The sequence below is a fragment of the Capra hircus genome, chromosome 19, assembly GCF_001704415.2.
Source record: "Capra hircus breed San Clemente chromosome 19, ASM170441v1, whole genome shotgun sequence".
NCBI lineage: Eukaryota > Metazoa > Chordata > Mammalia > Artiodactyla > Bovidae > Capra > Capra hircus.
In genome coordinates this window covers 2,918,793-2,990,881 of record NC_030826.1, presented here as the reverse complement: position 1 = coordinate 2,990,881, position 72,089 = coordinate 2,918,793, and the positions used below count along the sequence as shown (strand labels likewise).

Sequence of the window (72,089 nt, the reverse complement as noted above, 5' to 3'; positions counted from 1 at the left end):
ATCCCAATTGTAGCCTACCTGCGTTTAATGCAGGGTCTTACTCTCCCTTTAAATTCAACTAAGCAATTAAATTTTTTTTAAAGCCTAACAGTTCCATATTAGCTAAATCCAAATATCAGAAATGTATAGGGATCTCAGTCTTCTCTCCTTCCTCTTTTCCCCCAGATGTTTGGGCTTGTGCATACACTCATTCACCCTACAAGCCTTACGCTAAGATTGTAGGGTCTAGGATGCAGTTTTGTTGATAATTTGATGATCAAGAATTTAGAAAATTAAAATCCTTCTCTGTCTTTTATAGAGACTGTTAATAATTTTGAGAATTATTAAAGGAAGTGTATACAAGGAAGGAAAGTCATATGGGGGAAAAATGGTTCATAGCAAACTTAAGCAGCCCTCAGTAAAATCTTATGTAGAGCTTTTGTAAAATTGGATTAGAACAGTAACTTTGGATAAGGAGCCCATTCTGTTATTCTCCTCTTGTCTTATAGGTTTCACTACCTTCTAACTTCAAGAAAATTTAGTCAGCAGATGGAAGAAGAAAATATGGGAAGAGCTTATCAGATACTCTTATTTTCAATGAAAACTATCACTCTATCATTTGTATTCACTTCATCACAAGAATTAGACAGAGACCCACTCCTAGAGCAAGGACACATGGGGAATGTGAAAAAAAAATAGCAATAACAGCATCACATGGATTGTGCTGAGCACAAACAGTGTCTAATATAGGAGGAATTCAAAGGAAAGGAAGAAAGAAGAGAGGGAAACTAAATGATTGCATGTGACTAGAGTGAAGAAATTGAGACCTGATAATTTCTAATATATCCTGAAATTCAAGAGAACAATCTTTAGCTTATTGTATGATTGATGATTTAATATGTACTTGCAACAAGCATGTTAAGAGCATCTCTATTATATAGATCCAAAATCAGAAACAAGCAAACTGAGGAAATATAGTCAGAAAATAACTTTTTATATCACTATATTTGTAATATGCCACAACGGGAGTATATTCATGATTTCACATATATCTTCAAATATTTCATCTCTTAAACATGCTATTCATAGATAATAATTTTAAGTTGTTATACTGCTTAAGTTTCCCTTCTCATTTAGGGAAAGGTTAAAGAGTAAAAATTTATCATAGGGAATTTTTTTTTTTGTGACACAATATCAGATGACTTATCATTCGGAAATGTAACATTTCCGAAGTATGCAGAGCACATTAATGTACATCTGCTTAAAACTCATAACCTAGTCTTCTTCTTGCAGTCACTTAATGCAGCATGGCAACTAGAATTTATAGGATGAATTTACTTTATGAACCTTGGTCTCAGGAGGTATCCTTACTATGCAAAATATTCCACTACTTATCCAGCTGTATTTATGTATTTCAACAGATTTGCTTTGCATATTTATTTTTAAATATAAAGTTAGGCCTTTTTTCTTTCTTTTATAGAAAAATCAGTGTATTGAAAAATTTAAAGGTATAATGACATTATTATCGAAATTCTGCTACTAGAACAGCACTGCTGTAAATATGTCTTAATGTTTGCTAACGAAACTGTAACGGGTAGTGACACTGCATATTCTAAAGCCACCAAAGATGTGAATGGGTGAGTATGTTAAAGAGAAAATGTAAATCTGCAAGCTGAATCAAGCATGAAAAGCTCATTCTACTAGATAATTGACATGGTGTAACCCATTAAAACCATTGTTCTCATTTTCAATTAATTTTCCCAATACTCTTTGTCTTACTGTAGAGATTGATCTGAGAGCAAATTAGACAACATATCTATATAAATGCTCATAAAAGCTATTGCCTAGTAAATTGTAATCTTTAAAACCAATCCCTACTGCTAATCTCTTCCAAATGGTAACTACTCAAGGAGCAGTTGATAGGATTACAGTTCAGTTCAGCTCAGTTTGGTCACTCAGTTGTGTCCCACTCTTTCGAATAAATCCCAGCATGCCAGGCCTCCCTATCCATCACCATCTCCTGGAGTTCGCTCAGACTCATGTCCATTGAGATGGTGATGACATCCAGCCATCTCATCCTCTATCCTCCCCTTCTCCTCCTTGCCCCAATGTCTCCCAGCCTCAGAGTCTTTCCAATGAGTCAACTCTTCACATGAGGTGGCCAAAGTACTGGAGTTTCAGCTTTAGCATCATTCCTTCCAAAGAACACTCAGCACTGATCTCTTTTAGAATGGACTGGTTGGATCTCCATGCAGTCCAAGGGACTCTCAAGAGTCTTCTCCAACACCGCAGTTCAAAAGCATCAATTCTTCTGTGTTCAGCTTTCTTTATAGTCCAACTCTCACATCCATACATGACCACTGGAAAAACCATAGCCTTGACTAGACAGACCTTTGTTGGCAAAGTAATGTTTCTGCTTTTCAATATGCTGCCTAGGTTGGTCATAACTTTTCTTCCAAGGAGTAAGCGTCTTTTAATTTCATGGCTGCAGTCACCATCTGCAGTGATTTTGGAGCCCCGCAAAACAGTCTGACACTGTTTCCACTGTTTCCCCAACTATTTCCCATGAAGTGATGGGACCAGATGCCATGATCTTCATTTTCTGAATGTTGAGCTTTAAGCCAACTCTTTCACACTCCACTTTCACTTTCATCAAGAGGCTTTTTAGTTCCTCTTCACTTTCTGCCATAAGGGTGGTGTCATCTGCATACCTGAGGTGATTGACATTTCTCCTGGCAATCTTGATTCCAGCTTGTGATTCTTCCAGCCCAGCGTTTCTCATGATGTACTCTGCATATAAGTTAAATAAGCAGGGTGACAACATACAGCCTTGACATACTCCTTTTCCTATTTGGAACCAGTCTGTTGTTCCATGTCCAGTTCTAACTGTTCCTTTCTGACCTGCATATAGGTTTCCCAAGAGGCAGGTTAGGTGGTCTGGTATTCCCATCTCTTTCAGAATTTTCCACAGTTCACTGTGATCCACACAGTCAAAGACTTTGGCATAGTCAATAAAGCAAAAATAGATGTTTTTCTGGAATGCTCGTGCTTTTTCGATGATCCAGCAGAACAGCAGATGTTTCCAAATAGGAAAAGCTGTACATCAAGGCTGTATATTGTCACCCTGCTTATTTAACTTCTATGCAGATTATATCATGAGAAACGCTGGGCCAGAAGAAGCACAAGCTGGAATCAAGATTCCCAGGAGAAATATCAATAACCTCAGATATGCAGATGACATCACCCGTATGACAGAAAGTGAAGGGGAGCTAAAGAACCTCTTGATGAAAGTGAAAGAGGAGAGTGAAAATGTTGGCTTAAAACTCAACATTCAGAAAGCTGAGATCACAGCATCTGGTACCATCACTTCATGGGAAATAGATGGGGAAACAGTGGAAACAATGTCAGACTTTATTTTGGGGGAGCTTCAAAATCACTTCAGATGGTGATTGCAGCCATGAAATTAAAAGACACTTTCTCCTTGGATGGAAAGTTATGATCAACCTAGATAACAAATTAAAAAGCAGAGACATTACTTTGCCAACAAAGGTCTGTCTAGTCAAGGCTATGGTTTTTCCAGTGGTCATGTATGGATGTGAGAGTTGGACTGTGAAGAAGGCTGAGCACCGAAGAATTGATGCTTTTGAACTGTGGTGTTGGAGAAGACTCTTGAGAATCCCTCAGACTGCAAGGAGATCCAAGTCCATTCTAAAGGAGATCAGTCCTGACTGATGCTAAAGCTGAAACTCCAATACTTTGGCCACCTCATGTGAAGAGTTGACTCATTGGAAAAGACTCTGATGGTATGAGGGATTGGGGGCAGGATACACTGTCTATACTATTTCAGTTCAGTTCAGTTCACTTCAGTCGTTCAGTCGTGTCTGACTCTTTGTGACCCCATGAATCACAGCACACCAGGTTTCCTGTTTATCACCAACTCCCGGAGTTCACTCAAACTCACATCCATGAAGTCAGTGATGCCATTCACCCACCTCATCCTCTGTTCTCCCCTTCTACTTCTGCCTCCAATCCCTCCCAGCTGTACTATTTAGTTTCTTCTAAACAGGATCAAGTCTTCCCTTGTAGCTCGGTTGGTAAAGAATCTGCCTGCAATGCAGGAGACTTGGGTTTGATTTCAGCATTCTTTGACATAGCCTTTCTTTGGGATTGGAATGAAACGGACCTATTCCAATCCTGTGGCCACTGCTGAGTTTTCCAAATTTGCTGGCATATTGAGTGCAGCACTTTCACAGCATCATCTTTCAGGATTTGAAATAGTTCTACTGGAATTCCATCACCTCCACTAGCTTTGTTCATAGCGATGCTTTCTAAGGCCCACTTGACTTCACATACCAGGATGTTTGGCTCTAGATGAGTAATCACACCATTGTGATTATCCGGGTCATGGAGATCTTGTTTGTACAGTTCTTCTGTGTATTCTTGCCACCTCTTCTTAATATCTTCTGCTTCTGTTAGGTCCAGACCATTTCTGTCCTTTATTGAGCCCATCTTTGCGTGAAATAGTCCCTTGGTATCTCTAATTTTCTTGAAGAGATCTCTAGTATTTCCCATTCCATTGTTTTCCTCTACTTCTTTGCATTGATCACTGAAGAATGTTTTCTTATCTCTTCTTGCTCTTCTTTGGAACTCTGCATTCAGATGCTTATATCTTTTCTTTTCTCCTTGGCTTTTCACTTCTCTTCGTTTCACAGCTATTTGTAAGCCTTCCCCAGACAGTCATTTTGCTTTTTTTTTTTTGCATTTCTTTTCCATGAGGATGGTCTTGATCCATGTCTCCTGTACAATGTCACGAACCTCATTCCATAGTTCATCAGGCACTCTATCTATCAGATCTAGGCCCTTAAATCTATTTCTCACTTCCACTGTATAGTCATAAGGGATATGATTTAGATCATACCTGAATGGTCTAGCGGTTTTCCCTGCTTTCTTCAATTTAAGTCTAAATTTGTTAATAAGGAGTTCATGATCTGAGCCACAGTCAGCTCCTGTTTTTTTTTTTTTTTTTTTTTTTTTTTTTTTTTTTTTTTTTTTTTTTGACTGCATAGAGCTTCTCCATCTTTTGCTGCAGAGAATATAATCAGTCTGAATTTGGTGTTGACCATCTGGTGATGTCCATGTGTAGAGTCTTCTTTGTGTTGTTGGAAAAGGGTGTTTGCTGTCACCAGTGCATTTTCTTGGCAAAACTCTATTAGTTTTTGCCCTGCTTCATTCTGCATTCCAAGGCCAAATTTGCCTGTTACTCCAGGTGTTTCTTGACTTCCTACTTTTGCATTCCAGTCCCCTATAATGAAAATGACATCTTTTTTGGGTATTAGTTCTACAAGGTCTTGTAGGTCTTCATAGAGCCGTTCAACTTCAGCTTCTTCAGCATTACTGGTTGGGGCATAGGTTTGGATTCTTGTGATATTGAATGGTTTGCCTTAGAAATGAACAGAGATCATTCTGTCGTTGTTGAGATTGCATCCAAGTACTGTATTTTTGGACTCTTTTGTTGACCATGATGGCTACTCCATTTCTTCTGAGTGATTCCTGCCCGCAGTAGTAGATATAATGGTCATCTGAGTTAAATTCACCCATTCCAGTCCATTTTAGTTTGCTGATTCCTAGAATGTTGACGTTCACTTTTGCCATCTCCTGTTTGACCACTTCCAATTTGCCTTGATTCATGGACCTGACATTCCAGGTTCCTATGCAATATGGCTCTTTACAGCAATGGACCTTGCTTCTATCACCAGTCACCTCCACAGCTGGGTATTGTTTTTGCTTTGGCTCCATCCCTTGAGGTATGGAGGCCATTCTTTCTGGAGTTATTTCTCCACTGACCTCCAGTAGCATATTGGGCACCTACTGACCTGGGGAGTACCTCTTTCAGTATCCTACCATTTTGCCTTTGGTGATATAGAGTTCTATTATCTTTCTATTGACCAATCTTTATAACGTCATATTAAGTGAGCAATAGTTACATAATTACAATAGTAAAAAATCATTTTTCACAATCAACAGCCAGACAAAAAAGATAATTACAATTGCAAGTCATAATGGGAACATTATTAACTTAACAATATTAAAAAGATTGCATACAATTTGGGGTGTGTAAGCCAAGTGATGTGGTCAGTGGAAGTGGATATATGCACATGTTTTCATCCACCCAGCCAGTCTATGTCTTTTGGTTGGTGCATTTAATCCATTTACATTTAAGGTAATTGTTGATATGTATGATCTTATTGCCATTTTCTTGATTGTTTTCAGTTTAGTTTCTGCACATCTTTTCCTTTTCTTGTGTTACCTGCCTAGAAAGGTTCTTTATCATTTACTATAACGCTGGTTTGGTGGTGCTGAATTTTGTTACCTCTTGCTTGTCTGAAAAAGCTTTAGATTTTTCTGTCAAATCTGAAGGAGAATCTTGCTGTGTAGAGTTTTCTTTGTTGTAGGTTCTTCCCTTTAATCACTTTGAATATATAATGCCATTCCCTTCTGCTTTGTAGAGTTTCTGTTGAAAAATCAGCTGATAATCTAATGGAATTTCCTTTGTATGTTATTTGTCATTTTTTCCCTTGTTGCTTTTATATTTCCTCTCTGTCTTTAGCTTTTTTTTTTTTTTTTTCAATTTGATTACTATGAGTCTAGGTGTGTTCCTCCTTGGCTTTATCCTTCCTGGGACTCTCTGTGCTTCCTGAACTTGTTTAACTATTTTCTTTCCCATGTTCAGGAAGTTTTCAGCCATTATCTCTTCAAATGTTTTTTCAGGTATTCTCTCTCTCTCTTCTCCATCTGAGATCCCTATAATGTGAATGTTGGTGCATTTAATGTTGTCCCAGAGTTCACTTAGGCCATCTTCATCCTTTTTTTTTTTTTTTTTTTTTTTGTATATTCTGTTCAGTGGCAGTGACTTCCACTATTCTGTCCTCCAGGTCATTAGTCTGTCCTTTGGCCTAAGTTATTCTGCTATTGATTCCTTCTAGTGTATTTTTCATCTCTGTTATTTAGTTCTTCAAGGTCTTTGGTAAACATTTCTCTTCTTAATCCTGCATCTTCTCAATCGTTGCCTCCATTCCTTTCCTGAGAACCTGGATCATCTTCACTATCATTATTATGAATCCTTTTTCTGAAAGATTGCCTATCTCCACTTCACTTAAGTGTTTCTCTGGGGTTTTACCTTGTCCCTTAATCTGCGACATAACTTTCTGCTTTTTCATCATGATTTACTTTCTGTAACATGGTTTTTGTTTTAGCCACCATGAGACTGTGCTCTATGGTAGGGTAAATGGTAAACTCCAAGAGAGTTTCTGCCAAGGGGGGCCTTCCAGTGCCCCTGCCCCTGTGGTGGGCTTCTGCTGACCCACACCTCCATAGGAGGCCCTTCAACACTAGCAGGTATTTTTTGTTCAGTTTCATATGGGGATCACTGTTCATCTCCTCTGGGTCTTGGTGCATGCAAAATTTTGTTTATGCCCTCCAAGACTGGAATCTCTGTCTTCCCCATTCTTCTAGAAGTCCTATAATCAAATCTGCTGGCCCACAAGACCAAACTCCCTATGGATTGCCAGTCCCTTTGTTGGGTTCCAAAGCTGGGAAGCCTGATGTGGGGTTCAGAACCTTCAGAACAGTTCAAGCACTTCTTTGGTATCATTGTTCTCCATTTTGTGGGTCACCCACCTGGCGGGTATGGGATTTGATTTTATCATGATTGCACCCATCCGACCATCTCACTATGGCTTTTTGTTTGTCTTTGGGTGTGAGGTATCTTTCTTTGGTGGGTTCCAGCATTCTCCTGCCAATGGCTGTTCAATAGCTAGTTGCAGTTTTGTGGCTCTTGGAGGAGGAGATGAACATATGTCCTTCTACTCCACCATCTTGAACTGGAAGCTTTTATTTTTTATTTTGAGCACTAACTCTTGTCAGAAGATTGGATATCACCTGGATGCAAAAATGGTTGTTTTTAGTCTCTTTCTGCTTCTGTAGCTTGCTTTGAAAATTGGCTAAGTATCTTCCATAGGTTTGGCATTAAGGCAGGTACTTAATACAACATCAATAAGTCACAGACTGATGGATATTTCAATGCCATAGACCAAAATCCATTTCCAATCCCAAAGCTGACCTCAGTGGGAACATTGTGTGTGTGTGTGTGTGTGTGTGTGTGTGTGTGTGTGTAATTTTAAGTGTTTAACAAATAAGGACCTTATTCAGAAAGTAAAACCTGAGAATGAGAATTACTCCAGAGAAAGGGGAGAGAAATACAAAAGCCCTCAACTGCGAGCTTATCTGCTATGTTCCAAGAGGAAGGTCAGTACAACTGAGGGAGTGAGAAAAGGGAAGAATAGTATGAGTTGAGGTTAAGGAAGTGACTGGAGGCTAGAATGTGTGGGAGGTTTTTCTCATCATAAGGAAATCATTGTAAGGTATTACTATAAGGAATCATGAGGAATTTCAGGCATTGCTAGCAATTTCCTCTTCTCTAGTTAATTGCTAAATTCTATAGATCTACTCCAGGAACATCCTTTAAACTCTGCTGTTTCTTCTACTTTTCATGATCATTGTACCAGATCAGCTATCTCTTGCTTATGCAACTACAAGAGCATCCTCCTTTTCTCCAGTCTCTGCATTGCTCCGAGAGAAACCTCTCTCAATTCCTTTGAAAACACAAATCTAATCATATACTTATACATATTTTTGTTTCATCACAATGAACCCCAAATGCTAGAATGATATTCAAAACACTAGATAATCTTTTGCAACTAAATATTTCAGGTTTATCTCTGGGTAGTACCCCCTTCCCCATTCTCTCTACACCTGTAGCAATCTACCCATACCTCATTCAAATTGAATAACAAGGGTATTTTGCACTTTATTGTATGACTTACTATGCTTTAAGGCTTTGAGCCCTGTGTCCACACACTGTTCCTATCTGTGTTGCAAGGCTGCTCCCCGCATGTGGCCGTATAGTGTATATTCAACATACTAGGCCATTTCTTTGTATTTCTGGCAAGCAAGAGTGGTGAGATCATGTGGGTGTTCCTAACAGGAATATCAAGCTTCTTGATGATAAGAAATAATGACTGAGCTGTACCCTGGATTAGGGATGCTTGGTATTGAGAAAGTGACTTAAACTTCTATATATAAACTAGAAATGACAATAATGCCAAATTCATTGAGTCATTGTAATAATTATCATAGTAATTATTGCATATCATAATCTCAGCAAATGATGCCTATAATGAATATTAAAAATCTGATTCACCACTGCACTAGTGGGTAATGAATTCACCCTAGTAAGATAAAGTCAGGTATAAGAAAAGCGAATGAATTCTAGTAAAAAACAAAAACAAGAACTTAATGGAAATTTAAATAATATTTTACTATAGTGCGAACACCTGAAATAGACATAGATATAACATTGATGCTAGGTGCAACCATGAGCGGATTCTCTTGGTAATGGCAGGGCTCCTGGGTACCCCAATAAGAGGAACCCATGCCACGCTGACAGAGGGCCACCTTCATCCATATTAGTGCTACTTGTGAAATATGCCAGACAGTATTCACTGCTTATAATCAGTGTTAGATAAGATAATTTGCAATTTATCTGAAGAGTTTGGAGCTATAAAATGACACCAGCAATAAATGCTGGAGGGGGTGTGGAGAAAAGGGAACCCTCCTACACTGTTGGTGGGAATGCAAACTAGTACAGCCACTATGGAGAACAGTGTGGAGATTCCTTAAAAAATTGCAAATAGAACTACCTTATGATCCAGCAATCCCACTGCTGGGCATACACACCGAGGAAACCAGAATTGAAAGAGACACATGTACCCCAATGATCATCGCAGCACTGTTTATAATAGCCAGGACATGGAAACAACCATGGATAAGAAAGCTGTGGTACATATACACAATGGAGTATTACTCACCCGTTAAAAAGAATTCATTTGAATCAGTTCTGATGAGATGGATGAAACTGGAGCCGATTATACAGAGTGAAGTAAGCCAGAAAGAAAAACACCAATACAGTATACTAACACATACATATGGAATTTAGGAAGATGGCAATGACGACCCTGTATGCAAGACAGGAAAAAAGACATAGATGTGTATAATGGACTTTTGGACTCAGAGGGAGAGCGAGAGGGTGGGATGATTTGGGAGAATGGCATTCTAACATGTATACTATCATGTAAGAATTGAATCGCCAGTCTATGTCTGACGCAGGATACAGCATGCTTGGGGCTGGTGCATGGGGAGGGAAGTGGGAGGGGGGTTCATGTTTGGGAACACATGTAAGAATTAAAGATTTTAAAATTTAAAATATAAAAAACTAAAAAAAATAAAAATGACACTTGGCACAGTTTCAATTCAACTCTACCCCCAAGTTGGTGCAGCCAAGATAATTACTTGCTATCCCAGAGACCTATTGCAAGGAAAGACATATTGTAGGACTCCATAAGTTTTTACAGAAATAATAAAAGCTTAATATTCCCTTCCTCTTGGCAATCGATATTTTAATTACATTGGTGGCAATAATCATTAATTCATGAAGCACTAATGGGAAACAAGCACATTTCATATGAAGAAAATATAAAGCAGAATGCAGCAAATAACATTATGGATACCACTAGGTAAATATATGTTTCTCCTCTCCCCTGGCTGTATACTATAAGCTTAATCCCATATGAAACAAAGCAGCAGGCATCACACATTCTGATGTTTTAATTTCTATTTATTTTACAACTGTATCTGCAGTCTTTGAGGCTTAACATGTTGTCACCAAATTTGGCTTTTATTTTTTACTCTCATCATTATTTTAATCAACCTGTATTTATTGACCATTTACCATTACAAGGTACACTGTTAGCTGTTAAAGTAACAGTGACTAAGGAGGGAGTTTGTGATCTCAGATTCCTCAAGTCTTTGGTATCATTACAGCTTTTCTTAGCAATTTGATTAGATAGTATTTTAAGGTAAATTTATCTATCTTCATGGTTGTACTATATTTTATGACACTCTCTCCTCCAATCTGCATGAAAATGGAATGTAAAAGAAGAATAACCATCCATCCAAGTTTAATGTATGGTAGTCTATTCTATACCTATTATGCAGCTTAATTATTAATAATGTCCTTTTCCATTCTCAAAATGAAAGTGCATTAAGAAATAAATTACATGGCTTTATTATTAAAGACTGAACAAGACACTCTTAATATTTCCTTCAGTTTGGCTAATTTGAAGCAGGTTTCTTCCTCCCTCTAGGTCCAACTTTCTTCTTACTCCCTGTTCTTATAGAAGCCAGCTGACTTAACAGCAAGAGTTCTTCCCCCACCCATTTTCTTAGCTTTCTTTTTTTTTCCCCCTTTGGAAAACTTGTAATAGTAAATTCTTTCTCTGATCTTTTGAGATGTGAATCCTTTTCAAAGCCTCTTGCCAACTGTACAATGCATGAATGTTGATTTTAAGGATGTGGGAGACATCCCTTTGAAATATAGCCATGAAGGAATATCCTGATTTCTATGGGAGAGCAGAAGCCTAAGTTTGGTGGGCACCTTGCTGCAAATTGTAAAACTACTTCATGTCATGAAGATATATGTATGTTCACTTATACTTTAGACAAAGTCAGCTAGCAAACACAAAACAATGGACTAAGGTCTCCCCGCCCACACCATAGCTCTTAAAGACACTCCAGTCCCTTGTTCCACATGGAGTTCAGTTCTAGTATCTCTCTCTTAATATAATAGTCTTGAATAAACTCTTCCTTACCTCTTCAACTTATTCAGTGCAATTTTTGTTTCAACATGAGTATGTCTATCAGATGTGCAGGCAAAACCAAAGAGAGGTTTCCAGCATCATCTCTGAACAGTAGACTCATATATCCTACCATCTGCTGACTACCACTTAGGTTATCTGAGAGAGCTCTCAAACTTTAAATGTTTAATAACTAATCCTCAAAGCTACACATCAGTCCCATTACCACTACCACCACCTCCACATACACTGAAATTACCTTTTGGTAATTTCTTTGTTTCAGTGTATAGAAATTTTTTTGTCCTTGTTGCTCAGAGGAAAATCCTTGAAATCATCCTTTACTCATTTCCTTTTGCTCTTATATCTTGCCTATTTTCTAAATTCATTGAGTTTAAATTTGAAATATATTCAGTATTCATTTCTTACACTTAAACATTTACCACCCTAGTTTAATTTACTGTTTTCCCTTATTTTGGATTGTATGTATTTTTTGTAAATCATCTCTAAATTTAATCCTTGCTTGTAAACTTGATTCCTCTCCCTACTTTCCCCAGGAAAGACAATTCTGAGAGTAGAATCTATCATTTTACTCTAGACAGTAGAGCTATCTTTTAAAATGATCTGTTTGAAACATGTTTCACTTCCAATATAAAATAAGAATGAAACCCAAAAACTTTCTAATGCCTAAGTGGTAGACCAAGTCAAGGATGTTGTGAAAACCTTAGTTAAGATTCCAGAAAGAGTTAAAGAGGTGTCTAGTTTCCCCCAGGGGAATTTTTAGCCATTTTTGCTTTTAGGGGCCTAGAAGAGAACTTTTTGTCATTTAGTATTACTGTATGAGCTAGGATTTCAGGTCTCATTCAGTTTTTTCACTCCTGTATCTGACAGTTAATTTTTTTGTAAAGTGATTACTTTAATCTTCTAAAAGAGGACACAGTTTAGTTTTACACACAAGATCTTGTAATTTTGGGTGTGTGTGAGAAAACTTTTTAGCATAGTCCATAGTCTTATTTCCTCCACAAAGCAGCTTTTTATATTTATATTGTCAACTGATATATTTCTTATGTCTTCACTGAGACTTGTTTTATTAAAATGGAAAGTTGGCATCAAATAATGTCTTAGTTTGAAGTCATTCTCCTAAAGTCTCTCTACCCACTTCAGCTGTATCACTTACCTTTATTACAAAGACTTTGAAATTGAAAAGTGCTGAAGCTGGAGCTCTATGACTAATCATTTTAGATAAAGGACTACAAGAGGCCTATAATGCAAGTTGACCTTAGACAAGAAGGCCAAATAGAAATTAAAGGAACAAGAGCAAGCAAATATTATTTTTCTTTTCTTTGTCTTATAGATCATGAATTTTCAAACATACATTAATAGTTGATCATAGGATGAGGCCCTGATGAATTTTAGGTAGTTGGCACAAGGGTTAAATGTATTTTTAAACACCTATCATTGAAATGAAATTATTTATTAAGTTTTATGAAAGTTTTGGAATAGATTACTATTAGATATTTGCTAACAAATATAAGTGCACTTGTTATAAACTATTTTCAAGTGAAATAAAAGAGTCAAAATATTCTGAGTGGAATTAATATTCAAAAGTCAATATTTTCAAAACAGTTTGTGTAGTTTTTCCCTGAACTGTATCTACCTCTGCTTTTCACAAATATCAGTAGAAATGTGGCAAAGTGGTGAGATACCAATTCAGGAATCTCTTTGCAAAAGAGATGAACTTGTTTCTGGGGAGAAATTGATGAGATAGTGGTATAGAGAACCAAGTAATGCAGCAATGCTCATTATAAAACTATCTTAAAACAGTAATTATATGAAGGAGGGACAATTCAGAGAACAGCATGCTGTCTGTCACTCAGATCTACCCCAAATATGTGGATTTATGGTGCTGGTAGTGAAATGGTGGTGGTGGTGAAGCGTGTTTGACAAAATTTTGAGCCAAATAACAAAGAATGGTTTGTTATTTGTCCAAATAACAAGTACTGCTCAGTTCAGTTCAGTCACTCAGTCGTGACTGACTCTTTGCAACCCCATGAACTGCAGCACACCAGTCTTCCCTGTCCATCACCAAACTTACTCAAACTCATGTCCATCAAATCGGTGATGCCATCCAAACATCTAATCTTCTGTTGTCCCCTTTTCCTCCTGTCTTTAATTCTTTCCCAGCATCAGAGTATTTTCCAGTGAGTCAGTTCTTTGCATCAGGTGGCCAAAATACTTAAGTTCCAATAAATATTCAGAACCAACTTCCTTTAGGATTGTCTGGTTTGATCTCCTTGCAGTCCAAGAGACTCTCAAGAGTCTTCTCCAAAACCACAGTTCAAAGTACCACTAGGCTAAGATATTTTCTCTCCTAGACATAAGACCTCTTTTTCTGTTTTGTATTCTGCTTTCTAAAAGGACCTCTTATTCTGCTAGATGAATTCTTTTTAATTCATTATAGTTATTTTAGCATGCAACCAGATTGTTAACCAGGTTTAGTAGAGCAGATATGTAAACAAGACTGCATTAGTGTTAATTCCCAAAATTCATGGTGCAGTGCCCTACTATTTGAACAAAATCTACCATCCTTTTACTCCCATCTACCCAACCACAGAACTCTTATTTTACTCCAAACTACTTTTTCTAGGAATTTTCAGTGATTTCTCACATGCTGTGGACTGATCATTTCTTTTCTCATATGGTCTCACCTGGAAAAAAAAAAAATGCCCAAGGAAAGGTTTTAAGGTTTCAGAACAAAGCTGGATTCCACACAAGCAGAAGTATTACCCTTCTCTCGAATTTCACCCTATATTTTGTCACCGGGCCTTCTGTTACTTTATGTCTATACAGAGCACCTCAGGATGACAACTTTTGCATCTTTTGGTTCTGCATGTCTTACCTCAGACTTCAACGAAGGCTCTCAGGTCAGTGGGACCAAGCAGACACCATTATAATGTCTTTCTCCAGTAAAAATTATAAACATAATAATGATGATGACAGCAATAGCAAACCACCCTGTTCTTTTCTTGTTCAGTCGCTAAGTCCTGCCAGCCTCTTTCTGACACATGGACAGCAGAAAGACCACGCTCTTCTGTCACTCAGTATCTCCTACTTTGCTCAGATTCATGTCCTTTGAGTCTGTGATGCTATCTAACCATCTCATCTTCTCCCTTCCACTTCTCCTTTTGACAAATTCATTCCCAGGATCAGAATATTTTCCAATGAGTTTGCTCTTTATATCAGGTTACCAAAGTGCTGGAACTTCAGCTTCAGGATCAGTCCTTCCAACGGATATATACAGTTGATTTCCTTTAGAATTTACTGGTTTGATCTCCTTACAGTCTATGGGAGACTGAAGAGTCTTCTCCAGCACCACAACCCTAAAGCATCAGTGCTTTGAAGCTAAGCCTTCTTTATAGTCCAAATGGTATATCTATACATAGATATTAGAAAACCCATCGTTTTGACTAACTGGACTTATCTTTCTTGACAAAGTGTTATCTCTGCTTTTTAATATGCTATCTAGGATTGTCATAGCTTTCCTTCCAAGGAGCAAGTGGCTTTTAATTTCATGGCTGCAGTACCATCCATAGTGGTTTTGGAGCCAAGGACAGTAAAATCTGTCACTGTTCGCACTTTTCTCCCTTCTGTTTGCCATTAATTAATATGGTTGGATGCCATGATGCTAGTTTTTTGAATGTTTATTTTCAAGCCAGCTTTTTCACTTTTCTCTTTAACCCTTATCATGAGGCTCTTTAGTTCCTTACGAAGGTCTTATTTCTCCTTTCTATCTTCTGAAACTCTGCATTTAGTTGGGTATATTTTCTCCTTTCTTCCTTGTCTTTGACTTTCCTCAGCTATTTTAAAGCTTTCTCAGACAGCCTTTGCCTTCTTTTATTACTTTTTCTTTCGGATGATTTTAGTAATTGCACCCTTCATGGATCACAGCCTTGTTGTGGTGAAGGACTTTGGATAACTCATTGAAGCTGTGAGCCATGACGTGCCCAGCCACCCAAGATGGATGGGTCGTATTGAAGAGTTCTGACAAAATGTGGTCCACTGGAGGAGGAAATAGCAAACTATTCCTATATTCTTGCCACAAGAACCCCATGAACAGTATGAAAAGCAAAAAGATATGACACCAGAAGATGAGCCCCACCCCAAGGTCAGAAGGTGTTCAATATGCTACTGGGGAAGAGCAGAGGGCAATTAATGATAGCTCCAGAAAGAATGAAGAGGCTGGGCCAAAACAGAAAGGACGCTCAGATGTGGAGGTGTCTGGTAGTGAAAATGAAGTCCAATGTTGTAAAGAAAAACACTGTAAGAAATCTGGAATGTTAGGTCCATGAAACAGTGTAAATTGGATGCGGTCAACAGAAAATGGGCTTCCCTTGTAGCTCAGTTGGTAAAGAGCCTGTGTGCAATTCAGGAGGCCTGGAATTGATCCCTGGGTAGGCAAAATGGCAACTGACCCCAGTATTCTTGCCTGGAGAATCCCATGGACAGAGGAACCTGGCAGGCTACAGTCTACAGGGTCACAAGAGTTGGACATGACTTAGTGACTAAACCACCAGCAAACAGGAGTTGGAAAGATCAAACATTGATGTCTTAGGAATCAGTGAACTGGAATGAATAAGGCTGAGTAAATTTAATTCAGATATAATTTAATTCATTATATCTACTATTGTGGGCAAGAATCTTTTTAGAAAAAATGGAGTAGCCCTCATAGTCAACAAAAGAATCCAAAATGTAATAATTGGGTGCAAACTAAAAAATGATAGAAGGATCTTGGTTCTTCTGTAAGGCAAACCTTTCATTATCACAGTAATCCTAGTCTTTGCTCCAACAACTAATGCTGAATAAACTGAAGCTGACCTGTTCTATGAAGACCTACAAGACCTCATAACTAATGCCAAAATTGATTCCTTCATCATAAGGAACTAGAATACAAAAATAAGAAGTCAAGTGATATCTGGATTAACAAACAAGTTTGGCCTTGGAGTACAAAATGAAGCAAGGCTAAAACTAACAGAGTTCTTTCAACAGAACACACTGGTCACAGCAAACACTGTTTCCCAACAACATAAGAGATGGCTTTACACATGAATATCACCAATGATCAATACTGAAATCAGATTGATTCTGTTCTTTGCAGCTGAAGATGGAGAAGCTCTATACAATCAGAAAAAAAAAAAAATTGGAGTTGACTGTAACTTGGATCATGAGATCCTTATTGCAAAATTTAGGGTTAAATTGGAGAAAGTATGGGATACCACTAGGCCATTCAGGTATTACCTAAATCAAAGCCCTTATAATTGTATAGTGGAGATAACAAGTGTATTCAAGGGATTAGATCTAGTAGACAGACAAAACCACCTACTGAGTGTTTAGGGAATTTCAGGTATTATTATGAGCACCTATCATGTGTCAGGCTTTATTGAAATAAATTATTAAAGCAATACTGTGGGGTTGGTGGTACTATGTTCATTTCACTGATAAGATACCTGAGTCTTGGAGAAATTAAGTCCATTGAGAGAGTTGTTACTCAAACACAACTTTTTCAAATTTGAAATCCATTGCATTATATTATGATTTCTCCATACTCTCCATCTGTTCTCCAAGGGATTGTATGCATATTTCTCCTTCTCTCTCTTAAAGAGAATGTATCACATATAAAATTTTAAAATAAAGAATAAATGAGAAGAAAAACAAAAATAAAAGAAAGACAGCAAGCTAAAAAATAATTCAGCTTGGTACTCAGGGCATTCTACTAAGGTAGAAATAGCAGTATCTTCTGTAAATGGACCAAATGATGTAGTTTGTGAAATTTTTGCTTGTTTATTCTGGTATCAAGACAAAACAGACTTAGTAAAGCTCTCAATTAATGGATTTATCCCTTTATTCAGTAGCTGAATAAAGGTAGCTAGTAGTAGGCACCTCAAGTATGCTTTAAAGTGTGCTAGATGCTGGAAATTTAACAATGAAAAGACAAAAATAATTCATTCTCCACCTTAACCAGTTACTAGTGTAGTAGGAACAACTAACTTTAAGAAAAAATGCACAAGTGTAAATTGTGTAGTTTGTAACTATCAAAAAATTGTTTTAAGTACTAAAAGAGAAAAGTACAGCATGACCTGAAAGCATTCAAGACATAGGTACAATTTTATCTGGATTAGTCTTTTGGAAGATGTCTGTCCTTTATAGCTAGCTTTATGATGCTCTGCTTTTTGCTAGTTTTTATTTCACTATATATGGCAAAATATAATTATAATACTTGATACTATATTCATGACAGCTTATTCTAAGCACATGGCATCATACTGTGCACAAAGCATGTGCTCAGTAAATAATAGTACCTTTCCTTTCTGGATTCTCTGCCAAGTATGCACTTTCTGTCTCATCTTTAAGAATCAGCATGTTGAGCATCTTTTTATGTGTTTATTAGCCATATGTTAGAGAAGACTCTTGAGAGTCCTTTGGACTGCAAAAAGATCCAACAAGTCCATCCTAAAGGAAATCAGTCCTGAATATTCATTGGAAGGACTGATGTTGAAGCTGAATCTCCAATACTTTGGCCACCTGATGCAAAGAGCTGACTCACTTGAAAAGACCCTGATGCTGGGAAAGATTGAAGGCAGGAGAGGGGACAACAAAGAATGAAATGGTAGGATGGCATCACTGACTCAATGGACATGAGTTGGAGTAGACTCCAGGAGTTGGTGATGGACAGGGAGGCCTGGCATGCTGCAGTCCATGGGGTCGCAAAGAGTCAGACACAACTGAGAAACTGAACTGAACTGGGTCATATGTATGTCTTATTTGGAGCAATGTCTTTTTAGGTCTTTTGCCCACTTCTTGATTGGGTTGTTCATTTTTCTGGCCTTCAGCTGCATTATTGCTTGTATATTTTGGAGATTAGTTCTTTGTCCGCTGTTTTGTTTGCTATTATTTTCTCCCATTTTGAGGGCTGTCTTTTCACTTTGCTCATAGTTTCCCTCATTGTGAAAAAGCTTTTAAGTTTGATTAAGTCCCATTCATTTATTATTATTTTTATTTCCATTACTCTGGGAGATGGTTCATAGAGGATCTTGCTGTGATTTATGTCAGAGAGTGTTCTGCCCATGTTTTCCTATAATATTTTTCATAGCTTCTGGTCTTACATTTAAGTCTTTAATCCATTTAGAGTTTATTTTTGTGTATGGTATTAGAAAGTGTTGTAGTTTCATTATTTTACATGTTGTTGACCAGTTTTCCCAGTGTCACTTGTTGAAGAGACTGTCAATTCCATTGTATATTTTTGCTTCCTTTGTCAAAGATAAGGTGTCGATAGGTGCATAGATATATCTCTGGATTTTTTATTTTGTTCCATTGATCCATATTTCTGTCTTTGTGCCAGTACCATACTGTTTGTATGACTGTAGCTTTGAAGTATGGTCTGAAGTCAAGAAAGTTGATTCCTCTAGTTCCATTTTTCTTTCTCTAGCTTCCTTTGGCTATCCAAGAGTTTTTATATTTCCATACAAATTGTGAAAGCATTTGTTCTAGTTCTGTGAAAAATATCAGTGGTAATTTAATGGGAATTGTGTTGAATCTATACATTGCCTTGGGTAGTATGCTCATTATTACAGAAATGCAAATCAAAACCAAAATGAGGTTTCCTCTCATGGCAGTCACAATGGCCACCATCAAAAAGTCTACAAAAAATAAATAATCAAGAGGGTGTGAAGAAAAGGGAACTCTCTTACACTGTTGATGGGAATGTAAACTGGTACAGCCACTATGGAGAACAGTGTGGTTATTCCTTTAAAAACTGGGAATAGATCTGCTATACAACCCAGCAATTCCACTGCTGGTCATACCACTCAAGAAAACCATCCCAATATTCATTGCAGCACTATTTATATAACTAGGACAAGGAAGCAAGCTAGATGTCCATAAGCAGATGAATGGATAAGGAAATCATGAGATATATACACAATGGAATTATTACTCAGCTCTAAAAAGAATGCATTTTAGTCAGTTCTAATGAGGTGGATGAACCTGATGCCTATTACACTGAGTGAAGTAAGTCAGAAAGACAAATATTGTATATTAATGAATATTATGGAATTTAGAAAGATGGTACCAATGATCCTACATGCAGGGCAGTAAAGGAGACACAGACGCAAAGAACAGACTTTTGGACTCAGTGGGAGAAAGTGAGGGTGGGATAATTTGAGAGAATAGCATTGAAACATGTATATTACCATATGTAAAATAGATGATAAGTGCAAGTTTGATGTGTGAAGTAGGGTGACCGAATCTGGTGCTCTGAGGCAACCTAGAGGTTATAGTATGTGCTGGGGGGTGGAGGAGAGAGCGGGTTTCAAGATGGGAGGGCCGCATGTATACCTGTGGCCAATTCATGTCGCTATATGGCAAAAATCATCACAATACCCTAAATTAGTTATTCTCCAATTAAAATAAATTAATTAATTTAAAAAAGAATCAGCACATTTAAGTTAATTTAAAATAGCATAGTTTGTTCATGAGAAGTAATGATTATTTTCCCTTTTGACTAACTCCTTAGTTTTTTCACCCTTTGAATAGTTAATTAAAAAAAAAAATCCAGGACGTTTTTGTTTTATTTTGTTAAATGAATATTTAACACATATTTTCATCTATAACTGTAGGCCCAGATTATTAAAACCTTTATCAAATACAAACATTTCTGGTTTTCAGTTAAAATAGGTGGGTTGATATTAAGAAGGGCTAGATTTTGTTCAAGTGAGTCATATCCATGAACCTCAATTATATTTTATTTGAAGTATACATGACTTAAAGCACTATGTTAGTTCCTAATTTATAACAAAGTGATTTAATATTTTTCTATATTACAAAATGATCATCACAATAAGTCCAGTTGACTGTCAGCACAGAAACATTTTATCCTTGTTACATTTGTTTGTAACAGAAAGTTTGTGCCTTCTAATTCCATCGTCTATTTACTCTTCCTCTGATTTCCATCCCCTCTGGCAACCACATGTTTGTTCTCTATATGAAGCTGTTTGTATTTGGTTATTACATGTATACATGAAACTGCATGGGAGTTTGTCTTTCTCTGTCAGATATTTCAGGAAGCAGAATACCCTCTAAGTGAATCTACATTAGGATAAATTGCAAGTTTGTTTTCTTTTCTGTGTCTGAGTAATATTTTATTGCACATATATACCATATATATTTTTTTTTTTCCCCATTAAGCTGTCAGTGGATACTAGGTTGCTTTCATATCTTGGCTAATATAAATAATGTTGGAATGAACATAGAAATTAATAAATCTTTCTCAGTTAGAGATTTTGTTTTCTTTAGACCAATACCTGGAGAAGGCAATGGAAACCCACTCCAGTACTCCTGCCTGGAGAATCCCATGGGTGGAGGAGCCTGGTAGGCTGTAGCCCATGGGGTTACGAAGAGTCGGACATGACTGAGCGACTTCACTTTCACTTTTCACTTTCACTTTTCACTTTCATGCATTGGAGAAGAAAGTGGCAATCCATTCCAGTGTTCTTGCCTGGAGACTCCCAAGGATGGGGGAGCCTGGTGGGCTCCCTTCTATGGGGTGACAGTGACACAGAGTCAGACACGACTGAAGCGACTTAGCAGCAGCAGCAGCAGAACAACACTCAAAAGAGGAATTACTAAATTGTATGGCAGCTCTCATTTTTTGAGGAACTTCCATACTTTTTTCTATGATTGCTGTACCAGTTTGCATTCTCACTAACAGATTGCAACAGAGTTCTCTCTTCTCCATTCTAACATGTGTGAGGTAATATCACATTACAGTTTTGACTTGTGACGTTGAGCATCTTTCCATGTGCCTATTGGCCACCTGTATCTCTTATTTGGAAAAAAAAAAAAAAAAAGGTCTATTCAGATTCTCTGTCCACTTTTAAATCAGGTTGATTTTATCTTTCAATCTTTCTTTTTTCTTTTCTTTTGATGTTCAGTTGCGTGAGTTTTTTTTTTTTTTTAATTTAAACTTTGGATATTAACACCTAATCAAATATATAATTTGCAAATATCTTCTTTCATTCAATAGGTAGTCTTTTTGCTATGTTGACAGCTTCCTTTGCTGTGCAGAAGGCTTTTAGTTTGATGGTCCCATTTGTTTATTTTTGTTTTGCTTCTTTTTTAGTGAGGAGACAACCAAACAATAGTACTAAGACTGATGCCAAAGAGAGTACTTCCTACATTTTCTTCTAATATTTCTATGGTTTTAAGTCTTACATTTAAGTTTTTAATTCCTTTATTTTTGTATACAATATGAGAAGGTATTCCAGTTTGATTCTTTGCATAGAGCTGTCCAGTTTTCTCAACAGTATTTATTGAAGAGTCTCTCATTGCCGCATTGAATATCCCTGCCTCCTATTTGAGTGCGGGTTCATTTCTGGACTTCATATTCTGTTTTATGCATCTACTTTTCTACCAATACTATACTGTTTTGATTAATATAGATTTAGTATAATTTTGTAGTGTAGATTGAAATCATGGATACCTCCAGTTTTATTCCTTCTCAAAATTTGTTTTAGCTATTTTGTATGTATGTATTTGTATGTTTTTCCATAAAGACTTTATAATTCTTTCTTCCAGTATGCCATTGGTATTTCAAAAAGGATTTTATTTAATTTGTATATTGCCTTGGGTAGTTTGGTCATTTTAACAACATGAGTTCTTCCAATATATGAGCACAATTACATCATTCCGTTTGTTTGTGTCATGCTCAATTTCTTTCATCAGTGTCTTATAGTTTTTTGAGTACAGGTCTTTAAATTCCTTAGATTTACTTCTAGGTACGGACAGAATGTGGTCCACTGGAGAAGGGAATGGCAAACCATTTCAGTATTCTTGCATTGAGAACCCTATGAACAGTATGAAATGGCAAAATGATAGGATACTGAAAGAGGAAATCCCCAGGTCGGTAGGTGCCCAATATGCTACAGGAGATCAGTGAAGAAATAACTCCAGAAAGAATGAAGGGAAATAGCCAGGGCAAAAACAATACTCAGTTGTGGATGTGACTGGTGATAGAAGCAAGGTCCAGTGCTATAAAGAGCAATATTGCATAGGAACCTGGAATGTCAGGTCCATGAATCAAGACAAATTGGAAGTGGTCAAACAGGAGATGGCAAGAGTGAACATAGACATTCTAGGAATCAGCGAACTAAAATGGACTGGAATGGGTGAATTTAAATCAGATGACCATTATGTCTACTACTGTGGGCAGGAATCCCTTAGAAGAAATGGAATAGATATCACAGTCAACAAAAGAGTCCAAAATACAGTACTTGGATGCAATCTCAAAAATGGCAGAATGATCTCTGTTCATTTCCAAGGCATACCATTCAATATCATGGTGATCCAAGCCTATACTCCAACCAGTAATGCTGAAGAAGCTGAAGTTGAATGGTTCTATGAAGACCTACAAGACCTTTTAGAACTAACATCCCCAAAAGATGTCCTTTTCATTATAGGGGACTGGGATGAAAAAGTAGGAAGTCAAGAAACACCAGGAGTAACAGGCAAAACTGGCCTTGGAGTACGGAATGAGGCAGGGCAAAGGCTAATAGAGTTTTGCAAAGAATGCACTGATCATAACAAACATCCTCTTCCAACAATACAAGAGAAATCTCTACACATGGACATCACCAGATGGTCAACACCAAAATCAGATTAATTATGTTCATTACACCTAAAGTTGGAGAAGCTCTATACAGTCAGCAAAAACAAGACCAGGAGTTGACTGTGGCTCAGATATTACACTCCTTATTGCCAAATTCAGACTTAAATTGAAAAGGGTAGGGAAATCCACTAGACCATTCAGGTATGACCTAAATCAAGTCCCTTGTGGTTGATTATACAGTGGAAGTGAGAAATAGATTTAAGAGACTAGATCTGATAGGCAGAGTACCTGATGAACTATGGATGAAGGTTCATGACACTGTACAGGAGACTGGGATTAAAACAATCCCCATGGAAAAGAAATGCAAAAAAGCAAAATGGCTCTCTGAGGAGGCCTCACAAATAGCTGTGAAAAGAAGAGAAGTGAAAAGAAAAGCAGAAAAGGAAAGATATAAGCATCTGAATGCAGAGTTCCAAAGAATAGCAAGAAGAGATAAGAAAGCCTTCCTCAGTGATCAATGCAAAGAAATAGAGAAAAACAACAGAATGGGGAAGACTAGACATCTCTTCAAGAAAATTAGAAATGCCAAAGGAACATTTCATGCAAAACTGGGCTCGATAAAGGACAGAAATGGTAGGGACCTAACAGAAGCTGAAGACATTAAGAAAGGTGGCAAGACTACACAGAAGAACTGTACAAAAAAGAACTTCATGGCCCAGATAATCACAATTGTGTGATCACTCACTTAGAGCCAGATATCCTGGAATATGAAGTCAAGTGGGCCTTAGAAAGCATCACTATGAACAAAGCTAGTGGAGGTGATGGAATTCCAGTTGAGCTATTTCAAATCCTAAAAGATGATGCTGTGAAACTGCTGCCCTCAATATGCCATCAAATATGGAAAACTCAGCAGTGGCCACAGGACTGGAAAAGGTCAGTTTTCATTCCAATCCCAAAGAAAGACAATGCCAAAGAATGCTCAAACTATTGCACAATTGCTCTCATCTCACCCGCTAGTAAAGTAATGCTCAAAATTCTCAAAGCTAGGTTTTTCAATTCATGAACCACTAACTTCCAGATGTTCAAGCTGGTTTTAGAAAAGGCAGAGGAACCAGAGATCAAATTGCCAACATCCATTGGATCATTGAAAAAGCAAGAGAGTCCAGACAAAAAAAAAATCTATATCTGCTTTATTGACTATGCCAAAGCCTTTCACTGTGTGGATCACAATAAACTGGAAAATTCTGAAAGAGATGAGAATACCAGACCACCTGACCTGCCTCTTGAGAAACCTATATGCCTGTAGGGAAGCAGCAGAACTGGACATGGAACAGACTGATTCCAACTAAGAAAAGGAGTACGTCAAGGCTGTATATTGTCACCCTGCTTATTTAAATTATATGCAGAGTACATCATGAGAAACGCTGGGCTGGAAGAAGCACAAGCTGGAATCAAGATTGCCGGGAGAAATATCAATAATCTCAGATATGCAGATGACACCACCCTTATGGCAGAAAGTCAAGAGGAGCTAAAAAGCCTCTTGATGAAAGTGAAAGAGGAGAGCGAAAAAGTTGGCCTAAATGTCAACATTCAGAAAATGAAGATCATGGCATCTGGTCCCATCACTTCATGGAAATAGATGGGGAAACAGTGGAAACACTGTCAGACTTTATTTTGGGGGGCTCCAAAATCACTGCAGATGGTGACTGCAGCCATGAAATTAAAAGACGCTTACTCCTTGGAAGAAAAGTTATGACCAACCTAGATAGCATATTAAGAAGCAGAGATATTACTTTGCTAATAAAGGTCCATCTAGTAAAGGCTATGGTTTTTCCAGTGGTCATGTATGGATGTGAGAGTTGGACTGTGAAGGAAGCTGTGTGTTGAAAAATTAATGCTTTTGAACTATGGTGCTGGAGAAGACTCTTGATAATCCCTTAGACTGCAAGGAGATCCAACCAGTCCATTCTGAAGGAGACCAGTTATGGCTATTCATTGGAAGGACTGGTGCTGAGGCTGAAACTTCAATACTTTTGCCACCTCATGCGAAGAGTTGACTCATTGGAAAAGACCCTCATGCTGGGAGGGATTGAGGGCAGGAGAAGGGGAGGACAGAGGATGAGATGGCTGGATGGCATCCCCGACTCGATTCACATGAGTTTGATTGAACTCCGGGAGTTGGTGATGGACAGGGAGGCCTGGCATGCTGCAATTCATGAGGTCGCCAAGAGTTGGACATAACTGAGCTACTGAACTGAACTGACTGATGATACCTGAATGGACGAAAGACAGGTCACAGACATAAACAGTTCTGATATTCACACATGCTATTTTTTTCCACTTATTTTCTAATCTAGCTCTAGCTCTTTTTTCTTTTGACTCTTTTGACAATTTTGATATTCCCGAATATTCAGCTCTGTTTAATTCACATGATATTTATTTCTTTTATTCCACATGACAGCTAATGTTATACGTCTCGGATGTTCTCACAGCAATTGTTGCTGAAAGTGGAGTCTGGATGCTCAGCACTAAAAATGCAAGGTTGGTGGAAAGGAAAGTTTGCTTTATTTCAAGAGTGGAAATATGGTGGGAGTAGGTGGACTGTTGTTCAAAGGATAATTACCTCCAACCATGCTTCACATGACAATCAGTGGTCAAGACGTTTTATAGATGAAAGGAGGGGGTTTCATGCAGAAACAGCACAGTCTTCTCTGACTGTCTTTTTGAAAATTGTCATGTAGTGGTCTGATCAGTGTCATCTTGATTTTTTAAAATACAGTAAGTCTTTAGTTCCAGTTGGTTCATTACCATTTCTGTGAGGTCAGTTCTTGGAACTGTGAGAGCTTATATAATGGCTACCATGTGACTATCCTACAGTTAACTTTTCCCACCTGATGCAGGTTTTAGTATCTATAAGACAGTTCAAGACTTCCCTGGTGGTCCAGCAGCTCAGATTCTATGCTCTCAACGTAAGGAGCCTGGATTTGATTCCTGGTCAGGGAACTAGGACCTGTATGCTATTACTCTTAATAAAAGCCTGCATGCCATAACTAAAAGATTCTGCATGTTGCACCAAAGATATAGAAATTTTTTAAAAATTAATTCAATCATATTAAATACATACAGAGCTTATAGGGCATGGCTTAGAATATTATCTCTAGGCCGGGAGGAGGAGTTAAAAGTCCTTGACTATATTCAATGACTAAACTCTTATTATTTAATCTTGTAAGACTGTTTTGTTTTGTTTCTAATTTTCTCACTTGTCTGACTAAACTTCTCTTTATCTAAAGTTTTTCCACAGACAAAAAGCAGGTGGAGAAAGTGGGGAGCAAGGACCATAGCATTCTGCTCCATTTAATAATGATAAATTTAGATAAATATTTCTTGAGTAAAACTCTGCACTCGTCATGACATTTATGTTCTATATTTTTTCAACTAGTTAAGAATAAAAGGATTCTCAGTTTATCTATTTCAGTTGATAGCAATTTAACTTTTCCTAGTTGAAACAGTTAATCTCATTAAGCAATTAACCTATTCCAAAAGGATGAGCTGGTTTTCACTTGACTGCTGCATGCAAAGCTGTCAGACTTATAATGATTGCCCCAGTTGAATGTTTATTATAATGATTATCATATTTTCAATAAGTTAATATTAATATAAAATGTTTTTCCAGTAGTCATGTACCAGTGTGAGAGTTGGACCATAAAGAAGGCTGAGCATGGAAGAATTCATGCTTTCAAACTGCAGTACTGGAGAAGATTCTTGAGAGTCCCCTGGACTGTGAGGAGATCAAACGAGTCAATCCTAAAGGAAATCAACCCGAGTCTTCATTGGAAGGACTGATGCTGAAACTGAAGCTCCAATATTTTGGAGAAATATTGGATGAGAAATATTTTGATGAGAAGAGTGAACTCATTAGAAAAGACCCTGATGCTGGGAAAGATTAAGGGCAGGAGGAGAAGGGGGCAACAGAGGATGAGGTGGTTGGATGGCATCACTAACTCAATGGACAAAAATTTGAGCAAACTCTGGGAAGTGATAAAAGGACAGGAAAACCTGATGTTCTGCAGTCCATGGGGTTGCAAAGAGTGAGAAACAACAAAAAGTCAGACACAACTTATCAACTGAACAGAAAATATATATTACACAGATTTTCCTAGCTTATGTCACTTTACATAAGATGGGGGGGTCTCTACTGCAAAATATTTGTGCATTCAATTTACCTCTGTTGAAATAAAGAAGACAGTAAAGAAAATAAGTTGACAGACCTCTGTTCTCAAATATTTGAAAGGGAGACAAAATGCACTATATTGATTTTCATGGACAACATCTAAGATAAAAAGGAACAATTTTGACACCAACATGCAAAGTGTATAGGAAGGTCCATGTGAAACCACATTCAGTTCAGTTCAATTCAGTTCAGTAGCCCAGTCATGTCCAACTCTTTGCGACCCCATGGACCGCAGCACGCCAGGTCTCCCTATCCATCACCAACTACGAGCACTTACCCAAACTCATGGCCATCGAGTTGCTGATGCCACCTAACCATCTCATCCTCTGTCGTCCCCTTCTCCTCCAACCTTCAATCTTTCCCAGCATCAAGGTCTTCTCAAATGAGTCAGCTCTTCGCATCAGGTGGCAAAAGTATTGGAGTTTCAGCTTCAACATCAGTCCCTCCAATGAACATTCAGGACAGATCTTCTTTAGATGGATGGTTGGATCTTCTTGCTGTCCAAGGTACTCTCAAGAGTCTTCCCAACATCACAGTTCAAAAGCATCAATTCTTCAGCACTCAGCTTTCTTTATAGTCTAATACTCACATCCATATATGACTATTGGAAAAATTATAGCCTTGACTAGACTGATCTTTGTTGGAAAAGTGATGTCTCTGCTTTTTAATAAGCTGTCTAGGTTGGTCATAACGTTCCTTCCAAGGAGTAAGCGTCTTTTACTTTCATGGCTGCAATCACCATCTGCAGTGATTTTGGAGCCTAAAAAATGAAGTCTTGTCACTGTTTCCCTGTTTCTCGATCTATTTTCCATGAAGTGATGGGACTGGATACCATCATCTTAGTTTCCTGAATGTTGAGCTTTAAGCAAATTTTTTCACTCTCCTCTTTCACTTTCATCAAATGGGTCTTTAGTTCTTCTCACTTTCTTCCATAAGGGTGGCGTCATCTGCATATCTGAGATTATTGATATTTCTCTCAGCAATCTTGATTCCAGCTTGCACTTTATTCAGCCCAGCATTTCTCATGATGTACTCTGCAGATAAGTTAAATAAGCAGGGTGACAATATACAGCCTTGACATATTCTTTTCCCTATTTGGAACCAGTTTCTTGTTCCATGTCCATTTCTAATTGTTGCCTCCTGACCTGCATGCAGGTTTCTCAAGAGGCAGGTCAGGTGGTCTGGTATTCCCATCTCTTTCAGAATTTTCCACAGGTTATTGTGATCCACACAGTGAAAGGCTTTGGCATAGTCAATAAAGCAGAAATAGATGTTTTTCTGGAACTCTCTTGCTTTTTCAGTGATCCAATGGATGTTGGCAATTTGATCTCTGGCTCCTCTGCCTTTTCTAAAACCAGCTTAAACATCTGGAATTTAATGGTTCTTGAATTGCGGAAACCTGACTTGGAGAATTTTGAGCATTACTTTACTATCGTGTGAGATGAGTGCAATTGTGCAATAGTTTGAGCATTCTTTGGCATTGTCTTTCTTTGGGATTGGAATGAAAACTGACCTTTTCCAGTCCTGTGGCCCTTGCTGAGTTTTCCATATTTGCTGGCATATTGAGTGCAGCAGTTTCACAGCATCATCTTTTAGGATTTGAAATAGCTCAACTGGAATTCCATCACCTCCACTAGCTTTGTTCTTAGTGATGCTTCCTAAGGCTCACTTGACTTTGTATTCCAGGATGTCTGGCTCTAGGTGAGTAATCACACCATTGTGATTGTCTGGGTCATGAAGATCTTTTTTTAATAGTTTTTTGTGTATTCTTGCCACCTCTTCTTAATATCTTCTGCTTCTCCTAGGTCCATACCATTTCTTTCTTTTATTGAGCCCATCTTTGCATGAAATGTTCCCTTAGTAAATCTCATATTCTTGAAGAGATTTCTAGTCTTTCCCATTCTGTTGTTTTTCTCTATTTCTTTGCATTGATCGCTGAGGAAGGCTTTCTTATCTCTTCTTGCTCTTCTTTGGAACTCTGCTTTCAAATGGGTTTATCTTTCCTTTTCTCCTTTGCTTCTCACCTCTCTTCTTTTCACTGCTATTTGTAAGGCCTCCTCTGACAGCCATTTTACTTTTTGGTAGTTATTTTTCTTGGGGATGGTCTTGATCCCTGTCTCCTGTACAGTGTCAGGAACCTCCATCCATAGTTCATCAGGCACTCTGTCTATCAGATCTAGGCCCTTAAATCTATTTATCACATCTACTGTACAATCGTAAGGGATATGATTTGAGTCATACCTGAATGGTCTAGTGGTTTTCCCTACTTTCTTCCATTTAAGTCTGAATTGGTCAGTAAGGAGTTCATGATCTGAGCCACAGTCAGCTTCTGGCCTTGTTTTTGCTGATTATATAGAGCTTCTCAATCTTTGGCTGCAAAAAATATAATCAATCTGATTTCAGTGTTGACCATCTGATGATGCCCATGTGTAGAGTGTTCTCTTCATAAAGATCACCTTTATGATAGTTTGAACTGTTAAATAAAACTCACTTAGTATTTCACACAGTTGTGATCTAACTTGTGAACTAACCAAATTGACAACTGTAGAGGATTCTGTACATGGGGAGTTTTCTTTGGTGGGAAATTCAGCTAGATTAATTCTACCCTCTCTATTTTCTCTAAATCCCTGTGGCTAAAAAGTAGCTGTTTTTATTTTTGTTTTGTTTTTTCCCCCTATCTCTCACTTCTAATTATGAAGTATTAAGACGAGCTGAGAAAACATTACAGTAAGTTTTTTACAATATATAGAATACATTTTCTTCAGTGAAAAAATTTTCCAGATTTAATTTATTCAAAGAGTAATTAATAATTCACTGCCTCCTTAAAAATTTGGTCTTGCTCTATTTTTAGTTTTTGCTCAGTTCAGTCACTCAGTCATGTCCAACTCTTTGCGACCCCATGAATCACAGCATGCCAGGACTCCCTGTTCATCACCATCTCCCAGAGGTCACTCAGACTCACGTCCATTGAGTCAGTGATGCCATCTAGCCATCTCATCCTTGGTCGTCCCCTTCTCCTCCTGCCCCTAATCCCTCCCAGCATCAGAGTCTTTTCCAATGAGTCAACTCTTCACATGAGGTGGCCAAAGTACTGGAGTTTCAGCTTTAGCATCATTCCTTCCAAAGAAATCCCAAGGTTAATCTCCTTCAGAATGGACTGGTTGGATCTCCTTGCAGTCCAAGAGACTCTCAAGAGTCTTCTCCAACACCACAGTTCAAAAGCATCAGTTCTTCGGCATTCAGCCTTCTTCATAGTCCAACTCTCACATCCATACATGACAACAGGAAAAACCATAGCCTTGACTAGATGGACCTTAGTCGTCAAAGTAATGTCTATGCTTTTGAATATGAAATCAAGGTTGCTCATAACTTTTCTTCCAAGGAGTAAGCGTGTTTTAATTTCATGGCTGCAATCACCATATGCATGATTTTGGAGCCCCCCAAAATAAAGTCTGATACTGTTTCCACTGTTTTCCCATCTATTTCCCATGAAGTGATGGGACCGGATGCCATGATCTTCATTTTCTGAATGTTGAGCTTTAAGCCAACATTTTCGCTCTCCTCTTTCACTTTCATCAAGAGGCTTTTTAGCTCCTCTTCACTTTCTGTCATAACGGTGGTGATATCTGCATATCTGAGGTTATTGATATTTCTCACGGCAATCTGGTTCCAGCTTGTGTTTCTTCCAGTCCAATGTTTCTCATGATGTACTCTGCATAGAAGTTAAATAAGCAGGGTGACAGTAGATAGCCTTGACGTACTCCTTTTCCTATTTGGAACCAGTCTGTTGTTCCATGTCCAGTTCTACCTGTTGCTTCCTCACCTGCATACAGATTTCTCAAGTGGCAGGTTAGGTGGTCTGGTATTCCCATGTTTTTCAGAATTTTGTACAGTTTATTGTGATCCACACAGTCAAAAGCTTTGACTTAGTCAATAAAGCAGAAATAGATGTTTTTCTGGAACTCTCTTGCTTTTGCCATGATCCAGTGGATGTTGGCAATTTGATCTCTGGTTCCTCTGCCTTTTCTAAAACCAGCTTGAACATCAGGGACTTCATGGTTCACGTATTGCTGAAGCCTGGCTTGGAGAATTTTGAGCATTACTTTACTAGCATGTGAGATGAGTGCAATTGTGCAGTAGTTTGAGCATTCTTTTGCATTGCCTTTCTTGGGGATTGGAATGAAAATTGACCTTTTCCTGTCCTGTGGCCATTGCTGAGTTTTCCAAATTTGCTGGCATATTGAGTGCAGCACTTTGACAGCATCATCTTTCAGGATTTGAAACAGCTCAACTGGAATTCCATCACCTCCACTAGCTTTGTCCATAGTGATGCTTTCTAAGGGCCACTTGACTTCACATTCCAAGATGTCTGGCTCTAGATTAGTGATCACGTCATCATGATTATCTGGGTCATGAAGTACAACTTATAACAGAGGTGACTTTGAACTCTTGAGTCATACAAGATTTTATGCCATATGGATAGTGAATACCAAAAAGTAAAGAGGAGATGTGTTTGAATATCTCTATGAAATCTACATTAAAAATGAATGGTTTCAGTATTTCTGCAAGTGTCACAAATTAAACTTCCTTTTTTCACTTGCATATACAGTTTTGAACAATGCAGTGATTTTTTTAAAAATAATTCATTTAGTTAACACAGTATTACAGAGGCAACATATGCAAAAGATTATCTAATTCAATATCTAATGTGAGGAAATATGCTCTCAGAAGTAAAGTGACAATGAGAAGGTGGAACAAACTTTTTTTTAAGGTTTAATGTGATCTTATTTAGAGGTGTTGGCTATTACACTGCATGACCTCCTTTGCTGAGACCTAAAGTACTTTGTTCATCAACCTCTTTCTACAATACTGTGTGGTTCAAATAACTATTTACTTAATTCATTCAAGCATTGGATCAAGTTAAATTGAATCAATATTCATGCTGCAAGTCCTGAAATTCTCAGTTCTCTTAGCAAATCTTTATTGAGTGCATATGCATATTGTGTTCCACAATATTTATAATGTCCTGAAGATATAAGGGGAAAATATCTTCATACTGTAAAAATTCATATCTAAAGGAGAAGACAAACAGTATAATGGATCAAAAAGCAGTAAATGCTATAATACAGTATAGTGATATGAGCAGATAGAGTGAGGCTTGAAACTAATCCATGTACCAAATTAATAGAGTTTTTTTTTTTTTTAATTTGATGCAAATCTCTAGTGCTTAGAATACTATATGGGAGAATTCTAGAATGAAAAGAAATGTGCAAACTCACAGAGCCATGAATCAGGAGAGAACAGGTTGGGTTCCTTGTGGCTAAAATTTCAGTATATACATGGAACATGGTGAAAGATGAAGATGAAGGTTGCCATAGGAACAAGATAATAAATAATGGTGTGGTCATACCAAGAAGTTTATACATCTCTGAAAGCCAGTGGAAGGATTTTAAATGGGGGTAGCAATCAATTTGATGACTGCACACAGGAGGGAGGAAGCAGTTTATGGAGAGATGGAGAAGGACACTGAGCAATTCACTGGAACAAAGAAGAACAAGCAATGTTAAAAAAAATAGTCAATATGCTAATAAGGATCATTTAAAATTCTTTGTATATCCTTATGTAGTTACTTTGTACTTGTCATATAATTTATCTAGTGTCATTTCTTAATATGAATCTGAATTAATAAACAGCATGAGTTTGTTTCCTAACTTGAAGTGTTCCTGTTGCAATGATATTTAAGCCCCAGGAAGGGTATTCCTGAGAGAGGTAGCAGCATTTGCTAAGATTAGGAGAGGAGAACATGGAAGAGAGCTCGGGAGGGACAGGAAGTTCTCCATTCACATTGAAGTATGACAAATGAAGTCTGAATTAGGAAAGTAGACAGAAGCAAAATTATAAAACGCTTTCTTCACTAGGTTTAGGAACTTGAATATAATTCTGAAGAGATATAAGTCCTTCAAACAATGGAAGAAAAGAAGCAACATAATCCAGAAAATGCCAACAGTCAAAATACAATAATATCTGGGCAGATATATTAACTCTGAAATGACTCAAACTTCTACCTCAGAACACCATATTAGGAATACTTTAGATTGGGCAAATGAAAAGCAATCAAATAACTCAGTAATTTTAATCTGTTTTTATATCTTTAATATGACCTTTTTATTTGTTTTGTTTTCCTTTTAGTCATAGTGAAAGTTGGAGCATTATTTTTCCCATGTCCATCTTTTAAGAGTGATTTGGAAAAAAGAAGGACAGGAATATGGTTTGTTTCCTAAAACAATTTAGTATAGACATGGAAATTCTAATGCTCACAAAGTGGGAAAGCAGAAGGTGTGAGTGTCAGTACCACAATGAAAGTCAAGCCAATGATTCTTGGCTAGAAGCAAGTGGTGACCAGGTCTCCTTCCATTTGTGAATGGTTTATGATGGAAATAAACATGAGTGTCTAGTTCAAGTTGAACGACTTTTTGACCAGTAAGAAATTTTAAAGAGAAATTTTAAAAATACAGTTACCCAAAAAGGACTTAGATGGAAATTGTGTACAGGGGCCACAGCAATGTCATTTATGTCACAGGTGAACTGCCTTCTGGCAAACTTCAGTCTCCATTTTTATTTCTCTTTCTAACACATGCGCACACACACACAACATAGATACAGATTTGTTTTGTTATTACTGCACCCAATCACATGGTAAAAATAAAACTAACCTCTTACTTTTTGTATGCAAAGCTTTAAATGCTGTATAACCTAAGCCTCCTCCACGCCCTAAAAGTTCAAGTATTGCATCCATTTAAAGTTAAGACAAATCTCACAGATGATAAATAACTTCTACAAAAGCAAAAAAATAAACTGTAATTCACTCCAAAATGTTTATATCTAAGAAATGCAGCATATTCACATAAAACTTCTCACAAATATTTATAACAATATTATTTATAACAACTACAAATTGGAAAGAATCTAAACATCCATCAACCAGTGAACTGGTAAACAATTTTTGGTATATCCATACAACAGAATATTATTCAGGAATAAAAGAAGTAATAATAAAGCTATAAATGAAGTAACTTTGAAATTACTGCACTACGTGAAAGAAAACTTCACACATAAAATCTACTTGTATTATGATTATTTTATGTGAAATGTCAGAAATAGCAAAAAGCATAATAACTGAAAATTGATTAGTGATTTACTAGGACTGAAGCACGGAAGTCAGGAAAGAGGAGTAAAAAAGATAATGACTATAGTTGGGTTCTCCTGCAGAGTGTTATAAATTATAACAGATTATAGTGATGATTCATAATTTTTTTTAAAAAAGTGTACTGTTCTTAGTTGCTCAACAGTGTCCAACTCTTTACAACCCCATGGACTGTAGCGCTCCAGGCTTTTCTGTCCATGGAAGTTCTCCAAGCAAGACTACTGAAGTGGGTTGTCATGCCCTCTTTAAAAAAATTGAAACATGCACTTTAGTTAATGAGTGAATTTTAAGGTATTTAAGTTTTATCTTCAATTCAATTCAGGAGGTCACTCAGTCGTGTCCAACTCTTTGTGATCTCATGGATTGAAGCATGCCAGTCTTTCCTGTCCATCACCAACTCCCAGAGCTTACTCAAACTCATGTCCATTGAGTCAGTGATGCCATCCAGCCATCTCATCCTCTGTTGTCCCCTTCTCCCCCTACCTCCAATCCCTCCCAGCATCAGGGTCTTGTCAAATGAGTCAACTCTTCATATCAGGTGGCAAAAGTATTGGAGTTTCACCCTCAACATCAGTCCTTCCAATGAACACTCAGGACTGATCTCCTTTAGGATGGACTGGTTGGATCTCCTTGCTGTCCAAGGGACTCTCAAGAGTCTTCTCCAACACCACAGTTCAAAAGCATCAATTTCTCTGGGCTCAGCTTTCTTTTTAGTCCAACTCTTACATCCATAGATGACTACTGGAAAAACCATAGCATTGACTAGATGGAGTTTTGTTGGCAAAGTAATGCCTCTGCCTTTTAATATGCTGTCTAGGTTGGTCATAACTTTCCTTCCAAATAGTAAGTGTCTTTTAATTTCATGGCTGCAATCTCAATCTTCAGTGATTTTGGAGCCTCCAAAAATAAAGTCTGCCACTGTTTCCACTTTATCTTAATAGGGTTTAAATGGTAGAGTCAGGTTTTATACTTGGTCTGCCTATAAACCTGAACTTAAAACTAATAAATTAATCAATATTCTACTTTTACATAGGAGTTGTCACCACAGGCTAGCTTTTATGAATTGCATGACAGTTTCCATCGATCCTCTTACCTCTTGTTGTTCACTGTCATGCAGTCATTCAGTCATGTCCAATATTTCGTGACTCCATAGACTGCAGCATGCCAGGTTTCCCTGTCCTTCACTGTCTCCCAGAGCTTGCTCAAACTGATGTCCATTGAGTTGGTGATGCCATTCAACAATCTCATCCTCTGTTGCGTCCATCTCCTCCTGCCTTCAATTTTTCCCAGCATCAGGGTCTTTACCACTGAGGGAGCTCTTCATATCAGTTTGATATTCACATGGCCAAAGTTTTGGAGCATCAGCGTCAGCATCAATCTTTCCAAAGAATTCTTAGGGTTGATTTCCTTTAGGATTGACTGATTTGATTTCCTTGCTGTCCAAGGGACTCTTAAGAGTCTTCTCCAATACCACAGTTCAAAAGCCTCAATTTTTTTTGCACTCAACCTTTATGGTCCAACTCTCATATCCATACATGACTACTGGAAAAACCATAGCTTTGTCTAGACAGATCTTTGTTGGCAAAGTAATGTCTCTGCTTTTTAATATGCTGTATAGATTGATCAGAGTGAAAGTGAAAGTGAAAATGAAGTCGCTCAGTCGTCTCTGACTCTTTGCGACCCCATGTACTGTAGCCTACCAAGTTCCTCCCTCCATGGGATTCTCCAGGCAAGAGTACTGGAGTGAGTTGCCGTTTCCTTCTCCAGGGGATCTTCCCAACCTAGAGGTCGAACCCGGGTCTCCTGCATTCCAGGCAGACGCTTTAAACTCTGAGCCACCAGGGAAGCCCAAGACTGATCATAGCTTTTCTTCAAAGGAGCAAGTGTCTTTTAATTTCATGGCTGCAGTCACTATCTGCATGACTTTGTAGCCCAAGAAAATAAAGTCTCTCACAGTTTCCATTGTTTGCCAATCTATTTTCCATTAAGTGATGGAGCTGGATGCCGTGATCTTAGTTTTCTGAATGTTGAGCTTTAAGCCAACTTTTTCACTCTCCTCTTTCACTTTCATCAAGAGGCTTTTTAGTTTCTCTTCACTTTCGGCCATAAGGGTGGTGTCATCTGCATATCTGAGGTTATTGATATGTCTCCTTGGCAATCTTGATTTCAGCTTGTGCTTCATCCAGCCGGGCAGTACACATGATGTATTATATATATATATAAATTGAATAAACAGGATGTCAATATACAACCTTGATGTACCTATTTCCCAGTTCCAAAACAGTCCATTGTTCCATGTCTGGTTCTAACTGTTGCTTCTTGACCTGCATACAGGTTTCTCAGGAGGCAGGTAAGTAGTCTGGTATTCCCATCTCTTTAAGAATTTTCCACAGCTTGCTGTGAACCACACAGTCAAAGTCTTTAGTATAGTCAATGAAGCAGAAGTAGATATTTTTCTGGAATTCTCTTGTTTTTTTCTATCATCCAACGTGTGTTGGCAATTAGATCTCTGGTTCCTCTCCCTTTTCTAAGTCCATCTTGAAGATTTGGAATTTCTCAGTCCATGTGCTTTTGAAGCCTAGCTTGGAGAACGTTGAACATTACTTTGCTGGTGTGTGAGAATAATGCAATTCTTTGGTTGTTTGAACATTCTTTGGCATTGCCTTTCTTTGAGACTGGAGTGAAAACTGACCTTACTCAGTCCCGTGGCCACTACTGAGTTTTCCAAATTTTCTGGCATATTGAGTGCAGCAATTTAATAGCACTTACCTCTCAAGATCACCTAAACAGTGAAGTGTATGCAGTAGAAGTTATCAAATTAACTCGCCTGTGCTTCAAAATGACATACCCTATGGCCTCATTGACTTCTCTCTGTCTCTTTTTTATTTATTTATTTATTTTAGAGAATGTGCCCTTTCTAAAGAAGATGTCTTCATTTAAGTTTCTTGATTTGATCCTGTTTTATCTCTTCTCTGACTTCACTGTTTGACTCTTCTTCTAAAATTGTTTGTTTCTCTATATTCCTTGTTCTCTGGCTGTAAACATTCTCAAGCAATACTCATTCTTGGGGGGGGGGGAAAGCAATGAGGCAAAAAATGTTTCTGTGCCTTTACTTCCATACTCAACCTATTACCTTAAATCTCATTTTATGGCTGCTAAACTACTTGTAAGAGATCACTTGATGGCTCCATTTCTCCAAATTCTACCCAGGCACAATTTTATGACATCATAGAATGGCTTTCATCTCTAGTGGTTATCTATTCTTTAAATTTGTCTTCCAGTTACTTCCTAATGGCCAAATCAAGAAGACTTTCAAAACCCTAAATCCGAGGGCAAAATGGAATCTCAGCATAAGGCAGATAAAAATTTAATGCTTAAAATAAAAAGTCTGCCACTCTCCCAATCTAACTGTTATTTTAACTAGTACAGCAAAATGTACTGAAAAATATTTTGTGTGTGTCAGAATCATTTATTAACATTAAAGAGTGCTGGACTTACACATAATATAATAAGTATGAGTTAGCACTTCTGGACTTCAAGAAATGAAGAAAAAACTTCAACCTATCCTATCTTTAAGTAATGCTGATTATGCTCCCAAAAGAAAATATACAAGGTAATGTAAGAATACTGCTTTGAGGAAAAAAATAAATTATTTCTATAGGTCCTGCTTATTTCAGCTTATAATATGGTATGAATGAAAAAAATATTTAAAGTTCTAAATTATAAGATACATTAAATTCATGTTTGTATCTTTTTTTTAAATGATGGAAGTATAGGTAATTACAATTTGTGTTAATTTGAGGCATATAGCAAAGTGATTCAGTTAAACATACATATATACCTATGTTTTTCAGATTCTTTTTTCCTTCTATGTCATTATAAAATACTAAATATAGTTCTCTGTGCTATCTGGTAGGTCTGTGGTGTTTATCTATTTTATATGCAGTAGTGTATATGTTATTCCCAAACTCCTAATTTATCCCTCCTCCCCTTTACCCTTTGGTAATATAAATCTTTGTTTCTATGTCTGTGGATCTATCTCTGTTTTGTTCATTTGTACCACTTTTTTTTTTTTTTTTTAGATTCCACATAAATGTGATGTCATAAATGTGATGTCTGGCTTACTTTACTTAGAGTGATAATATTGAAATCCATCCATATTGCTGCAAATGGCATTATTTTATCATTTTATGGCTGAGTAATATTTTATTGTACAAATATGCCACATCTTCTTTATCTATTCACCTGTCACTAGACATATAAGTTGTTTCTATGTCTTGGCTATTGTAAACAGTGCAGCAATGAACATTGAGGTACATGATGGAAATGTAAATTGGTGCAGCCACTATGGAGAACAGTATGGAGGTTCCTTAAAAACTTGTACACTCGTGGCAGATTCATGTTGAAGTATGGCAAAACCAATGCAATATTGTAAAGTAAAAAGCAACAACAACAACAACAAAAATAAAACCAACTAAAAGTAGAGCAACTGTATAATCCTGCAATCTCATTCCTAGGAATATGTCCAGAAAAAAAAAAAAAAAGATAGTATTAGTATTATTTTTTTTTCCTTTTACAAGCAAGATTTGCTCAGTTTCATTTGAGCAAAGCATACTTGTTGTTCATTGTTGTTCAGTTGCAAGTCATGTCTGACCCTTTATGACTCCATGAACTGCTGCACGCCAGGCTTCTCTGCTTATCACTATCTCCCTGAGTTTTCTCAAACTCATGTCCACTGATCAAGTGATGCCATCTAACCATCTCATCCTCTTTTGTCTCCTTCTCCTCTGGCCCTCAATTTTTCTCAGCATCAGGGTCTTTTCCAATAGGTCAGCTCTTAATATCAGTTGACCAAAGTATTGGAGCTTCAGCTTCAGGAGAAGTACTTCTAATATGTATTCATGGTTAATTTCCTGTAGGATTGACTGGTTTGTTCTCTTTGCAATCCAAAGGACATTCAAGAGGCTTCTCCAATGCCACAGTTTGAAACCATTAATCCTTTGGTGCTCAGCCTTCTTTATGGTCCAACTCTCACATCCAAAAAAGACTGCTGGAAAAACTACAGCTTTGACTATATGGATCTTTGTCAACAGAGTGATGTTTCTGCTTTTTCATCTAGTTTTGTCACAGCTTGTAGGGAGAGAGCAGATTAGCCAGGATGGTTTGTTCAGGCTCTTATTTTACATTTTGTAAATAATGATTATGTAACGGCTGAGATCACTTATGGAACTGTGCATGCACGTCACAAGGTTTATATAACAACTGAGACACCTTAGAGCATTGTGCATGCATCATGAGGTACTCGCTTGGTCATGAGCTACATTGTGCATGCGCAAATGTGAGCTCCACGTAGAAAGTGGTGGCAACTGCTGCTGCATAATGACTGTGTCTGTTGAATCAGCCAAGAGAGGAGAGAATAGTGGCATGGCTGCTGCATCAGCCAGGGGAGAATACTGCTACAGCTGCTGTGATAGCCAGGAGAGAATAAATATGTTTGCAGTTTCTATGGATCTTCGTGTCTTCTTCCATCCTCATAGCTTACACCTTGCCTAGCCTGGGTTCAAGGAACATTGTGCACAGTGTGAAAAGCAAGACAATTGTCAACATGAACAGGATCAGCAATACATAACTATTCTTCCAAGGAGAAAGAGTCCTCTAATTTCTTAGCTGCAGTCACCATCCGTATTGATTTTGGAGATCAAGGAAATAAAATCTGATACTGTTTTCACATTTTCCCCATCTATTTTCCATGCAGTGATAGGACCATATGTCATGATATTAGATTTTTGGATGTTGAACATTAAGCCAGCTTTTCTATTCTCCTCTTCCACCTTCATCAACAAGCTCTTTAGTTCCTCTTCACTTTCTGCCATTAATGTTGTATCATCTGCATATGTGAGATTGTTGATATTTCTCTGTGCAATCTTGATCTGGCTTGTGATTCATTCACCCTGGCATTTCACATGATGTACTCTGCATATAAGTTAAATAAACAGGGTGACAATACATAGACTTGGCATACTCCTTTCCCAATTTTGAACTAGTCTGCTGTTACATGTCCAGTTCTAACTGTTGCTTCTTGACCAGAATATAGGATTCTCAGAAGGCAGGTAAGGTGGTCTGGTATTCCCACCTCTAAGAATTTTCCAACGTTTTTTGTGATCCACAAAGTCAAAGGATTTAGTATAGTTAGTGAAGCAAAGGGAGCTTTTTTCTTTCTTTCTTTCTTCTTCTTCTTCTTCTTTTTTTTTTTTTTTTGGATTCCCTTGCTTTTCCTATGATAGAGCGTATGTTGGCAATTTGATCTCTGATTCCTCTGCATTTTCAAAATCCATAATGTACATCTGGAAGTTCTCAGTTCACAAATTGCTGAAGCCTTGCTGAAGCCTAGCTTGAAGTATTTTGAGAATAATCTTGCTGCTGTGTGAAATGAGTGCATTGTATGTTAATCTGAACGCTCTTTGACACTGTCTTTCTTTGGGCCTGGAGTGAAAACTGACATTTTCCAAACCTGTGGCCATTGCTGAGTTTTCCATAGAGTCTGGCATAATGAGCGTGGCACGTTAACAGCATCTTCTTTCAGATTTGAAATAGCTCCTCTGGGATTCCATCTCCACCACTAGCTTTTTTTTTTTTTTTTGTAATGATGCTTCCTAAGGCCCACTTCACACTCCAGGATGTCTGACTCTAGATGAGTGTCTTGACCATGGTTAACTGGGTCATTCAAAGCTTTTCTGTACAGTTTTTCTGTGTATTCTTGCCAATTTTTCTTAATCTCTTCTGCTTCTATTAGGTCTTTTCCTTTTTTGTCCTTTCTTGTGCCTATCTTTGTATGAATTGTCCCTTGGTATCTCTAATTTTCTTGGAGAGATCTCTAGTCTTTCCCATTCTATTGTTTTCCTCTATTTCTTTCCATTGGTCAATTAGGAAGACTTTCTTATTCCTCCTTGCTATTCTCTGGAATTCTACATTCACTTGGATATATCTTTCCCTTTCTCCTGTGCTTCTCTTCTTTTCTCAGCTATTGGTAAAATCTCGTCAGACAACTTTGCCTTCTTTCATTGCTTTTTCTTAGGGATGGTTTTGGTCATCACCTCCTGTAGAATGTTACAAACCTCTATGCATAATTCTTCAGGAACTCTGTGTACCAGATCTAGGCCATTAAACTATTCATCACCTCCACTGTATAATCATACGGGATTTTTCTTTTTTTTTGGGGGGGGGGGGGGAGGGGGGTGGATCATGCACAAATGGCCTAGTAGTTTTCCCTGCTTTCTTCAATGTGAACCTGAATTTTGAAATAAGGAGCTGATGATCTGAGGCACAGTCATACCAAAGTCTTGTTTTGTTGACTGTATGGAGCTTCTCCATCTTCAACTGCAAAAAGAGTTATCAATCTGATTTTGGTATTGACCATTTGGTGGTGTCCATGTGTAGAGTCTTCTCTTGTGTTGTTAGAAGAGGGTTTTTGCTATGACCAGTGTGTTCTCTTGGCAAAACATGGAGAAGCTCTATAGTGTCAACAAAAAATAAGAAGAGGAGCTGATTGTGGTTCACATCATAAGCTCCTTACTGCAAGATCCAGACATAAATTGAAGAAAGTAGGGAAACACACTTGACCATTCAGGTATGACCTAAATCAAATCCTTACGTATATACAGAGGAAGGGACAAATGGATTCAAGGGATTAGATTTGATAGACAGAGTACCTGCAGAACTATGGGCAGAGGTTTGTGACATTGTATAGGAGACAGTGATCAAGACCATCTGCAAGAAAAAGAAATGCAAAAAGGCAAAATGGCTGTCTGAGGAGGCCTTAAAAATAGCAGAGAAAAGAAGAGAAGCTAAAAGCAAAGGAGTAAAGGAAAGATATACCCATTTGAATGCAGAATTCCAAAGGAGAGCAAGGAGTGAAAAGAAAACCATTCTCAGTGATCAGTGCAAAGAAATAGAGGAAAATAATAGAATGGCAAAGACAAGAGATCTCCTCAAGAAAATTAGAGATACTAAACTTATATGAAGAGTACATCATGAGAAACCCTGGACTAGAAGAAAAACAAGCTGGAATCAAGATTGCCGGGAGAAATATCAATAACCTCAGATATGCAGATGACACCACCCTTATGGCAGAAAGTGAAGAGCAGCTAAAAAGCCTCTTGACAAAAGTGAAAGAGGAGAGAGAAAAAGTTGGCTTAAAGTTCAACATTCAGAAAACGAAGGTCATGGCATCTGGTCCCATCACTTCATGGCAAATAGGTGGGGAAACAGTTGAAGCAGTGTCAGACTTTATTTTTGGGGGCTCCAAAATCACCGTAGATGGTGTTTGCAGCCATGAAATTAAAAGACGTTTACTCCTTGGACAAAAAGTTATGACCAACATAGATAGTATATTCGAAAGTAGAGACATTACTTTGCCGACTAAGGTCCGTCTAGTCAAGGCTATGGTTTTTCCAGTGGTCATGTATGGATGTGAGAGTTGGACTGTGAAGAAAGCTGAGTACCAAAGAATTGATGCTTTTGAACTGTGTCTTGAGAGTCCCTTGGACTGCAAGGAGATCCAACCAGTGCATTCTGAAGGAGATCAACCCTGGGATTTCTTTGGAATGAATGATTCTAAAGCTGAAACTCCAGTACTTTGGCCACCTCATGCGAAGAGTTGACTCATTGGAAAAGACTCTGATTGCTGGGAAGGATTGAGGGCAGGAGGAGAAGGGGATGACAGAGGGTGAGATGGCTAGATGGCATCACTGACCCAATGGACGTGAGTCTGAGTGAACTCCGGGAGTTGGTGATGGACAGGGAGGCCTAACGTGCTGCAAGTCATGGGGTCACAAAGAGTCAGACACGACTGAGGGACTGAACTGAACTGAACTTAAGGGGGCATTTCATGGAAAGATGGGCTTAATAAAGGACAGAAATGGTATGGACCTAACAGAAGCAGAAGATATTAAAAAGAGGTGGCAAGAATACGCAGAACTGTAGAAAAAAATATCTTCATGTCCCAGATAACCATGATGGTGTGATCACTCACCTAGAGCCAAACTTCCTGAAGTCTGAAATCTAGTGGGCCTTAAGAAGAAGGACTATAAACAAAGCCAGTGCAGGTGATGGAATTCCAGCTCTATTATTTAAAGTTCTAAAAACAAGATGCTGTTAAAGCGCTGCACTCAATATGTCAGCAAACTTAGAAAACTCAGCAGCAGCACAAGACTGGAAGTTCGTTTTTCATTCCAATTCAATGAAAGGCAATATCAAAAAAAAAAGTTCAAACTACTGTAGAATTACACTCATCTCACATGCTAGCAAAGTAATGCTCAAAAATTTCCAAGCCAGGCTTCAACACAACATCAACTGAGAACTTCCAGATGTTCAACCTAGACTTAGAAAAGTCAGAGGAGCCAGAGATAAAATTGCCAACATCTTCTGGATCATTGAAAAAAACAAGAGAGTCCCAGAAAAAAACATCTATTTCTGCTTTATAGACTATGCCAAAGCCTTTGTCTGTGTGGATCACAATAAACTGTGGAAAATTCTTAAAGAGATGGGAATGCCAGACCACCTTACCTGCCTCCCAAGAAACCTGCATGCAGGCCAAGAAGCAACAGTTAGAACTGGACATGGAACAAAAGACTGATTCCATATCAGGAAAGGTGTGCATCAAGGATGTATATTGTTACCCTGCTTATTTAACTTATATGTAGAATACATCATGTAAAATGCTCAGCTGGATGAAACAAAACTTGAAACAAGATTGCCATGAGAAATATCAGTAACCTCAGATATGCAAATGACACCACAGTTAAGGCAGAAATCAAAGAAGAATGAAAGAGCCTCTTGATGAAAGTGAAAGAAGAGAGTGAAAAATTAGACTTAAAACTCAACATTCAAAAAACTAAGATCATGGCATCCAGCCCCATCACTTCATAGCAAGTTGGTGGGGTAACAATGGAAACAGTGACAGACGTTATTTTGGGGGGCTGCAAAATCACTGCAGATAATGACTACAGCCATGCAATTAAAAGACGCTTGTTCCTTGGAAGAAAATCTATGACAACCCTAGACATCATATTAAACAGCAGAGACATTACTTTGCCAGCAAAGGTCTGTCTAGTAAAGGTTATGATTTTTCCAACAGTCATCCATGGATATAAGATATGGACTGTTAAAAAAAAAAAAAAAGCTGAGTGCCAATGAATTGAGTTTTTGAGCTGTGGTGTTTGGGGAGACTCTTGAGAGTCCCTTGGACAGCAAGGAGATAAAACCAGTCAATCCTAAAGGAAATCAACCCTGAGTATTCATTGGAAGGACTGATGCTGACGCTGAAATTCCAGTGCTTTGGCCACTTAATGCTAAGGACTGACTCATTGGAAAAGATGTTCATGCTGGTATAGATTGAAGACAGGAGGAAAAATGGATGATAGAGGATGAGATGGTTGGATGGCATCACTGACCCAAAGGACATGAGTTTGAGTAAACTTTAGGAGTTGGTGATGGACAGGGAAGATTGGCATGCTGTAGTTCATGGGTTTGCAAAGGGTTCAACTCGGCTGCATGACTGAGTTGAACTGAACTGTGAATGGATAAATATTTATAGTATATCTGTCCATTGACATACTAATAGGCAATAGTAGGAACCTTCTATAATTGTGAATGTGACAAAATGGATATACTTCAAAAAATTGCTGAGTAAAAGAAGCTAAACATAGAAGTCTTAATATTGTAGAATAATATTTATTAGAAATTTCCAGGAAAAGGGTGTCTATAAAGACACATAGATACCCTTTGCTGAGATAGATACCCTTTTTCTAAGACATAGAATAGAAGTGAGAAATGGCTGTGATCTTGTACTAAGAATCTTTCAGGGTTGATATAAATATTCTAAAACTGAATTGTGGTAATGGTTGTATAACTCTATATATTTACTAACAATATTTTCAATGAGCATGTTTTGTGATACAACATACAAAGAATGTCTTAATATTTTTTTCATTAATTACTGGTACTACTCAATGCTTACTCTTGAATTAGTTATTAGATATGGACTACTGGAGCAAGATTGTTACCTTGAGCATGAGAACTTTGCAGTTGAAATGATCCCTGATATATTGACTACTGAAATCTGTCTTAAGAAAGAAGTGAAAAAGAAGCAGGGATAAAAAGTTTTTCATTTAAGAAGTATCTGAGCTCTGCATTATAGTGCACCACAGAATTCTCAAATTTTCTTAGAGAATACTGAGAAGACAGTCTCAGTTAAGCAGATATTTTGACGCTATTTTAGGAGTAGAAAGCTATACATTTATTTGGGCAACTGATGGTAGAGGGCTTTAAAGTCATACTTTTACTAAATCTGTAGAAATTGAGAGTTATGTGATTATTAATGAGTGATACAGTGAAATTAATACATTGGGTGAGCTATGTGAAAGTAAAATTAAAAATATTTAAAGTAGAGAAAATTTGGGGAATCAGACTTTGTAACTATTTGTAGATAATCTTTTAAAACTGAAGAATGTCATCTGCAAACATTGAGAGTTTCACTTCTTCTTTTCCAATTTGGATTCCTTTTTTTTTTTTTTTTCATTTTTACTTTATTTTATTTTACAATACTGTATTGGTTTTGCCATACATTGACATGAATCCACCAAGGGTGTCTTTTTTGCTGTCTTGCATACAGGGTCATCATTGCCATCTTTCTAAATTCCATATATATGTGTTAGTATACTGTATTGGTGTTTTTCTTTCTGGCATACTTCACTCTGTATAATCGGCTCCAGTTTCATCCATCTCATCAGAACTGATTCAAATGTATTATTTTTAATGGCTGAGTAATACTCCACTGTGTATATGTACCACAGCTTTGTTATCCATTCATCCGCTGATGGACATCTAGGTTGTTTCCATGTCCTGGCTATTATAAACAGTGCTGCAATGAACATTGGGGTACATGTGTCTCTTTCAATTCTGGTGTATGCCCAGCAGTGGGATTGCTGGGTCATAAGGCACTTCTATTTGCAATTTTTTAAGGAATCTCCACACTTTTCTCCAAAGTGGCTGTACTAGTTTGCATTCCCACCAACAGTGTAGGAGGGTTCCCTTTTCTCCACACCCTCTCCAGCATTTATTGCTTGCAGATTTTTGGATCGCAGCCATTCTGACTGGTGTGAAGTGGTACCTCATTGTGGTTTTGATTTGCATTTCTCTAATAATGAGTGATGTTGAGCATTTTTTCATGTGTTTGTTAGCCATCCGTATGTCTTCTTTGGAGAAATGTAAGAATGGAACTGGAGGAATCAACTTGCCTGACTTCAGGCTCTACTACAAAGCCACAGTCATCAAGACAGTATGGTACTGGCACAAAGACAGAAATATAGATCAATGGAACAAAATAGAAAGCCCAGAGATAAACCCACACACATATGGACACCTTATCTTTGACAAAGGAGGCAAGAATATACAATGGAGTAAAGACAGTCTCTTTAACAAGTGGTGCTGGGAAAACTGGTCAACCACTTGTAAAAGAATGAAACTAGATCACTTTCTAACACTGCACACAAAAATAAACTCAAAATGGATTAAAGATCTAAATGTAAGACCAGAAACTATAAAACTCCTAGAGGAGAATATAGGCAAAACACTCTCTGACATAAATCACAGCAGGATCCTCTATGATCCACCTCCCAGAATACTGGAAATAAAAGCAAAAATAAACAAATGGGATCTAATTAAAATTAAAATCTTCTGCACAACAAAGGAAACTCTAAGCAAGGTGAAAAGACAGCCTTCTGAATGGGAGAAAATAATAGCAAATGAAGCAACTGACAAACAAGTAATCTCAAAAATATACAAGCAACTTATGCAGCTCGATTCCAGAAAAATAAACGACCCAATCAAAAAATGGGCCAAAGAACTAAATAGACATTTCTCCAAAGAAGACATACGGTTGGATTCCTTTTATCTCTCTCTTTTTTTTTTTTTTTTTGTTCTAATTTCTGTGGCCAAAACTTCCAAAACTATGTTGAATAGTAGCAGTGAAAGTTGGCACCCTTGTCTTGTTCCTGACTTTACGGGAAATGCTTTCAATTTTTCACCATTGAGGATAGTGTTTGCTGTGAGTTTGTCATGTATAGCTTTTATTATGTTGAGGTATGTTCCTTTTATTCCTGCTTTCTGGAGAGTTTTTATCATAAGCGGATGTTGAATTTTGTCAAAGGCTTTCTCTGCATCTATTGAGATAATCATATGGGTTTTATTTTTCAGTTTGCTAATGTGATGTATTACACTGATTGATTTGCAAATATTGAAGAAGCCTTGCATCCCTGGATAAAGCCTTGCATCCTTGGTCATGGTGTATGATCTTTTTGTGTTGTTGGATTCTGATTGCTAGAATTTTGTTAAGGATTTTTGCATCTATGTTCATCATTGATATTGGCCTGCATTTTTATTTGTGGCATCTTTGTCAGGTTTTTGTATTAAGGTGATGGTGGCCTCATAGAATGTTCATCACAACACTGTTTATAATAGCCAGGACATGGAAGCAACCTAGATGCCCATCAGCAGATGAATGGATAAGAAAGGTGTGGTATGTATACACAATGGAGTATTACTCAGTCATTAAAAAGAATACATTTGAATCAGTTCTAATGAGGTGGATGAAACTGGAGCCTATTACACAGAGTGAAGTAAGCCAGAAAGAAAAACACCAATACCATATACTAATGCACGTATATGGAATTTAGAAAGATGGCAACAATAACCCTGTATGCGAGACAGCACAAGAGACACAGTTGTATGGAACAGTCTTTTGGACTCTGTGGGAGAGGGAGAGAGTGGTATGATTTGGGAGAATGGCATTGAAACATGTATAATATCATATAAGAAACTGATGGCCAGTCCAGGTTTGATGCAGGATACAGGATGCTTGGGGCTGGTGCACTGGGATGACCCAGAGGGATGGTATGGGGAGGGAGGTGGGAAGGGGGTTCAAGATGGGGAACACGTGTACACCCGTGGCAGATTTATATTGATGCATGGCAAAACCAATACAATATTGTAAAGTAATTAGCCTCCAATTAAAATAAATAAATTTAAATTTAAAATAAAATAAAACTGAAGAATGCAAATGATATGAGGGATGATTAAAAATAAATAAATAAATCATTTTGTCTTCAGGTTGGATGTCTCCATGAAAGAGCATAAACTTGCAATGTGATAGGGTATATTAACCAAAAGCCTGAAATGAAGATGAAATACAAATAAGTGCTCACAGATTCAACTTGGAGTTGAGGCTGTTAAGTAGCCATACTGAGCATTGATAGAAACAAAAATACATATGGTGTACCTTTTGGGTCAGCTCTCATGCAGTGCTGCCCTAACCTGGGCCCTGGCTGGTCAGCTGGGGTGCAAGTGTTTATGAGCACATCCATGTCCTCCTGCTCCTTCTCTTACTGCTGGCCACTAGCACCCCCACTGGTGCTTCTGGCTGGGTACTGTGACGGTTCCCATCAGAACCCTGCCCCTTGGCCTCATCAATGATGCTCGTTTTGCCAAAGTAAGCAAATACTGAATCATAAATGCCTCCTACTCAGGGGAGGAGCTTAGTATGGTGGAGTAGAAGGACATGGGCTCACTTTTTTTTAATGGGAACACCAAAATCACAACTAACAGTTGAACAATCATGAACAGAAAAAAATCACTGAAATCGATCAAAAAAGAATACCCTATAAGCAAAGACAAGACACTATGAGACAGTTGGAAGGACACAATCGTAATAATGTTAAGTCCCATACTCTCTGGGTGGGTGGCCCACAGGTGGAGAGCACTTATACCATGGAGACCCTCCCACAAGAATGAAAGTGGTGAGCTCCAAATCAGGGTTTGCAGTCTAAGGTTATTGCAAGAGGAGGAGGTTTTGAAAGAACCTGGTTCTGAAAGAGAGAATCTGGATTTGAAAGCCGAGAGTGTCTGATTACAGGAAATACATGGGATTTGGAGAAACAAAGACTACATTTCTGGAGAGCACACACAGGTCCTGTGCTCACCACAACCCAAGAGAAAAAATGCAGTGCCCTCATAAAAGACTGGCCATAGTTACCCACTAGTATTGGAGGGTCTTCTGTGGAGTGAGGAAGTAGCTATGATTCAAGCTTGGAACAAAGACATTGGCAACAATAGTTCTGGAGGCTACTCATTGGCATGAACCACCTCACCCCCATGTAGGCTGCCATTAGCCCTACCCAATAGTCCTATGCTCCAGTCCTGGGATACCTGGTATCCCAGAGCAGAAACACAGCCCCACCCATAGAGGCAGACAGGCTGCTTAAAGTTTTCCTGAGCATAGCTCTGCCCACCAGAGGGACAAAACACAACTCCATCTACCATAGACTGCCTTTCATCAGGAAGTCATCACAAGCCTCTTAGAGAGCCTTATTCACCAGAGGGCAGACAGCAGAAGAAAGAACTATAATACTGCAGCTTGTTGAAAATAAACACAATCACAAAAAGTAAGGTGAAATGAAAAAACAGAGGATTGTAGCCCAGATGAAGAAACAAGATACAGCCCCACAAAGCAACTAAGGAAAATGGAAATAGGCAACCTACCAGAAAAAACAAAAACATTATTTTGCCAACAAAGGTCCGTCTAATCAAAGCTATGGTTTTGCCGGCAGTCATGTATGGATGTGAGAGTTTGACTTAAAAGAAAGCTGAATGCTAAAGAACTGATGCTCTTGAACTGCAGTGTGGGAGAAAACTCTTGAGAGTCCCTTGGACTGAAAGGAGACCCAACCAATCAATCCTAGAGGAGATCCATCCTGAATACATTGGAAGTACTGATGCTAAAGCTGAAACTCTGATACTTTGGCCACCTGATGTGAAGAGCTGACTCATTGGAAAAGACCCTGATGCTGGGAAAGATTGGAGGCAGGAGGAGAAGGGGATGACAAAGGATGAGATGGTTGGATGACATCACCAACTCGATGGACATGAGCTTGAGTAAGCTCCAGAAGTTGGTGATGGACAGGGAAGCCTGGAATGCTGCAGTCCATGGTGTCACAAAGAGTTGGACATGACTGAGTGACTGAACTGACTGACCAGAAAAAGAATCCAGAATAACCTGACATGATGCAGTCCATGGGACTGCAAAGACTAAGATACGACTTAGCGACTGAACAACATCAGCAACAACAAAATGATCCAAGATCTCTGAAAAAGAACGGTGGTAAGGATCAAGAAGATGCAAGAAATGATTAATAAAGAACTAGAAGTACTAAAGAACAAAGCAGCAGAACAAGAAATAAAATAAAATACATTAGAAAGAATCAATAACAGAATAAGTGATGTAAAACAACAGATAAGTTACCTGGAAACAGAATTGCAGAAAAATCACTACTGTGTAACAGAGTAAGGAAAAAAAAAATATATATAAATGAATGAAGACAGCCTCAGAGACTCTTGGGATAATACTTAATGTACCAACATTCATTTTATGGGGGTCCCAGAAACAGAAGTGAGTGAAAGTAATTGCAAAAATATTTGAAGAGATAATAACTGAAAATTTCTTAAGATGGGAAAAAGAAACAGACAACCAAGTCCAGGAAGCACAGACAGTCCCAGACAAAATAAATTCAAGAAGGAACGTGCTGAGTCACATAGCAATTAAACTGACAAAAATGAGACAAGAAAAAAACAAAAACAAACAAACAAAAAACAACTAAAAGCAACAAATATTATACAAGGAAACTCCCTTAAGTTTATCAACTGGTTTCTCAGCAGAAATTCTGAAGGACAGAAAGCAGTGACCAAATATATTTTAAGTGATAAATGGAAAGAACTTACAACCAATGATATACTGCAAGGATTTAATTTGGATTCTATGGAGAAAACAAAATCTTTGCAGAAAAAAGTAAGAGAATTCAGAACTGTAAGACTAGCTTTGCAACAAATGTTAAACTTCTCTAAACAGAAAAGAAAAAGGCACAACTTATAACAGGAAAATTATAAATGGAAAATCTCACCAGTAAAATCAAATATATAGTAAAGGTAGGACTTCAACCACACACAAAACAATATTAAAAGCCACAATTGTGAGAAAAGGAAAGCACGAAAACAGAATATAAGATATGCACTTGAAATAAACAAAACCAGCTTAAAGCAATCTTATGTAAAGACTGTTATATCAAAACTTCATAATAACCACAAACCAAAAGTCTACAATAGATGCATACCTACACACACACACAAATAATCCAAAGACAGCACTGAATGTAGTCAGAAAATGAAAACAGAAGAGAAAAAAAGAGGAAGTGAATCAAAAAAGACCTACAAAACTAATCCTAAACATACATCAAAATAGCAATAGAAATATTCATATTTATAATTAATTAATCATAAACAGACAAAAATGCTTTAAAAGACACAGACTGACTGAATGAATATAAAGACAAGGCCATATATATGCTGTCTATAATAGATCTACATATGAATGGTATTTCATGCAAATAGTAAACAAAAGAAAGTTAAAGAAGCAATACTCATTTCAAACAAAGCATACTTCAAAATAAAAACTGTTATAGGAGACGAAGAAGGGCACAATGTAAAGATCAATGGAACAATCCAAAGAGAAGATAGAACGACTATAGATATATCTATATATCTATACATACATATATATGTATATATACATACACACAGACACACACACACACACAGACACACACACACATATATATCTCCAACATAAAAGCATCTCACTGTATGAGACAGATACAGCCAGTCTTAAAGGGATAAATTGACAGTAGCACAGTAATAGTGAGAGATGTTAACACCCCCACTTGGAAATCAGCTATTAGAAAAAAAGCTAAAAAACACAAACTTATGGAGGTCAGACAATATACTACCAAACAACATATAGATCATTGAAGAAATCAAGAAGAAATTGAAAAATACATGGTGACAAATGAAAATGATGGTAAAACAATCTAAAACCTATGGGACACAGTAAAATTTCTAAGAGGGAAGTTTATAGCAATGAAATCTTACCTCAGAAAACAAGAAAAATCACAAATAGCAACCAAATCTTATGAACAAGAACAAACAAAACCCAAAATTAGTAGAAAGAAAGAAATCTTGAGGATCAAGACAGAAATAGGTGAAATAGAGACCGAGAAAATAATATTTTAAAAAATCAGTTAAACTGAATGCTGACGCTTTCAAAAGATAAACAAAACTGACGTACCTTTTGCTAGACTCATCAAGAAATAAAGGGAAAGGACACAAATTAATAAAATTAGAAAGGAAAAAGAAGCTATAATGGACACCACAAAAATACAAATGATAAAACTATTTTGTGATAATCTTTGCAACTATATGCCCAGCTAGAAAGGTACAATCTCCCAAGGTTGGACCAGGAAGAAATAGAAAATATAAACAGATCAATCACAAGTACTAATATTGAAACTGTGATTAAAAACTCCCAGTAACAACAAAAAATGTCCAGCCCCAGACGGATTAACAGGAGAATTCTATCAATCATTTAGAAGAGAGTTCACCCCTATCCTTCTGAAAGTCATCCAAAAAAATTCAGAGGAAGGAATACTCCTAAACTTGTTCTATAAAACCACTATCACCTCGATACCAAATCGAGACAAAGACGTACTAGAAAAGAAAATCACAGACCAATAACATTGACAAACAGAGGTGCAAATATCCCAATGAAGTACTAGTAAACTGAATTGAACAAAAATGTCATATACCATGATTAAATGGCATTTATTGCATGGATGAAAATAATTTTCAGTATCTGCAAATCAATCAGTGTTAACCCCATGTAAAATTAACTCCATGTTAAGAAATTGAAGAATAAAAATGATTTATTTCAATAGTTGCAGACAAAAATTTTAACATAAAGTTCAACACCCATTTATCACAAACCAAACAAAACAAAACAAAAAAACACCTCTCCAGAAAGCAGACACAGAGGGAATACATCTCATGTACATGTAACATCATATTCAACTATGAAAAGCTGAAAGCATTTCCTCTAAGATTAGAAACAAGGCTAGGATATCCACTGTAGCCACTTGTATTCTACATAGTTTCAAAGTTCTAGCCACAGCAATCAGAGAAGGAAACAAGAAAAAAGACTCCAAACTGGAAAAGAGGTTAAACTGTCACTATTTGCATATGACTTGATACAACACAAAGAAATTCCTAGTGATGCTACCAGAAAACTATTAGAGCTCATTGATATATTTGGTAATATTGCAGGATTTAAAAAATATATATATAATACACAGAAATCTGTTGTATTTCTATATACCAACAATGAAAGATCAGAGAAATTAAAGAAATAATTCAATTAACCATCTGAAAAGAATAAAATACCTAAGAATAAATCTACAAATTCTTGTACTCTAAAACGTGTGAGACACTGATGACAGAAATGGAAAATGACACAGATAGATATATCGTATTCTTGGATTGGAAGTATCAGTCTTATCAAAATGACTATACTATCCAAGGCAATCTGCAGGTTCAATGCAATCCCTGTCAAATTACCTGTGGTATGTTTCACAGAACTAGAATATAATATCTTGATGTCTGTATGGAGACATCAAAGACTGAATGGCCAAACAATCTTGAGAAAGAAAAACAAAGCTAGAGTGCTGAGACTCTCTGTCTTTAAACTACTATTATACAAAGCTACAATAAGGAAAATTTTATGCCATTGGCACAAAAACTGAAATATAGAGCAATGGAATAGGACAGAAAGCCCAGAAATAAACTCATGCACTGATGATCAACAAACAAAAAGGAGTCATTATATACAATGTAGAAAGACTGTCTCTTCCATAAACAGTGCTGGGACAGTTGGGCAGCAGGTACATGTAAGAATTGAAACTAGAATATTATTTAACATTATACAGATAAATAAATGCAAAATGAATTGAAGACCTAAATGTAAGGCCAAATACTATAACACTCAGTGTAAAACATAGACAGAACATTCCTTGACATCAATCACAGCAATATCTTTCTAAATTTGCCTTCCAAAATGATGGACATCAGAACAAACAAACAAACAAATGGGATCTAATTTTTTTAATCTAAAATCAAAAGTTTTTACACAACTAAGGAAATCACAAACAAAATGAAAAGACAACTTACAAAAGGAGATAAAATATTCACAGAATGTGTCCAACAAGAACCTAGTCTCCAAAATTTACAAAGAACTCATGCAATGCAGTATCAATAAGTAAAAAATCCTAATTAAAAAAAAAAAAAAAAAAAAAAAGCAGCAGAAGACCAAAATAGACATTTCTCCAAAGAAGATATACAGATGGCCAAGAGGCACATGAAAAGATGTTCAATATTACTATGTATTAGAGAAAAACAAATCAAAACTGCAATGAACTATCTCCTCATCCTAGTCCGACCGGCTATCATTAAAAGTCTACAAGCAAGAAATACTGGAGACGGTGTGGACAGCAGTGAATCCTCCTACACTGTTAGTGTATATTGTTACACCACTGTGAAGAACAGTATCAGTATTCTTTAAAAACCTAAGAATAGTGGTACCAAAGGGTCCAGAAGTCCTTCTCCTGGCCATATATTCAGAGAAAAACATGATTTGAAAAGATACAGGCACACAATATTCATTGCATCACTGTTTTCAATAGCCAAGACATGAAAGCAACTTAAATATCCATTGACAAATGAATGAATAAAGAAAATGCCATATATAAACACAAATGACCATTAGTCAGTAAATAAAGAGAATGAAATAATGCCATCTGCAGCATCATGGATGAACCTGGAGATTATCTAAATGAAGTAAGACAGAGAAAGAGAAATAACATATATTTTTAATAGGTGGAATCTAAAAAAATGACACAGTTTAGCTCATTTACAAAAAAGAAATAGAGTTATAGACTTAGAGAAGGAATTTACAGTTACCAGGGGTGAAGAACGGGAAGAGGGATAGATTGGGAGTTTGGGATTGACATATGAACATTACTAAATTTAAATTAAATAACCAACCAAGAGCATACTGTAAAAAATAATAAACATAAAATGAAAAATAAGGAAAGTGAAAAGATAAAAAAATAAAAATAATAATATTACTTACTTATAAAAGAACAAAAGAAATTCAAAATATAATTTTTCAAAAATGAAGAGCTGAATCTTTTGGGCTTCCCTGAAGCAACAGTTAGAACCGGACATGGAACAACAGACTGATTTCAAATAGGAAAAGGAATACATCAAAGCTGTATATTGTCAGTTTGCTTATTTAACTTATATGCAGAGTACATCATGAGAAACTCTGGACTGGAAGAAACAAAGGCTGGAATCAAGATTGCCGGGAGAAATATCAATAACCTCAGATATGCAGATGACACCACCCTTATGGCAAAAAGTGAAGAAGAGCTAAAAAGCCTCTTGATGAAAGTGAAAGACGAGAGTGAAAAAATTGGCTTAAAGCTCAACATTCCAAAAACGAAGGTCATGGCATCCGGTCCCATCACTTCATGGGAAATAGATGGGGAAACTGGAAACAGTGTCAGACTTTATTTTGGAGGGCTCCAAAATCACTGCAGATGGTGACTGCAGCCATGAAATTAAGATACTTACTCCTTGGAAGAAAAGTTATCACCAACCTAGATAGCATATTCAAAAGCAGAGACATTACTTTGCCAACTAAGTTCCGTCTAGTTAAGGCCATGGTTTTCCCAGTAGTAATAGTCATGTATGGATGTGAGAGTTGGACTGTGAAGAAGGCTGAGCATTGAAGAATTGATACTTTTGAACTGTGGTGTTGTAGAAGACTCTTGAATCCCTTGGACTGCAAGGAGATCCAACCAGTCCATTCTGAAGGAGATCAACCCTGGGATTTCTTTGGAAGGAATGATACTAAAGCTGAAGTTGCAGTATTTTGGTCACCTCATGCGAAGAGTTGACTCATTGGAAAAGTCTTTGATGCTGGGAGGGATTGGGGGCAGAAGAAGAAGGGGCCAGCAGAGGATGAAATGGCTGGATGGCATCACTGACTCGATGGAGGTGAGTCTGAGTGAACTCTGGGAGTTGGTGATGGACAGGGAGGCCTGGCATGCTGTGATTCATGGGGTCGCAAGGAGTCAGACACGACTGAGTGACTGAACTGAACTGAACAACAAGAAGACTGGGAAACACGACATTTTAAGCTTTTTCTTCTGCAATATTAAACAGAAGAGAACAATAAAGAAATCATATAAAGAACTTTGGGATGAAAACACACAAATAAATTAATGCTCATGGCATCTGGTCCCATCACTTCATGGCAAAAAAAAATGGGGAAACAATGGAAACGGTGATAGACTTTCTTTTCTTGGGCTCCAAATCACTGCTGAAGGTGACTGCAGCCATGAAATTAGACGCTTGTTCCTTGGAAGAAAAGTTATGACCAACTTAGACAGCATATTAAAAAGTAGAGACATCAGTTTGCCTACAAAGGTCTGTATAGTTAAACTATGGTTTTTCCAGTAGTCACTTATGGGTGTGAGAGTTGGACCATAAAGAAAGCTGAGCACCAAACAACTGATGATTTTGGACTCTGGTGTTGGAGAAGACTCTTGAGAGTCCCTTGGACTGCAAAGAGATCCAACCAGTCCATTCTGAAGGAGATCAGCCCTGGGATTTCTTCGGAAGGAATGATGCTAAAGCTGAAGTTGCAGTATTTTGGTCACCTCATGCGAAGAGTTGACTCATTGGAAAAGTCTTTGATGCTGGGAGGGATTGGGGGCAGAAGAAGAAGGGGCCAGCAGAGGATGAAATGGCTGGATGGCATCACTGACTCGATGGAGGTGAGTCTGAGTGAACTCTGGGAGTTGGTGATGGACAGGGAGGCCTGGCATGCTGTGATTCATGGGGTCGCAAGGAGTCAGACACGACTGAGTGACTGAACTGAACTGAACAACAAGAAGACTGGGAAACACGACATTTTAAGCTTTTTCTTCTGCAATATTAAACAGAAGAGAACAATAAAGAAATCATATAAAGAACTTTGGGATGAAAACACACAAATAAATTAATGCTCATGGCATCTGGTCCCATCACTTCATGGCAAAAAAAAATGGGGAAACAATGGAAACGGTGATAGACTTTCTTTTCTTGGGCTCCAAATCACTGCTGAAGGTGACTGCAGCCATGAAATTAGACGCTTGTTCCTTGGAAGAAAAGTTATGACCAACTTAGACAGCATATTAAAAAGTAGAGACATCAGTTTGCCTACAAAGGTCTGTATAGTTAAACTATGGTTTTTCCAGTAGTCACTTATGGGTGTGAGAGTTGGACCATAAAGAAAGCTGAGCACCAAACAACTGATGATTTTGGACTCTGGTGTTGGAGAAGACTCTTGAGAGTCCCTTGGACTGCAAAGAGATCCAACCAGTCCATTCTGAAGGAGATCAGCCCTGGGATTTCTTCGGAAGGAATGATGCTAAAGCTGAAACTCCAGTACTTTGGCCATCTCATGCAAAGAGTTGACTCATTGGCAAAGACTCTGATGCTGGGAGGGATTGGGGGCAGGAGGAGAAGGGGACAACAGAGGATGAGATGGTTAGATGGCATCACTGACTCGATGGACTTGAGTCTGAGTGAACTCCGGGAGTTGGTGGTGGACAGGGAGGCCTGGTGTGCTGCGATTCATTGGGTCGCAAAGAGTCAGAGATGACTGAGCTACTGAACTGAACTTAACTGTGGCTCAGCCAATAAAAACAAACAAACAACAACAAAAACCTAAGGCAGTGTCTGCATTGTTAGTGTTCAATTGATATTATATTGCTATTATTATAGTTGATGTCAGAGTGTTGGTAGAAGAAGACAGAGCTATTACAAATAAATTTATGTGACTGTAGCAATGTCAATAAGTATATGTTTAGAGGTTTGCTGTTATATTTTGTATTCTAAAGAAAATTGATATCATCAAAGAAATAATAATGATTTTGTTTTATATAATTCCACGTGGACATGATAAATTTCATGTCACATTTTATAGGAAATATTCTGCCAAAATTATTTCAAAAGTGGTAATATTTTATTCATCATTTTTTAAATCAGTGAATAACCATTGTCTATTCTTAGAATTATTGTTATGCCACAGGCTTTTCTTTGATTTCATAATGTTTTTCTAGCAAAATTTGTTATGACTATTTTAGTATGAAATGTGGAATTGGGTAAGCATGTGAAGTGAAAATTCTTTCACCATTTCAATTGGTATACTATAAAGTGGGTTTTTATCATTGGCATTTCTAGTGCTTCTTAAAATTTGTGCACTCTGCTTGAGAAGTACCCTTTGATTAGAGGGACAGAGGAGCCTGGTGGGCTGTAGTCCATGGGGTTGCTAAGAGTTGGACACTACTGAGCTACTTCACTTTCACTTTTCACTTTCATGCATTGGAGAGGGAAATGGCAACCCACTCCAGTGTTCTTGCCTGGAGAATCCCAGGGATGGGTGAGCCTGGTGGGCTGCCATCTATGGGGTGGCACAGAGTTGGACACGACTGAAGTGACTTAGCAGCAGCAGGAGCAGGCAGCAGAAAAGACATTTCCATGGCCTACTGATCTAGTGATAAGAATACCAATAGTATATCAGAGAATCCAAGAAGCATCACAGCTTGCTTTTACCAAGCTGACTCTACCAAGCTGGCCCTGAGCTGGCCCTAGCCCAGCTGAGGCTCCCTGCATCAGTGGGCGATGATTTTTCCAATTAGTTGAAATAGAAGAATAATCAAACTGAAGCTGTAATCCACACAGTACAGACTTGCTGTGACTGAAGAGTGGAGAAGCAGAAACTAAGTTCACAGACCAACTTCTCACCCATCTAGTAGAAGGATTTAATTTTAAAAGTAAAGACAAAGAGTGGAAGGACGAGGCTAATTGAAAGGTTGTTGCTGAACAAAAAGACACCGGGATTTTTGGCCTTTGGAGGAGAAGAATTCAATCTGGGGCCAGAGATGAGGCTTGATTGCTCAGAGCTTTTGTGTAATAAAGTTTCATAAAGTATAAAGGAAATAGAGAAAGCTTCTGACATAGACATCAGAAGGAGACAGAAAGAGTACCCCCTGCTAGTCTTCAGCTGGATGTTATATTGTCACAAGCAGCCTGTTAATGAAAGAAAGGAATGTCTTAAAACTCAGAATGGCACCAGGCCCCTCATCCATAAGATGCATTTTGGGATAATCTTGGCACCAGATTATTCATCCAGGGCCATAAAACGATTGACTTGAATCTTGTAGAAGTGCAGATTACCATACAAATAATTTCATTTACATAGATTAGGGAAACAATATCTGCGTATAACATACTGGTTTGTCAAGTAGGTTCTGAGCCATTAGGTGGAACTGACTTGAAGACAGAGTCTGGGGCAAATGCATAGTACGTTAACATAGCTTAAGACAAACATTTCCATGAGAAGAATGCATTGGTTAACTCAAGGTTTGAAAATAGTTAACTTCAGGTGAAACCAGGATGTCTTTATGGCAACATAGTATTTTAAGAGAAACCTCCTTTTAAATTTGTATAGAGAAGGAAAAAAAAACACTAGTTTGTTTCCTCCTGATGCTTAAGAGAGATATAAATGTCTGACACTTGCAGCCTATTTCCTTCGTTTGCAGACCCCTGGCTTTCCTGCCTGTTACCTTCTCATGATGATGAGCAGGCTTGTGCACTAGTCTATGCGGAAGTGGCAGGGCTTTGTGCAAATTGGGATGCCACACCTTTTCAATCTTTTTTAGTCATTAATGTCTGGTCCTGGCTGCCAGAAGATGTGTCATTTAGTTAGTAAATACAGTAAAACTAGTATATAATGAGACTCAGAGTCTTTCAGGAGTCAGATTTATCACCATTTGTCAGTGACAGATTGTTTTCTTGGGCTCCAAAACCACTCTGGACAATGACTGCAGCCATGTAATTAAAAGACATTTGTCCATTGGAAGAAAACCTATGACAAAGATAGACAGTGTATTCAAATGCAGAGACATCACTTTGGTGACAAAACTCTATATAACCGAAGCTATGGTTTCTCCAGTATGAATGTCTGTGTACGGATGTGAGAGCTGGACCATAGAGAAGGCTGACTGATGCTTTATGACTGTGGGGTTGGAGAAGATTCTTGAGAGTTCCTTGATTTGAAACAGATCTAACCAGTTAATCTTAAAGGAAATCAACCCTGAATATTCATTGGAAGGACTGATGATGATGCTGAAGCTCCAATAATTTGGCCAACTGATGTGAAGAGCTGACTCATTGGAAAAGATCTGATGTTGGGAAAGACTGAAGGCACGAGATGGGGATGACGGAGGATGAGATGGTTGAATGGCATCACCAACTCAAAGGACACAAGTTTCAGCAAGTTTTGGGAAATGGTGAAGGACAGGGAAGCCTGGTGTGCTGCAGTCCATGGGTTCAAAAGAGTCAGACATGAGTTCCAAAGAATGACTGAATAACAATTTTTGTTGTTGTTGTTGGTTTGTTTGTTTTTGCTTCCTTTTTTTTGTAGCTTCTTTTCTTATCTTTGGACAATTTTACCTAATGTCTCCTGCTAAAGGTGAGTGTTGGAGGGTGTGAGCAAGGACATTCCTGCTAAAGATAGAGGTTGATGGGCTTTGAGCTAAGACCTTGAGGAACTCTGGCAACATATCTAGATTGTATTTTAATTGGACTTGCTATTGAATTCACAAAAGACAAAAAATTAGTAGTAGTCAACATGTTTATTGTATTTGCAAAGTAATGTGTTGTTTTTCTTAATATATGTTAATGTTTTATAAATTTTGAAGATTAATTTTGATGGTGGGATACAACAGACACTTGAGCACATGCAAGGTAGAAAACTTTCTTACTTAGAACTCAAAATGAGAGAAGGCTGCCATGCAAATTCACATAGGGGGTTGCACTCACAGTCAGGGTAACAGCAACCTGGTGCTGTAAGAGGCAGTTTATATATGGTAAATGACTGTGATTAAGTAGGTTCCTAGGTAAATTTAATAGGCTTTTGGGCATGGGATCTGTCCATAGTCCTCTGGCTTCTGGCCCCAGGGTTTTAAAGAGAGTGCCTATTGGTCCCAGGTATCTCAAGGAAGGAGACTGTTCAGCTTCTAACCAGGGCTTTAATACTGGATCAAAACATCATTAAAGTGTGCATTATTAGTAGTGCTATCATCATCAATAATACTATTATAAGTACTATTATATAAATTTGATATTAATTAAATATTTATAAGAAATTATCAAATTATCCACAACCTCAGATATGTAGATACCACTCTAATTGTAGAAAGTGGAGAGGAACTAAAGAGCCTATTGATGAAGGTGAAAGAGAAAAGTGAACAAGCTAGCTTGAAACTCAACATTAAAAACAAAAAAATCACTAAGATCATGGCATCAGTCCCATCACTTCATGGCATATAGAAAGGGAAAAAGTGGAAACTTGCAGATTTTATTTTCTTGGGCTCTCAAATCATGCAGATGGTGACCGCAACCATGAAATTAAAAGACACTTGCTAACTGGAAAGGAAGCCATGGCAAACCTCATTGCATTTGTTCTTGGTTTCTCAGTCATGGCTGACTGTTTGTGACCCCATGGGCTATAGCCCACCAGACTCTTCTATCCATGGAATTTTTCAAGCACGAATACTGGAGTGAGTTGTCATTTCCTTCTCCAGGGGATCTTCCAGACCCAGGGATTGAAACTTCATCTCCTGTGCTACTGCATTGGCAGATGGATTCTTTCACCATTGGGTCACCCGAGAAGCCCATCTTGTCAAAATCTAGGAAGTGTATTAAAAAGCAGAGATATGACTTTGCTGACAATAGTCTGTGTAGTCAAAGCTATGGTTTTTCCAGTTGTCATGTACAGATGTGAGAGTTTGGTTATAAAGCAGACTGAGCATTAAAGAATGGATGTTTTCAAATTGTGCAGCTAGAGAAGACTCTTGAAAGTCCCTTGCACTGCAAGGAGGTCAAATCAGTCAATCCTAAGGGAAATCAGCCCCAAATAATCGTTGGAAGGATTATTGCTGTAGTTGAAGCTCCAATAATTTGGCTACCTGATGTGAAGAGTCAACTCATTGGAAAACACCCTGATGTTGGGAAAGAATGAAGACAAAATGAGAAGGGGGTAGCAGGGGATAAGATGGTTAGATAGCATCACAGACTCAGTGGGCATGATTTGAGCAAACTCTGGGAGACAGTGGAGTACAGAAGAGCTTGGCATGCTACACTCTATATGGTCACAAAGAATTGGACATTACTTAGTGACTGAACAACATGCAAATTGAAACTGCTGTTAATTTTGTATTGTAGTAATAAAAAATGAGCATCAAGGAGGATAAGAAAAGTGCTAATGTACTCTGCAGTTGTAACTGACAGAGCTTCAGTTTATTTTTTCTATCATATTCAATCTATATTCTCAAACTTCCACTCCAAGATGGAAACATATGAGTTTCAATGAACTCACCTCCTCCCAGGGACACATCCAATCTATGTGTCCCTCCCAGGGACACACAGGGTTCTATTGTCCCTAAAAGAAATAGAGAAACTAACTGAACAGCTCCTATACATCAGATAAATGAGAAAGTCTCCATATTGAAATGGTTGATGTGAGATACACTCATATAAACCCCACAACTGGGAGGTTATTCACAATAACTAACTTCTCCCTGAGGAGTTTGAAGGTCTTGGGTTGAACATATACTGTCCCAACTTTTAAGACCTTTACTTGGAGGACTGGCCTGTAGAACACCTTGATCAGAAACCCAACTTGGCTTGTGTCCATGAGACTCACAAGTGTTAGTCTCTCAGTCATGTCCATCTCTTTGGGACCCCATGGACTGTAGCCCGCCAGGCTCCTCTGTCCATGGAATTATCCAGGCAAGAATTCTGGAGTGGGTTGCTGTTCCCTTCTCCAGGGGATTTTCCCCACCCAGGGATCGAATTCAGGTCTCCTGCACTACAGCCAAATTATTTACCATCTGAGCCATCAGTAGGCTTGTGTCCATGAGACTCACAAGACTAGAGCAAAAAAGAAACAATTCTGAAAAAACTTGGGAAAACTCACTGTGTCTATTGCTTCAGGACTCAATACAGAGGGAGGAAAAAAAAAAATGCTGTGCCCCAGCCTTTCCCTTAAAGAGGCCTATTTGCATATTATAAAAGCTGCTGCCTGAGGGTCAGGCTTCTAATTTAGCACCCATATAGAGGCTGAGTGAAATCCTCCCCTTTGTGACACTGACAGGTTCTCCACACATTCTCAACTGCTGGACACACTAAGAAAAAAGAATGGGATTTGGACAACCACCAAGGGTTTAGGGACAGCCAAAATTTCAGGTCTAAACTATTAGGTTCATCTCCTACATGAGACCATTGTCAGGATTGGAAGAGATTGCTCACTGAATATATATTCTCTTGCGCAGATCTAGAGGAGAGCTCTCCTTGATTCTGAGTCCTCTGGGTTCTCTTTCACTCTGATAGATTCATTCTATGCATTGCCAAATCCTTATGATTAACATCAACCTAAAGCAGAAGAAAATTAATCAATGGAGTCTCCACATTCACTCACTCAAGTCTAACTATAAATGCACTTTCACTGTTTCAACTCACCTAGCTCTGATAATCATAATTCCTCCCAGCACCTAGTTCCAGATTTTTCATTCAGCTGACCTATTAATTAACGGGAAAAGTGAATAAAAACAAAAATTGAAATAATAACAAAATAGAAGATGCTTACTTACTTTTGTGAGGGATGAAAGCCATTCACAAGTATACTGTGAACCTTATAGTAAGTTTCAATTGATTAAAGGATTCTTGAATATGGGAACAAGATACTCTAAGATACAGAAAGATGAAAGACACCATTGTGTTCATGGAACAGTTAGTAAATCAATGTGGCTAAGGAAGAAAATACATTTGTGGCAGGGTCAAGAGAAGAACTAGGTACATTAAAACATTAGAACATAGAATGGATGTTTTGTTCTATTGTTTGTACATTTTATTTTATGAATCTACTTAAATTTAAAAGTAGTAATATGGTCATGTTTGCACATTAGAAATACTACTGTCTGTATTGCAAAGGACATGTTGGAGCAAGTAGAGAGTAGAGGAAAGACCAATTGAGAGACTGTTATGGTACTTTAGACAGGGAAAAATGAAAACATATATTCAGGTAGAATTAGTAGAAATTAATAGAAATGAAAATCAGGGCAGAGGAGGAGGTAAAATCAACTATGAAAAAGTGTAGCATTTGCGACCCCATGGATTATAGCCCACCAGACTCCTCTGTCTATGAGAGTTTCCTGGCAAGAATACTGGAATGAAATGCCATTTACTACTCCAGGGGATCTTCCTAACCCAGGGATCAAACCCTCATCTCCTGGATCTCCTGCACTACAGGCAGATTCTTTACCACTGAGCAACTTGGGAAGCTCATGAAAAAAAGTAGAATACCTCCTAACGCTCAAAAGCAATGAACTCTGTTTTGGATGTGCCACATGAATGCCAATAAGCAAAAGCAGATCTATCTGCTAGGGACATATTATGGTATCTGAGTTTTATCTGCTTGTGGAATGTAGAGTTGTAGGTATAGCAACCAGAATACTAAGGATGAAATGTGTGCCTTGAAGTGTGTCTCTGAAGTTTATATTCTCTGAGAACAATATGTCTGTAATCCTTTCTGAAGTTAATATTTGGAAATATGCTATATTTACATCTAAATCACATTTGAATGCTGTGGTAGTTTAAAGGGAGAAAGGTTTTTATGATTCCTGGAAATGATTATTTGTTTTACCTTTACTCTAGAGTTTTAGACAGGTAACTAGAGTTTTAGCAAAAAGAAATTAAATAGCTTTGCTGTGATATCTTCTTTGCATGTTATTATTTTTAATCCAAATTTCATTCTATGTATGAGGATTATATGAACAATAAAGGCAACAAAATTAGAAAGAGAGAAAAAGAGATTCTGTATCCTTCCCCTTTAGGAGCTCATTTAGTGATTAAATGACTAACCTGTCAAGAATTATCATTGTAAAAATAGATATCAAAGAATCACTTTCTCTTTTGCTTTTCCAATTATTTCTGCTGTTCTTTCATGAAGTGCTTCTGTGACTGAGACAAACGTTAACAATGGAAGACTGTATTTCAGTCATTTAATGTCTTAGTACAATGGACTTGCTAACATATTGTGATAACCTATTTAAATATTTCTGTATATAAATATTTATAATGGGAATTTTTGACAAGGGAAAAAACCCTGTACTTTCTACAAAATGTAGATTTGAAGTTTGAACTATACAAAACAGCATGAAAAAGAGAGATAAAATAGCCACCAGTGGCCTCCTGAAGATGATGTCCTGAAGATGGTTGAACTGTGCTAGCAAGTGAAGTGTCTCATTGTGATTGGTGACTAGACTAAACTGTTAATGAAATAATTACTTAATTCACGTTCACTGATTTACTCTTTATTGCCATGTCACCCATTATAACTATTATTGTGTTCTTAAAATTCTATTTTGTCTGGTATTAGTATCGGTTCACTAGTCTTCCTTTACTTATATTTGGCTATCTTGCTCATATCTCCTATTTTATTTGTAAGGATACTACAATTTTTTGTTAAAGAAATAACTCATAGCAGCATATAGCTGCAATTTAAGAAATTCAATTTAAGTGATTGTACTATAACAGTCTTATTCTGTTAGCATTTATTGTGGTTAATATATTTAGACACTTTTTTCTCGTTTTTTTTTTTTTTTTTTTTTGCCATGCTTGGTATCCTTCCCTTTTTAAATCTATTTTTCTCCTTTTGTGGTTTGTACACTTGAAATGACTATTACCTTTATTGGTGTCACCTAAAATTTTCATACATATATCTTACTGCACACATTTCTAACAAGTCTAAAAACATTTGGTTCTACTATGTTGCTCCTCTTGTGTTTTAACATTGTTTAAACTTCACCCCATGCTCTTTTTAAAATTGCTTTCTGAAAGTTTTGTGCACAAACTTAGCTATTATTAATTAGAGTCAATATTGAATTAAATTTATAAACATTCGGTTGTTTTTATGAGGCCTAATTCTTTCTGGAGAAGGAAATGCAACCCACTCCAGTGTTCTTGCCTGGAGAATCCCAGGGATGGGGGAGCCTAGTGGGCTGCCATCTATGGGGTCGCACAGAGACTCCAATACTTTTGACAAGTTGCCATTATATTTTATACATATACTTCTGTTTTTCTTACTTCATCTTAACTCCTGAATGTTATTTTAACTGACTATAGAATTCTAAACTGCAACTACTTTCAATCAACATTTTATAGATGTGTTTCTATTCTCTTCTGGCTTATATTATTGTTGCTGAGAAGCCTGCTGTTTCTATTTATTTTGAATTAATTTATTTTTTTTAATTGGAGGCTAATTACTTTACAGTATTGTGGTGGTTTTTGCCATACACTGACATGAATCAACCACAGATGTACATGTGTCCCCCCTATCCCTCTGGGTTGTTCCAGAGCACTGGCTTTGATTGCCCTGCGTCATGTTTCGAACTTGCACTGGTCATCTATTTTACATATGATAATATACATGTTTAAATGCTATTTTCTCAAACCACCCCACTCTAGCCTTCTCCCACAGAATACAAAAGTCTGTTATTTACAGCTTTGTCTCTTTTGGTGTCTTGCATACAGGGTCATCGCTAAATTGCATATATATATATATATATATATATATATATATATATATATATATATATGTTTATATGCTATATTGGTGTTCCTCTTTCTGATTTACTTCACTCTATATCTTACTTCACTCAGTTTCATCCACCTCATTAGAACTGATTCAAATGCATTGTTGTTATAGCTGAGTAATATTCCTTTCTCGTCAGCTATAGGTATGCAACTTATTTACCCATTAATTTTCACTATTTTTGTCTTTAACCTTAATGTTTCATTGTTTAACCAAAATGTTACAGTTATAAACATTTTCTTTTTTTTTTTTTTGGTTTGATACTTAGTGTACTGATTTAATCTGAGCAGGAAACACAATCTAATTATTGGGAATCCAGTCCCTGAACAAATATGTAGTTTAGTATAGGTTTTAGCTGAAGAGGATATGAAGCTTTTCCTACTTTCAGTTTATTTCTTAAAAATAAGTTTCACATAAACCATTGTATCAGCTAGTAGTGTCTAATTAACTGGCTATTATGGGCTATATAATTAGCATTCTTTCACCACCTGGGGAGCATTAACACATCTCTGATTTGAAGGTATGAGTTTTACATCTGTCTTCCATGTGTGAGCATCTAATATTCTAATATCATTAAAACGTTTGTGTTTTGTTTTTTTTTTTTTTTTTTTTTTTTTTTTTCCAGGCTGCAAAACCAGTCATGTCCGGACCCAGATCTTCCCACCAGATGGCCAACACCAGCCTTGGGAATCCCCAACAATCAAAATCAGTTACATTGGGACCCAGCTTCCCTATCAGCAGGCCAGCAACAGCTCTGGTACCACATAGCTGAACAGTCAGTCACTCTGGGAACCAGATCTGCTCATCAAAGCAATGGAAGCCACTGCATGAAGCAGGGCTAGCAGTCAACCTGGCCAGGGGCCAGTCCTGCCTACAACTGCACCCACAGCAGTTGGCTGTAACACAACAGAAGTTTCCATGCAGCCCATATAGGAGACACCTTAGAACATGGAGCTCTGATGACCAGAGGAGAGTGTGCTACTCACTCTCAGGGGATGTTTTATGTAAGGCCATTTCTCTAAGAATGAGAAATGTAACCAAACTATCTAATGCATAGAAATAAACATAAATAATTGGGTAAAATGAGAAGATACAGGAATATATGTTAAATGAAAAATCAAAACAAAAAACTAACAATAAAAACAACAACAACAAACAAAGAGAAAAAAAAAAAAAAAAAACTAAGCAGAGAGTAAATGAGTAATACCCACAATGAATAGTTCCAGGTATTGATCATAAAGATACTCAACCAACTCAGGAGAATGGATGAACACAGGGGGATTAACAGAGTGTTACAAGACATAAAGAGGAAACATACAGAGACGAAGAAATCAATAACAGAAAATTTAAAATCACATTAGAATAAATCAATAGCAGATTAGAAGATACAGAGGAACAGATCATTTAACTGAAAGATGGAAAAGTGGAAAAACCATTCAAGTTTAACAGGAAAAAAACAACAACAAAAAAAAAAAAAAACAAAAAAAACAAAACAATGAGGATAGTTTAAAATAAGGATAGTTTTCCTCTGGGGCAACATCAAGCACATTAACATTTATTTAAGGGGTCCCTAAGGGATAAGAGAGAAAGAAAGGGGAAACAAATTAATTAAAAGGAGAAATAGATGAAAATTTTTCTAAACCGTTAAAGGAAACAGACATCTAGGGCCAGGAAGCACAACGCATCCCAGATAAGATTAGTCCAAAGAGGTACATGCTGGGGTCCAGCCCCGGTGGATCCAGGGAATTTGAAGAGGGGATGGCATTGGCAAGGGAAAAAACTTACTTATTTATTAATATAAGATTAGATTAGGAAAAAATAGTGTAGTAGGAAAATTTAGTGGAGAAAAGAGGCTGATTAACTTGGTTTACATGGATAACCAATAAAGTTCCAGACAAGGAACTTGCACCGTCTACATTGGGCCACAGGCACCCGCGTGAATATCGGAGGGTGCCCCGCCTTGGGCTCCCTCTCGTATGGGTCTCAGAAGCCCGGGCAAGTAAGTAGACTTGGTGAGCCTCCACGTTCCAAGGAATCAGCCTGAAAAGAAGAGGGAGGGAACAAGAGAAAGAATCGACACCGGGAGGCCAGGTTTGTGCAAAAACCCCCTCCAACTTTATTGCTTAAAAGGTGTTTATATACCCTAAATTTTACATAATGGAAGATACAGAGTCACGCAGGGGCAGCAGTCCTGACCCTTTCTGTATATCTTTTTGTATACAAAAGGTCTCAGGTGATTTACATTAGCTTCTGGCCCAGAGGCTTGCTAACACTTTTTGGCTCTCTTTCTTAATGAATGTTAATCTCATTTCCCCTGAAGTGTTTTTCTTTAATCTGCATCTCCTTAAAGCACTGAAGTTACCTCTCTATAGAACAAAGGCGCAGTGGGTTATAACAAAGAAGGTACTTAACTCAAAGATCTAATGTTGCTAATACCAGGTCTACTACTTGTTTTTCTATATACCAACTTTATCTAAAAATAAAGGATATGAAAATTTGGCAGCAAGTATTGGCTCAACAAATGAAACCTTTAATCAGTCCTATTCTAATGATTTTGACTCCTCGGAAGCCCCTACATTCCTAGGATGTTTTAAGCTTCCTGTGCCTCCTGTGGTCAGGAGCCCTCAAACAATCACATGCGCAACTGTACGAGTCCTGCAGGCAGGCTAGAAAGCCATCAGAGGGGTTTTTGGATTGAAACACTCGTATTATGCCCAGGAGATTTATTATCTAAAAGCTCTAATTTTTTTCCAGAAAAAGGTGGTGGGGGGACAGCCCCCTGTTAATGACAGAAGAGTAGGTGGAAAGCATAACACAGTAAAGCAGGCAGACTCTGGTCTTGGGGGGTGGATACTCAGGAAATTCCAGGGGGAACCCCTGAAGTCTGATCACGCCCTTGCGTTTTGTCAGGCTTCCTTCCGCATGACCTTGTCATGGGTGGGATTCTTCACGCTGGACCCCGGCAGGTACACACCAAGATACATTAAAATTAAAATGATAAAAATTAAAGATGAAGAGAGAATACTGACAGTAGTAGCAAGAGAGAAACAACTAGTTGTGTATAAAGTAACTGCCATACGTCCATCAGCTGACTTTCAGCAGAAACTTTATAAGCCAGAATGGAGCACAACATATTAAAAGTAATGAAAGAAAAGAAACCCATAGCCTAGAGTACTTTATCCAGCAAGATTATCATATCAGCAAGGTCATCATTCAGATTTAAATGAGAGATAAATTATTTTACAGACAAGAAAAAGCCAAAAGAATTCGATACGAGTCAACCAGCTTTAGGAAAAGACAACAGCTAGAAATAAAAATTTATGACAGAAAAACCTCATCACTAGATTCAAATATACTATAAAGGTGGGAGACCAACCATGTATAAAGCTAGCACGTGTGCATGCTCTGTCACTCAGTCATGTCTCACTCTTTGAGATCCCATGGATTGCAGCTAGCTATGCTCCTCTGTCCATGGAACTTTCTAGGTAAGAATACTGGAGTGGGTTATTATTTACTACTCCAGGGGATCTTCCTGACCCAGGGATCAAACCTGTCCCTCCTGTGTTTCCTGCATTGGTAGGTGGTTTCTTTACTATTGAGCCACGTGGGGAGTCTCATAAAGTTAACACAAAGGCTAAAAGACAATACAGTAGTTTGATGCATGAAGCAGGGTACTTAAGCCAGTTGTCTGGGACAACCCATAGAGATGGGGTTGGGGGGGGGGCAGTGGGATCGGGAGAGGTTTCAGGATGGGGGACACTTGGGCACCTGTGAGTGATTCATGTCAGTGTATGGCAAAAAACCATCACAATAGTGTAGAATAATTATCCTCCAATTAAAATAAATTAATTAAATAAAAAAGACAATGCAGTAAAATCTTCTCTATCCTCAATAAGTGGTTAAAAGATACACAAAGCAAAAAGATATAAAATATTATGTCAAAAACATTAGTTGTCAGTTGGTGGAGTAAAAAGAGGGGGCAAGAATACAGAGAAGAACCGTACAAAAAGATCTTCACAACCCAGATAATCACGATGGTGTGATCACTCACCTAGAGCCAGACATCCTGGAATGTGAAGTCAAGGGGCCTTAGAAAGCATCACTACAAACAAAGCTAGTAGAAGGGATGGAATTCCAGTTTAGCTATTTCAATCCTGAAAGATGATGCTGTGAAAGTGCTGTACTCAATATGCCAGCAAATTTGGAAAACTCAGCAGTGGCCACAGGGCTGGAAAAGGTCCCTTTTCATTACAATTCCAAAGAAAAGCAATGCCAAAGAATGGTCAAACTACCGCACAGTTGCACTCATCTCACATGCTAGTAAAGTAATGCTCAAAATTCTCCAAGCCAGGCTTCAGCAATACATGAACCGTGAACTTCCTGATGTTCAAGCTGGTTTTAGAAAAGGCAGAGGAATCAGAGATCAAATTGCCAACATCCGCTGGATCATGGAAAAAGCAAGAGAGTTCCAGGAAAACATCTATTTCTGCTTTGTTGACTATGCCAAAGTC

The 72,089-nt window shown here is 37.7% G+C and overlaps 3 pseudogenes; 2 read left to right on the top strand and 1 right to left on the bottom strand.

Annotated features, from left to right (window-relative positions):
- LOC108638203 lies at nucleotides 4,906-5,796 on the bottom strand (annotated as a pseudogene).
- Nucleotides 15,862-17,009, top strand: LOC108638239 (annotated as a pseudogene).
- LOC108638202 lies at nucleotides 22,672-68,420 on the top strand (annotated as a pseudogene).